Raw genomic sequence first — 72,089 nt, forward strand, 5'->3', positions numbered from 1 at the left:
GAAACGCTTGATCTCCAAGATAATCTTACATATCCAGAGTACCCCATTCGTATCCTCGATCAGGCCGAACGTACCACCCGACGTCATAATATCAAGTTTCTCAAAGTTCAATGGTCGCACCATTCTGAGGATGAAGCAACTTGGGAAAGGGAGGATCGTCTCCGACTTGAATATCCCGCCTTCTTCCCGGAGGAACCCAAATCTCGGGACGAGATTCTTTTGAGTGGGGGTGAGTTGTCACACCCTAGCTAGTCATGCATCAGAGTGTGTGCATCATGTTTAAAATTCCATTTAATTTGAAATGGGGATTTGTGAAACCCTCAGAATCATTTCTGAAAAATGACCCAAATAAAAATTTCTCCAAAAGGGTCCAAGAAAATGCTCATGTTGCTCTCTGAAAATATTGGACAGAGATAAAAATCAAACCAATATTTTTAAGAGCTCATAGGTATTTATTTTGGGCATTTGGAATTAATGCATAAATATTTGCATTGGAAATATATTAGCTATATATATTAATATATGTCCAAATATTATGCCATTTATAAAGGAGCTCTCGAATAATATATCTAGCTCCTGCAAAAATTGGCATAAGGTAAATAAATGATTTAATATATTATTTAAATCAAAACAAATGTCAGAAAATTAAAATAACAGAAATAAATAAAAGGGAGGACCTTACCTGGGCTCCTCCCTGTGCAGCCCAGCCAGCTGGCCGGCCCAGCCAGCAGGCGGCCCAGCCCGCCTCCCTCCTCTGTCGTCTTCGTCCTCGACAGAGGGAGGGGAGTGTGGCCGGCGCGCGCGCGCCACCGCGCCACGCCACCTGCTCGCCTGCCTGCCTGCCCCTCCCCTCCTCGTCTCGATGCCCCGAACGACGCCACGCCCTCCCCCCTGCTCTCTCTCACTCTCCCGCGGTTCTTCCCTCCTCTCCCTCGCTCTCTCTCTCACGGCCGAACACCACCATCGCCGCCGTTCGCCATAGCAGCCGTCACCGGCCACCCCTCGCCCCTCCGCTGAGCTCAGGAGCTCCGCCGCGACCCCCTCTTCCTCCCCACCAAGACAAGCCCCTCCGGAAGCCCTGCATCGCCGCCCACGTCGCCGTTCCCCTCCTCGGCCACCGGAGATCGTCGTCGTCGAATCGAGAGCTACCGAATGTCCCCGAGCCCGCTAACCCTCCCTGCAGCTCCGCGGTGAGCCACTGACCCGATTCCCCCTTGCCCCGTCGTCCCTAGCATCCTGTAGTTGCCGCCCCCTTGAGCTCCGAAGCTCGCCGCCGCCGTGCCTCGTCGCCGCCGTGGCTGGAGCCGTTGTAGCTCGAAGCCGAGCACACCATCGTGCTCCACACCTCACCAGGAGCACGTAGCACGCACCAACGCCTCCCCTAGCGCCCTGCATCGCCTAACCCGCCGTTGGCCGAACTCCGGCCGCCGCTCACGAGCTCGCCGTCGTCGATACCGGCCACCTCAGGCACGGCCACCACCACCGTTCGACGCGCGGGAGCAAGGGCTCTCCAACGAGCCCAAGCACGGCCTCGCCCGTGCTCTGTAGCGCATTTCCGCATCGCGCCGCCGTCTCGGGCCTCGCCGGCGTCATGTCGCCGGTGGGTTTGACCCACCTTGACCACGGCAGGACCCCCCTGTGTCCCTGACAGGTGGGCCCAGCCCTGTTAGCTAATTAGGATTAGCACTAACCGAATTAGTTAAACTAACTACCCCCCCTGACACTGACCAGTGGGCCCCAGCGCCACTAATTCCTAATTAGGATTAAATTAACCCTGTTAAACCCCCCTGTCACTGACGTGTGGCCCCCACACGTCAGGTTTGACCTCAGCCAGCCGCAGTTGACCACTGACGTCATGCTGACGTCATGCTGGCGCAATATATATATTTCTGGATTTAATTTAAATCAGGAAATTCCAGAATATTATTTAAACTTCAAAAATTCATAACTTTTATTCTGTAACTCCAAATCAGACAAATTATATATGAAAAATGATCAGAAAAATCCAATCTATCCATCTGTACTATTTTCATGCATGATCAAACAAGTTAAATTGATGTTTTAAGCAGAACAAGGAAAAGCACTTTAAAAGGCCATGTTTGAGTTTGAAATTTGAATCTTTGATTCAAATTGGTTCAAACCCTTCTGGTTTTAGTTGCATTAGCCCAACACACTCATATTGCCATGTTTCATGCATGCATCATATTGTTGCACATTGTTTGGTGATGGTTGTGTATCGGTGTCCTTTGCGACAGGTTCTGCCTCCGAGGAGTACCGTGATTACCCTAACGAAGAACCGTATCAGTGCATCGAACCATCAGGCAAGCAACTAACCATTTGATCATATCGATACAATCCCATGTTCTCGCTCCTGCTCTCTTTTACTGCATTAAGACAACGCGTTTCAAACTGCTGTGTGCTACGGTAGTTGAACCCATTTCCTCTGCATGACCTGTCATTGCCACAGTAACTAGATGAAACCCACTAGCATGTGTAGGAGTTGATTGAGCCATATGTATGTGTTGTTCCTACCTTGCTATGCCTGCTATGCTTAGAGTCGTGTCAGGTCTGGTTCATCTGGGTGATGGCTAGAGTGAAATGATTATGTCGGAAATGAGAGTGGTGTGGTGAACACGATTTGGTAAAGGTATCGATGAGAGGCCATGTAGGAGTACATGGTGGGTTGTTTCATTGAAGCCGACCTTAAGCACTGAGATCTATATGCGTGATTTAAGATACAGCTACTACCATGCATTGGGCCCTGAAATATGACCCCGCTCGACTTCTTATTCACCCTAGCTCTCTGTCCAGGAGTTGCAAGTAGTTTCTGGTGTTTGTAGCCTACTGGAGGCCGTGGACAGCGCTGACCATAGGGGTGGGCTGTGATGCGGTAGGTACATGGCCGGGTGTACCGAATACCCGTTAGGTATCTCGGGAACCCTGTTCACATCGTTCGGGGCCGTATGGGAAACCTCGGCCGGACTCCCTGCGGATGGAACCTGAATAGGCGATAAACCTGGACTAGAGGCTTAAGTGTTTAGGTAGGTCGTGGTCTACACCCACGTCGGCTTTCGCTTGAAGTCTGCCGAGCACATGTCGTGTGCAGACGCTAAGTGGTGGAAACATGTATGAAGAAGTACACCCCTGCAGGGTTAACATGATCTATTCGAATAGCCGCGTCCGCGGTAAAGGACTACTTGGTTGCCTATACAGTTCATAGACAAGTAAATGGAAACTACTAAAAGCCTCAAGATAAGTGTGAGTGCCGAGGATGGCTCTTCGTAGGAAGACGGAGGTGGATCCTCGGTAGTGTATTGAAGTGGTGAGTAGTGGACTCGTGTGCGCAAAACCATTTCAAGTTGGAGTATCGTAGGATAGCCTAGCCAACAGTCAAAGCTGGCTTGCTGCAATAACCCCACCAACCCTTCTTGATAATATGCATGTATGTAGGATCTGATGTAAGTCTTGCTGAGTACCTTTGTACTCATGTTGCTATAATCTACATTTTTACAGAAGACGCTGCAACCCCTTCTGATGGGTTCTATGTAGACGTTGACATCAACGAGTAGGCTAAAGACCCAGGTGGTGACCCTGAGCTTGTGAAGGACCACGTAGTATAGTAGGCTTTCCAAGCCTCTTTTATTTTACTAGTTGTCTGTACTCAGACAAGTTACTTCCGCTGCTGGTTTGTATGACTGTATGACTTGTATGTTGGGTTGTGAGACCCGTACCTTTGTGTATGTTATGTATGGCTCCCTGAGCCTTAAATAAAGTACTTGTGTCGTAGAGTCATGTTGTGATGCTTCGTTGTATTTGCACATATCGAGCATATTGTGTGTATGATTGAAATGCTTGGTATGTGTGGGATCTGACTATCAAGTTGTTTATCTTTAGTAGCCTCTCTTACCGGGAAATGTCTCCTAGTGTTACCGCTGAGCCATGGTAGCTTGCTATTGCTCTGGAACACTTAGGCTGGCCGGCATGTGTCCTTCTTCGTTCCTGTGTCTGTCCCTTCGGGGAAATGTCACGCTTTGAGTACCGGAGTCCTGTTAGCCCGCTACAGCCCGGTTTACCGGAGTCCTGCTAGCCCAGTGCTACAGCCCGGACCCACTTGCTGATGACCGACACGTTCGAAGCTGGGTCATGGATGCCTGTCCCTGTAAGTCTGTGCCACTTTGGGTTTACGACTAGTCATGTCAGCCCGGGCTCCTTATCATATGGATGCTAGCGACACTATCATATACGTGAGCCAAAAGGCGCAAACGGTCCCGGGCAAAGGTAAGGCGACACCCGTGGGGATACCGTGCGTGAGGCCGCAAAGTGATATGAGGTGTTACCGGCTAGATCGATGTGACATCGAGTCGGGGTCCTGACACTATGGCTGAGGCATAGGGGATGACACTCATCTTTTCTCTATCTTCTGTCGAGGTCGGGCATTGAGTCGTGCTCAATCTCACACCTTGCAATACGGGCAAGAATCCCTTCTTGGACTTATCCATATTGAATTTCTTCAATATCTTGTCAAGGTATGTGCTTTGTGAAAGACCAATGAGGCGTCTCGATCTATCTCTATAGATCTTGATGCCTAATATGTAAGCAGCTTCTCCAAGGTCCTTCATTGAAAAACACTTATTCAAGTAGGCCTTTGCGCTTTCCAAAAGTTCTATATCATTTCCCATCAATAGTATGTCATCTACATATAATATGAGAAATCCTACAGAGCTCCCACTCACTTTCTTGTAAACACAGGCTTCTCCATAAGTCTTCATAAACCCAAACACTTTGATCATTTCATTAAAGCGAATGTTCCAACTCTGAGATGCTTGCACCAGCCCATAGATGGAGCGATGGAGCTTGCACACCTTGTCAGCATTCTTAGTATCGACAAAACCTTCCGGCTGCATCATATACAATTCTTCCTTAAAGAAACCATTAAGGAATGCCGTTTTAACGTCCATTTGCCATATCTCATAATCATAGAATGTGGCAACTACTGACATGATTCGGACGGACTTCAGCTTCACTACGCGTGAGAAGGTCACATCGTAGTCAACCCCTTGATCTTGTCGATAACCCTTAGCGACAAGCCGAGCCTTATAGATGGTCACATTACCATCCGCGTCAGTCTTCTTCTTAAAGATCCACTTATTTTCTATGGCTTGCCGATCATCGGGCAAGTCTTTCAAAGTCCACACTTTGTTTTCATACATGGATCATATCTCGAATTTCATGGATTCAAGCCATTTGTTGGAATCCGGGCCCGCCATTTCTTCTTCATAGTTCAAAGGTTCACTATTGTCTAACAACATGATTTCCAGGACAGGGTTGTCGTACCACTCTGGTGCGGAGCGTGCCCTTGTGGACCTACAAAGTTCAGTAGCAACTTCATCCGAAGTTTCCTGACCATCCTCATTAACTTCCTCTCCAGTCGGCGCAGGCACCACAGAAACATCTTCCTGAACTACGCTACTCTCCTATTCAAGAGGCAGTACTTCATCAAGTTCTACTTTCCTCCCACTTACTTCTTTTGAGAGAAACACTTTCTCCAGAAATATCCGTTCTTGACAACAAAGTTCTTGCCTTCAGATTTGAGGTAGAAGGTATACCCAATGGTTTCCTTAGGGTATCCTCTGAAGACACATTTTTCCGACTTGGGTTCGAGCTTTTCAGGTTGAAGTTTCTTGACATAAGCATTGCATCCCCAAACTATTAGAAATGACAGTTTAGGTTTCTTCCCAAACCATAATTCATACGGTGTCGTCTCAACGGATTTAGATGGTGCCCTATTTAAAGTGAATGTGACTGTCTCTAAAGCATAACCCGAAAATGATAGCGGTAAATCGGTAAGAGACATCATAGATCGCACCATATCCAATAGAGTGCGATTATGATGTTCGGACACACCATTATGCTGAGGTGTTCCAGGCGGCATGAGTTGTGAAACAATTCCACATTTCCTTAAGTGCGTACCAAACTCGTGACTCAAATCTTCTCCTCCACAATCTGATTGTAAGAACTTTATTTTTCTGTCACGTTGATTATCTACCTCACTCTGAAATTCCTTGAACTTTTCAAAGGTCTCAGACTTGTGTTTCATTAAGTAGGCATACCCATATCTACTTAAGTCATCAGTGAGGGTCAGAACATAACGATAGCCACCATGAGCCTCAACGCTCATTGGACCACACACATCAGTATGTATTATTTCTAACAAGTTGCTCGCTCGCTCCATTGTTCCGGAGAACGGAGTCTTGGTCATTTTGCCCATGAGGCATGGTTCGCATGTGTCAAATGATTCATAATCAAGAGACTCCAAAAGTCCATCTGCATGGAGTTTCTTCATGCGTTTGACACCAATGTGACCAAGGTGGCAGTGCCACAAGTATGTGGGGCTATCATTATCAACCTTACATCTTTTGGCATTCACACTATGAATATGTGTAACATCACGTTCGAGATTCAATAAAAATAAACCATTGACCAGCGGGGCATGACCATAAAACATATCTCTCATATAAATAGAACAACCATTATTCTTGGATTTAAATGAGTAGTCATCTCACATTAAACGAGATCCGGATACAATGTTCATGCTCAAAGCTGTCACTAAATAACAATTATTGAGGTTTAAAACTAACCCCCTAGGTAAATGTAGAGGTAGCGTGCCGACGGTGATCACATCGACCTTGGAACCATTCCCGACGCACATCGTCACCTCGTCCTTTGTCAGTCTCTTCTTATTCCGCAGCTCCTGTTTTGAGTTACAAATATGAGCAACCGCACCGGTATCAAATACCTAGGAGCTACTACGAGTGTTGGTAAGGTACACATCAATAACATGTATATCACATATACCTTTGGCGTTGCCTGCCTTCTTATCTGCTAAGTACTTGGGGCAGTTTCGCTTCCAGTGACCATTTCCCTTGCAATAAAAGCACTGAGTCTCTGGCTTGGGTCCATTCTTTGGCTTTTTCCCGGCAACTGATTTACCGGGCGCGAAAACTCCCTTGTCGTCCTTCTTGAAGTTTTTTTACCCTTGCCTTTCTTGAAACTAGTGGTCTTATTCACCATCAAACTTGATGTTCCTTTTTGATTTCCACCTCCGCTGATTTCAGCATTGAATATAACTCAGGAATGGACTTCTCCATCCCTTGCATATTGTAGTTCATCACAAAGCTCTTGTAGCTAGGTGGAAGCAACTGGAGGATCTTGTCAATGACCGAGTCATCTGGAAGATTAACTCCCAGCTGAGACAAACGGCTGTGCAACATAGACATTGTGAGTATGTGCTCGCTGACAGAACTGTTTTCCTCCATCTTACAACTATAGAACTTGTCGGAGACTTCATATCTCTCGACCTGGTCATGAGCTTGGAACATCCCATATGCTTCGTGTTGCTCAAAATGCTTTTGGAGCCCCGATTCTAAGCTGTAAAGCATGCTGCACTGAACCTGGGAGTAATCATCACTACGCGACTGTCAGGCGTTCATAACGTATTAAGTTGCTGGGAAAATGGGTGCGTCACCTAGCAGTGCTTCAAGGACATATGCTTTCTTGGCAGCTACGAGGATGATCCTCAAGTTTTGGACCCAATCTGTATAGTTGCTACCATCGTCTTTCAGCTTGGTTTTCTCTAGGAACGCATTGAAGTTGAGGGCAACATTAGCGTGGGCCATTTGATCTACAAGACATGTTGTAAAGATATTTTAGACTATGTTCATGATAATTAAGTTCATCTAATCAAATTATTTAATGAACTCCCACTTATATAGACATCTCTCTAGTCATCTAAGTGATACATGATCCGAATCAACTAGGCCGTGTCCGATCATCACGTGAGACGGACTAGTCATCATCGGTGAACATCTCCATGTTGATCGTATCTGCTATACGACTAATGTTAGACCTTTTGTTCTCTTGTGTTCCGAGGCCATGTCTGTACATGCTAGGCTCGTCAAGTCAACCTAAGTGTTTTGCATGTGTAAATCTGGCTTACACCCATTGTATGCGAACATTAGAATCTATCACACCCGATCATCACGTGGTGCTTCGAAACAACAAACCTTAGCAACGGTGCACAATTAGGGGGAACACTTTATTGAAATTTTAGTGAGGGATCATCTTATTTATGCTACCGTCGTTCTAAGCAAATAAGATGTAAACATGACAAACATCACATGCAAATCATAAAGTGACATGATATGGCCAATATCATCTTGCGCCTTTGATCTCCATCTTTGAGGTGCGGCATGATCACCTTCGTCACCGGCATGACACCATGATCTCCATCATCGTGTCTTCATAAAGTTGTCTCGCCAATTATTACTTCTACTACTAGGGCTAATAGTTAGCAATAAAGTAAAGTAATTACATGGCGTTTACATTGACACTCGAGTCATACAATAAATTAAGACAACTCCTATGGCTCCTACCGGTTGTCATACTCATCGACATGCAAGTTATGATTCCTATTACAAGAACATGATCAATCTCATACATCACATATATCATTCAGCACATCCTTTTTGGCCATATCACATCACATAGCATACCTTGCAAAAATAAGTTAGACGTCCTCTAATTGTTGTTGCATGTTTTACGTGGCTGCTATGGGTTTCTTGCAAGAACGTTTTTTACCTACGCAAAACCACAATGGTGATATGTCAACTGCTATTTACCCTTCATAAGAAGCCTTTTCATCGAATCCGATCCGACTAAAGTGGGAGAAACAGACACCCGCTAGCCACCTTATGCATCAAGTGCATGTCAGTCGGTGGAACCTATCTCACGTAAGCATACGTGTAAGGTCGGTCCAGGATGCTTCATCCCACAATGCCACCGAATCAAGATAAGACTAGTAATGGTAAGCAAATTGAACAAATCATTGCCCACAACTACTTTGTGTTCTACTCGTGCATAGAATCTACGCATAGACCTAGCCCATGAGGCCACTGTTGGGGAACGTAGTAATAATTCAAAATTTTCCTACGTGTCACCAAGATCAATCTAGGAGATGCTAGCAACAAGAGAGAGAGAGAGAGAGGGAGTGCATCTTCATACCCTTGAAGATCGCTAAGCGGAAGCGTTACAAGAACGCGGTTGATGGAGTCGTACTCGCGGCGATACAAATCGCGGAAGATCCGATCTAGCGCCGAACGGGCGGTGCCTCCGTGTTCAACACACGTACAGCCCAAGGGCTTCTCCTCTTTCTTGATCCAGCAAGGGGAGAGGAGAAGTTGAGGAATAGCACCGGCAGCACGACAGTGTGGTGGTGGAGCTTGCGGTTTTTCTGCAGGGCTTCGCCAAGCTCTATGGAGGAGGAGGAGGTGTTGGGAAGGGAGAGGCTGTGCCTGGGGAAGCGTGCGGCAGCCTTCGAACCCCCACCCCACTATTTATAGGGGAAGGGGATAGGGGGCGCCCCCCTTAGATCCCATCTACAAGGGGGGGGCGGCGGCCAAGGGGGGACTTGCCCCCCAAGTTTGGTGGGAGGCGTCCCCACCCCCTAGGGTTTCCAACCCTAGGCGCCTTGGGCCCTTTGGGGGCACACCAGCCCACTAGGGGGCAGGTTACCACCCTTGTTCATCCCATTAAGTCCCCCATGGCAGGTGGCCCCACCTGGTGGACCCCCGGACACCTTTTGGTGGTCCTGGTACAATACCGATAACCCCCGAAACCATTCCGGTGACTGAAATTGGACTTCCCATATATAAATCTTTACCTTCCGACTATTCCGGAACTCGTCGTGACGTCTGGGATCTCATTACTCTGAACAACCTTTGGCAACCATATACAATTTCCCATAACAACTCTAGCATCACTAAACCTTAAGTGTGTAGACCCTACGGGTTCGCGAACCATGCAGACATGACCAAGACATCTCTCCGGCTAATAACCAACAGCGGGATCTGGATACCCATGTTGGCTCCCACATGTTCCATGATGATCTCATCAGATGAACCACGATGTCGGGGATTCAATCAATACCGTATACAATTCCCTTTGTCCATCGGTATGTTACTTGCCCGAGATTCGATCATCGGTATCCCAATACCTCGTTCAATCTCGTTACCGGCAAGTCTCTTTACTCGTTCCCTAATGCATGATCCCGTGACTAACACCTTAGTCACATTGAGCTCATTATGATGATGCATTACTGAGTGGGCCTAGAGATACCTCTCCGTCATATGGAGTGAAAAATCCCAGTCTCGATTCGTGCCAACCCAACAGACACTTTTCGAGATACCTGTAGTGCACCTTTATAGCCACCCAGTTACGTTGTGACGTTTGGTATACCCAAAGCATTCCTACGGTATCCGGGAGTTGCACAATCTCTTGGTCTAAGGAAATGATACTTGACATTCAAAAAGGTCTTAGCAAACGAACTACACGATCTTGTGCTATGCTTAGGATTGGGTCTTTTCCATCACATCATTCTCCTAATGATGTGATCCCATTATCAACGACATCCAATGTCCATGGTCAGGAAACCACAACCATCTATTGATCAACGAGCTAGTCAACTAGAGACTTACTAGGGACATGTTGTGGTCTATGTATACACACATGTATTATGGTTTCCGGTTAATACAATTATAGCATGAACAATAGACAATTATTATGAACAAGGAAATATAATAATAACCATTTTATTATTGCCTCTAGGGCATATTTCCAACAACGACACTAGTCGGTTAGCACTTAGACCGGAAGATCCTCGGCCATCGACACCTATACCCTCGACCCCTCGCCCCCTCGGTGGTCATGTCGAACACCTTCAGTGTGAGCATGGTGCGGCTGTTGTCGTATCTTAAGATGCGGACATGCTCGAAAGGTCATCAGTTTGGGCAAACTGCTTCCATCCGTTATTCGTGCACGGATGGAAGCAGTTCGCCCACGCTCATGACCTTCAGCTCCGGGACATGCTCATCGTAAGCTAAGACACCAGTCGGTCAGCACTCGGACCGGAAGATCCTCGACCATCGACCCCTAGACCCTCGACCCCTCGCCCCTCGATCCTCGATGCTCTGCCTCGACCCTCGACCCTCTTCCCTGACCCTCGTCCCACTGCCCCGATCCTCGACCCTCTGCCCCGACCCTCGACCCCTTGGCGACCGGTGGTCCTCAACCCGATTCCGTCAGCGCTGATGCACCCCTAACATCAACCCGGTTCCGTCGGCGTCGACAGACCGCTAACCACCTTCTTCTTTCGCATCTTCTTCTTCTTCTTCATTTTCTTCTTCTTCTTATTATTTTTCTTCTTATTCTTCTTCTTGCTCCTCCTCATCTTCTTCTTTTTTTTCATCTTTCTTCTTTCCTATGAACTAAAACTAAACTAAACTAAATATAAACCTAAACCTCAAAAATAGAAGAAAAAAACCTAAACTAAACTTAAACTAAACCTAAAATACACTAACTACACTAACTAAACCTAAAAACAGAAGAAAAAAACCTAAACTCCTCCTCTTCTTCTTCGTCTTCTTCTTCTTCTTCTTCTTCTCCTCCTCCTCCACCTCCTCCTCCTCTTCTTCTTCTTCTTCTTCTTATTCTTCTTCTTCTTCTTCCTTTTCTTCTAATTATTCTTATTGTCCACTTTTTTCAAAACTAAACCTAAACCTAAAACTAAACTAAACCTAAACCTAAAACTAAAACTAAAACTAAATGTAAACTAAACATAAACCTAAATCTAAAAAAAGAAAAAAAGAAAAAAGAAGAAGAGCTAGAGCTCACCTTCGGAAGTGGGGCAGCCTGTGGAAGAGGTGGCTAGTGGAGGAGGGGCGGGGCTGCCTGGGGCAGGGCCCGGGGGCACCGGGCGGCGGTGGCGACGAGGCCACAGGGCTTCGAGGGGTGGGCGGGGCGCAGCGGTGCTGAGCCGGCAGGGCGGCAAGGGCGACGGGGTTGCGGTGGCGTCGAGGCGGTGACCTGGTGGGGCGGCGAGATGGTGGGGCGACGGGGCGGCGGCGGGTGGTGGGGGCGGCAGCACGCGTGTGGTTTTCTTAGGGGAGGAGAGGGAGAGAAACAGAGAGGGGCGGGTTGGGTGGGGCGCCACCGCTAGTTAAGTCAAATATTTTTCGTCTGTCCCACCTTTGTCGTTTGCCTTTTTGCTCTTTGTCACCCGCTAGCAGACGGCAAAGAGGGGGGCCATTAGGTTTTTTTGTAAGTAGCTCGTTATGTGGGGCCCACCTCCCTCTTTGTCATCAACTAGCGGACGGCAAAAATATGGCTGATGGCAAATAGGGTCTTTTCTGTCAGCCATTTCTTGTCGTCTATTTTTTGGAAGCTAATGGCAAAGAGCTCCTTTGTCGTCCGCTAGCAGATGGCAAAGAAGTGGCTGATGGAAAATTCTCTATTTCCATTGGTGAAAGCCCCCCCCCTATTTGTCTCTGATTTGCGGGAGAAAGTGCGTCTAGACCGCCATGCGGACCGATATAGGCCCGCGTTGGATGGCAAAACGCGTCTGGACCGCGCGGTCGGGACGGTTGCGGTTGTTTCAGGGTCGTCGTTGGAGATGCCCTAAAGCCTCATATGATGAAGGCCTATGGCAGAATTGAGTGGGCTTACTTGCAGGCAAATATGCAAAAAATGGGTTTTGCAAATCAGTAGGTCTCAATTGTCATGGACATTGTAAGCTTGGTTTCTTTCCCGATGATGTTCAATGGAAACTAAAAATATAAACCCTCAAGAGGTATCCGCCAAGGAGAACCTCTTTCACCCTATCTCTTTCTTATTGGCAGCAGGGGCTTTCATGGCTCGATAAAGCTAATATATATAGGTTGTCTTAGCACCGGACCAACTAATAGTTCATGTCTCTATACAGCGCGATACGTCTTAAGAACCAAAATAGCGGACACGCTATTTATTGTGCATTAACAATACCGTTTAGATTCTTAAAATATTTAAAAACATGTTCACATATTTCAAATGAGGTACACGAACATGCAAAAAAAAGTTCGCATATTCACAAAAAAGTTCATGAATCAGTCATCACAACTCAGTAGCATCACAATGGCTCAGATGGCATCGTCGTTGGATCACTTACATTTTATAAATGATAGCATGTTGTCTTTTAAAGTAAGTAAAGAAGGTGCTGAAGCAATATCACACTTGTTGTATATTACTATGATGCTTCAGGTGAGAGAATCAATAAAGATAAATCTTTAGTTTTCTATAGTAAAGGATGCCCTCAGAGTATCAGAGAATAGGTGACGGGTAGCCTCGGTGTCAAAAATGGCTCCAAATGCTTGGGCTCGACCTTAGTTTTTGGTAGGCCGGGGGTGTCGGAGTTCTACGTGGCAGGTGTCTGGACTCCCACAAAGCATCCCCTAATTTCGTTCCAGTTTGCAGAAAAACAAAAGTCTAGACTGGTCCACGGACTGATTAGGGACACCATTAGATGGCTTGCAGGATCTGAATCGCTTGATCCGAAAGGATGCGAGAGGTTTGAGGGTCTGTGTTGAAGATGCAAATCTTACAAGAAAATGTGATACTAATACGGTTCTCTCTTGTACTATTGAAGTTTACTTTACCTTAGGGCATCTCCAACAGCAACCCGCAAATTTCCTCCCGCATCCGTTCACGGACAGGGGGGACCAGTCCGCGGACATGGATGTGGGAGGTCAACATCCAATGCTAGCTGCATACATTCAAACTCTTTTTTAACAAACCAGATGAAATTCATGCAAACACGGCTGGATTTCGTAAACATGATGGATTTCATGCAAACACTGCGGACTTAACTACATTTAGAACAAAAAAAGGACCCACCCCTAAACCTATCATATGGCGGCGGCGCCCGGCATCCAAGCCCGTGTCGTCCTCCTTCGGCTATTTCCATGAGCATCGGCGATAAGACCAATAGTGAAGGTGCAATCTCCGGTGAGGAAGAGTAGAACACGGGAAACGGACCGGCCCACATGGGACACCAGGCCGCCGCCTCCTGTGGCCTACTCATCCTCGGAGGAGTCTGCGCCTTGTTTGTCACTGGTGGACGTGAGGTCCACGAGGGAAATGGTGGCGCCTTGGTTGTCGTCGTCCCACCGGGCCGACTGATGGTTCATCGGCGGCACGTAGGAGGCGCAGTTGGTGATGTTCTCCTCCACGGTCGCCTGCAGTTGCGCCTCCGCAGCTGCCGCTTCCTAGCGAGCGGCGGCTTGAGCGCGGACGGCATCATAGGTGGCACACTGCTCCGTGACAAAATTTGGGTTCTCCACGGCGTCCTCGCTCGCGCACTCGCTGTAGATATGGCCTTCCACCAGCCGATGTTACTCCAGGAGGAACATGTTGTACCGTTGTTCCTCTTGCGCCTACTGGAATGCCGACAAAGGCGCCCGTGCAGGCTACACCTCCGCCATGGTGGTGTCGAACAGCGCCCGCCCCTGCTTCATGGTGAAGTTGGTGTCCACAGGAGGCGCGGGAGCCAGGGCGAAGTCGCTGGACCCAGTCTCCATAATGGTGTCATCTTTGTCGTCAAAGACCTTGGGTGAGCTGGACGGCAAGCCAGCCTCGATCCTCCTAGCACAGCGGCTATGCCAGGCGGCGGCAAGGGCGGCTAACGCGTGCTTCATCTCCGGCGACAAACTACCCCATGGTGTTTTCCCGCTAGCGGTCATGGCGGATGCAGTGCAAGGGAGGAGGGTGTGGAGGGGCTTGTGTTATAGTGTGGAGTTAGTCGGGTGTGGCCACCTTTATATAGCGGATTCCGGTGAGGCGAGGCATTCGGTTGCGTCAATGCACGGCGCCAGAGTGGGTTTTCTCAATCGGCGAGCCTGCTTAATGCTGGCAGATGGACGGACTGTTGGAAATATGCCCTAGAGGCAATAATAAAATGGTTATTATTGTGTTTCCTTGTTCATGATAATTGTCTATTGTTCATGCTATAATTGTATTAACTGGAAACCGTAATACATGTTAAAACATAGACCACAACATGTCCCTAGTGAGCCTCTAGTTGACTAGCTCGTTGATCAATAGATGGTTATGGTTTCCTGACCATGGACATTAGATGCCATTGATGACGGGATCACATCATTAGGAGAATGATGTGATGGACAAGACCCAATTCTAAGCATAGCACAAGATCGTGTAGTTCGTTTGCTAAAGCTTTTCTAATGTCAAGTATCATTTCCTTAGACCATGAGATTGTGCAACTCCCAGATACCGTAGGAATGCTTTGGGTGTGCCAAACGTCACAACGTAACTAGGTGGCTATAAAGGTACACTACGGGTATCTCCGAAAGTGTCTGTTGGGTTGGCACGAATCGAGACTGGGATTTGTCACTCCGTATGATGGAGAGGTATCTCTGGGCCCACTCGGTAATGCATCATCATAATGAGCTCAATGTGACTAAGTAGTTAGTCACGGGATCATGCATTATGGAACGAGTAAAGTGACTTGCCGGTAACGAGATTGAACGAGGTATTGGGATACCGACAATCGAATCTCAGGCAAGTAACATACCGATTGACAAACGGAATTGCATACGGGATTGCTTGAATCCTTGACATCGTGGTTCATCCGATGAGATCATCATGGAACATGTGGGAGCCAACATGGGTATCCAGATCCCGTTGTTGGTTATTGACCGGAGAACGTCTCGGGCATGTCTGCTTGGTTCCCGATCCCGTAGGGTCTACACACTTAAGGTTCGGTGATGCTAGAGTTGTTATGGGAAATAGTATGTGGTTACCGAAGGTTGTTTTTGAGTCCCGGATGAGATCCCGAACATGACGAGGAGCTCTGGAATGGTCCGGAGGTGAAGATCGGTATATTGGATGAAGGGTATTGGAGTCCGGAATTGTTCTGGGGGGACCAGGTGATGACCAGCGTGTCCGAAAGGGGTTTCGGAGGCCCCGGCAAGCGTTGGGGGGCCTTATGGGCCAAGGGGAGAGGGCACATCAGCCCACTAAGGGGTTGAGAGCCCCTCCCACCCCATCTCACGTAACCAGGAGAGGTGGGGGCACCACCCCTAGGGCAGCCGCCCCTCCCGGCTTGGGGGGCAAGTTTCCTAGGGGGTGGGGGCGCCCAAACCCATCTAGGGTTTCCCCTGTGGCCGCCGCCCCTCCCCTAGGGAACCCTAGGGCGCCTCCCCCTCCTCCCTTCCCCCTATATATAGTGAGGGAGAGAGAGGGCAGCCGCACCCTTCCCCTAGCGCAGCCCCTCCCTCCTCCAACACCTCCTCCTCCTCCGTAGTGCTTGGCGAAGCCCTGCCGGAGAACCACGAGCTCCATCACCACCATGCCGTCGTGCTATCGGAGTTTTCCCTCAACTTCTCCTCTCCCCTTGCTGGATCAAGAAGGAGGAGACGTCCCCGGGCTGTACGTGCGTTGAACGCGGAGGCACCGTTGTTCGGTGCTTAAATCGTATTCGGCCGCGATCTGAATCGCTTCGTGAACGACTCCACCGACCGCGTTCTTGTAACGCTTCCGCTTAGCGATCTTCAAGGGTATGAAGATGCACTCCCTCTCTCTCTCTCTCTCTCTCTCGTTGCTAGTCTCTCCATAGATTGATCTTGGTGATGCGTAGAAAATTTTGAATTTCTGCTACATTCCCCAACAGTGGCATCATGAGCCAGGTCTATTGCGTAGATTCTATGCACGAGTAGAACACAAGTTGTTGTGGGCATTTATTTTGTTCAATATGCTTAGCGTTACTAGTCCTATCTTGTTTCGACGGTATTGTGGGATGAAGCGGCCCGGACCGACCTTACACGTATATTTACGTGAGACAGGTTCCACCAACTGACATGCACTTGTTGCATAAGGTGGCTAGCGGGTGCCAGTCTCTCCCACTTTAGTCGGATCGGATTCGATGAAAAGGGTCCTTATGAAGGGTAAATAGCAATTGGCATATCATGTTGTGGCTTTTGCGCAGGTAAGAAACGTTCTTGCTAGAAACCCATAGCAGCCACGTAAAACATGTAAACAACAATTAGAGGACGTCTAACTTGTTTTTGCAGGGTATGCTATGTGATGTAATATGGCCAAAAGAATGTGATGAATGATATGTGATGTATGAGATTGATCATGTTCTTGTAATAGGAATCACGACTTGCATGTCGATGAGTATGACAACCGGCAGCAGCCATAGGAGTTGTCTTAATTTATTGTATGACCTGCGTGTCATTGAACAACGCCATGTAATTACTTTACTTTATTGCTAACCGTTAGCCATAGTAGTAGAAGTAATAGTTGGCGAGACAACTTCATGGAGACACGATGATGGAGATCATGATGATGGAGATCATGGTGTCATGCCGGTGACGAAGGGGATCATGCCGCGCCTCAAAGATGGAGATCAAAGGCGCAAGATGATGATGGCCATATCATGTCACTTTATGATTTGCATGTGATGTTTGTCATGGTTACATCTTATTTGCTTAGAACGACGGTAGCATAAATAAGATGATCCCTCACAAAAATTTCAAGAACGTGTTCCCCCTAACTGTGCACCGTTGCGAAAGTTCGTTGTTTCGAAGCACCACGTGATGATTGGGTGCGATAGATTCTAACGTTCACATACAACGGGTGTAAGCTAGATTTACACACGTGAAACACTTAGGTTGACTTGACGAGCCTAGCATGTACAGACATGGCCTCGGAACACAAGAGACCGAAATGTCAAACATGAGTCATATAGTAGATACGATCAACATGAAGATGTTCACCGATGATGACTAGTCCGTCTCACGTGATGATCGGACACGGCCTAGTTGACTCGGATCATGTATCACTTAGATGACTAGAGGGATGTCTATTTGAGTGGGAGTTCAGCAAATAATGATTAGATGAACTTAATTATCATGAACATAGTCAAAAGGTCTTTGCAAATTATGTCGTAAGCTCGCGCTTTAGTTCTACTGTTTAGATATGTTCCTAGAGAAAATATAGTTGAAAGTTGATAGTAGTAATTATGTGGACTGGGTCCGTAAACTAAGGATTGTCCTCATTGCTGCGCAAAAGGCTTATGTCCTTAATGCACCGCTCGGTGTGCTGAGCCTCAAACGTCGTTTGTGGATGTTGCGAACATCTGACATACACGTTTTGATGACTATGTGATAGTTCAGTAATGTTAAACGGTTTAGAATTGTGGCGCGAAGATGTTTTTGAAACGTCGCGGAACATATGGGATGTTCCAAGGGCTGAAATTGGGATTTCAGGCTAGTGCCCACGTCAAGAGGTATGAGACCTCTGATGAGTTTCTTAGCCTACAAACTAAGGGAGAAAATCTCAATCATTGAGCTTGTACTTAGATTGTCTGGGTACAACAATCACTTGAATCGAGTGGGAGTTAATCTTCCAGATGAGATAGTGATGCTTCTCCAAAGTCATTGCCACCAAGCTACTAGAGCTTTGTGATGAACTATAACATATCATGGATAGATATGATGATCCTTGAAATATTCGCGATGTTTGACACCGCGAAGGAGCATCAATTGTTGATGGTTAGTGAGACCACTAGTCTCAAGAAGGGCAAGGGCAAGAAGGGATACTTCATGATATGGCAAATCAGTTGCTGCTCTAGTGAAAGAAACCCAAGGTTGAACCCAAACCCGAGACTAAGTGCTTCTGTAATGAGGGGAATGGTCACTGAAGCAGAACTACCCTAGATACTTGGTAGATGAGAAGGCTGGCAAGGTCGACAGAAGTATATTGGATATACATTATATTTATGTGTACTTTACTAGTACTCCTAGTAGCACCATGGTAATAGATACCAGTTCAGTTGCTAAGTGTTAGGAACTTGAAATAAAAGGCTATGGAATAAACGGAGACTAGCTAAAGGTGAGATGATGATATGTGTTGGAAGTGTTTCCAAGCTTGATGTGATCAAGCATCGCATACTCCCTCTACCATCGAGATTGGTGTTAAACCTAAATAATTGTTATTTGGTGTTTGCGTTGAGCATAGACATGATTGGATTATGTCTATCGCAATACGATTATTCATTTAAGGAGAATAATGGTTACTCTGTTTATTTGAATAATAGCTTCAATGGTCTTGCACCTAAAATGAATGGTTTATTGAATCTCGATCGTAGTGATACACATGTTCATGCCAAAAGATATAAGATAGTAATGATAATACCACATACTTGTGGCACTGCCATTTGAGTCGTATTGGTATAAAACGCATGAAGAAGCTCCATGTTGATGGATCTTTGGACTCACTCGTTCTGAAAAGATTGAGACATGCGAACTATGTCTATTGGTATATACGCATGAAGAAACTCCATGCAGATGGATCATTTGGACTCACTTGATTTTGAATCACTTGAGTCATGCAAATCATACCACATGGGCAAGATGACTGAAAGGCCTCGTTTTCAGTGAAATTGAACAAGAAAGCAACTTGTTGGAAGTAATACATTTTGATGTGTGCAGTTCAATGAGTGATGAGGAACGCAGTGGATGTCGTTATGTTCTTACTTCACAGATGATTTGAGTAGATGCTGAGTATATTTACTTGATGAAACACAAGTCTGAATTATTGAAAGGTTCAAGTAATTTCAGAGTGAAGTTGAAGATCATCGTGACAAGAGGATAAAATGTCTATGATATGATCATAGAGATGAATATCTGAGTTATGAGTTTGGTATACAATTAAGACATTGTGGAAATTGTTTCACAACTAATACCTCCTGGAACACCATAGTGTGATGGTGTGTCCGAACATCATAGATGCACCCTATTGGATATGGGGCATACCATGATGTCTCTTATCGAATTACCACTATCATTTATGGGTTAGGCATTAGAGACAACCGCATTCACTTCAAATAGGGCACCACGTAATTCTGTTGAGATGACAATGTATGAACTATGGTTTAGAGAAACGCTGTTGTTTCTTGGAAGTTTGGGGTTGCGTCGCTTATGTGAAAAAAGTTTCATCCTGATAAGCTCGAACCCAAAGCGGATAAATACATCTTCATAGGACACCCAAAACAGTTGGGTATACCTCCTAATTCAGATCCGGAAGCAAAAGTAATTGTTTCTAGAAATGGGTCCTTTCTAGAGAAAAAGTTTCTCTCAAAAGAATTGAGTGGGAGGATGGTGGAGACTTGATGAGGTTATTGAACCATCACTTCAACCAGTGTGTAGCAGGGCACAGGAAGTTGTTCCTGTGGCACCTACACCAATTGAAGTGGAAGTTGATGATAGTGATCATGAAACTTCAGATCAAGTCACTACCAAACCTCGTAGGACGACAAGGACGCGTACTGCTTCAGAGTGGTACGGCAATCCTGTCTTGGAGGTCATGTTGCTAGAAAACAATGAACCTACGAGCTATGGAGAAGCGATGGTGGGACTGGATTCTGACAAATGGCTCGAGGCCATAAAATCCAAGAGAGGATCCATGTATGAAAACAAAGTGTAGACTTTGGAAGAAATACTTGATGGTCGTAAGGCTGTTGGGTACAGATGGATTTTATAAGGAAGACGGACAATGATGGTAAGTATCACCATTAAGAAAGCTCGACTTGTCGTTAAGATGTTTTCCGACAAGTTCAAGGAGTTGACTACGATGAGACTTTCTCACTCGTAGCGATGCTAAGAGTCTGTTGGAATTATATTAGCAATTACTACATGATTTATGAAATCTTGCAGATAGGATGTCAAAACATTGTTTCCTCGACGATATTCTTGAGGAAAGGTTGTATTTGATACAACCAGAAGGTTTTGTCAATCCTGAAAGATGCTAACAAGTACGCAAAGCTCCAGCAATCCTTCTAAGGACTGGAGTAAGCATCTCGGAGTTGGAATATACGCTTTGATGAGATGATCAAAGATTTTGGGTTTATACAATGTTTATGTGAAACTTGTATTTCCAAAGAAGTGAGTCGGAGCACTATAGCATTTCTGATGAGTATATGTTGTTGACATACTGTTGATTGGAAATGATGTAGAATTTCTGGAAAGCATGAAGGGTTATTTGAAAAGTGTTTTTCAATGGAAACCCTGGATTAAGCTACTTGAATATTGAGCATGAAGATCTATAAGGATAGATCAACAACGCTTAATAGTACTTTCAAATGAACACATACCGTGACAAGATTTTGAAGGAGTTCAAAATAGATCGGCAAAGAAGGAGTTCTTGGCTGTGTTATAAGGTGTGAGTATTGGGTAAGACTCAAGACATGACCACGGCAGAAGAGAAGAAAGGACGAAGGTCGTCCCCTATGCTTCAGACGTAGGCTCTATAGTATGCTATGTTGTGTACCGCACCTGAAGTGTGCCTTGCCATGAGTCAGTCAAGGAGTACAAGAGTGATCCAGGAATGGATCACAGGACAGCGGTCAAACTTATCCTTAGTAACTAGTGGACTAAGGAATTTTCTCGATTATGGAGGTGGTAAAAGAGTTCGACGTAAAGGGTTACGTCGATGCAAACTTTGATACTAATCTGGATGACTATGAGTAGTAAACCGGATTCATATAGTAGAACAGTTATTTGGAATAGTTCCAAATAGCGCGTGGTATCTGCATCTACAAGATGACATAGAGATTTGTAAAACACACAAGGATCTGAAAGGTTCGGACCCGTTGACTAATAACCTCTCTCACAAGCGAGATATGATCAAACCCCATGGGTGTTGAATTCATTACAATCACATAGTGATGTGGACCAGATTATTAACTCTAGTGCAAGTGGGAAACTGTTGGAAATATGCCCTAGAGGCAATAATAAAATGGTTATTATTGTATTTCCTTGTTCATGATAATTGTCTATTGTTCATGCTATAATTGTATTAACTGGAAACCGTAATACATGTGTGAATACATGGACCACAACATGTCCCTAGTGAGCCTCTAGTTGACTAGCTCGTTGATCAATAGATGGTTATGGTTTCCTGACCATGGACATTAGATGTCATTGATGACGGGATCACATCATTAGGAGAATGATGTGATGGACAAGACCCAATCCTAAGCATAGCACAAGATCGTGTAGTTCGTTTGCTAAGAGCTTTTTGAATGTCAAGTATCATTTCCTTAGACCATGAGATTGTGCAACTCCCGGATACCATAGGAATGCTTTGGGTGTGCCAAACGTCACAACGTAACTGGGTGGCTATAAAGGTGCACTACGGGTATCTCCGAAAGTGTCTGTTGGGTTGGCACGAATCGAGACTGGGATTTGTCACTCCGTATGACGGAGAGGTATCTCTGGGCCCACTCGGTAATGCATCATCATAATGAGCTCAATGTGACTAAGTAGTTAGTCACGGGATCATGCATTATGGAACGAGTAAAGTGACTTACCGGTAACGAGATTGAACGAGGTATTGGGATACCGATGATCGTATCTCGGGCAAGTAACACACCGATTGACAAAGGGAATTGCATACGGGATTGCTTGAATCCTTGACATCGTGGTTCATCCGATGAGATCATCGTGGAACATGTGGGAGCCAACATGTGTATCCAGATCCCGTTGTTGGTTATTGACCGGAGAACATCTCGGTCATGTCTGCTTGGTTCCCGAACCCGTAGGGTCTACACACTTAAGGTTCGGTGACGCTAGAGTTGTTATGGGAAATAGTATGTGGTTACCGAAGGTTGGTCGGAGTCCCGATGAGATCCCGGACATGACGAGGAGCTCCGGAATGGTCCAGAGGTGAAGATCGGTATATTGGACGAAGGGTATTGAAGTCCAGAATTGTTCCGGGGGTACCAGGTGATGACCAGCGTGTCCGAAAGGGGTTTCGGAGGCCCCGACAAGCGTTGGGGGGCCTTATGGGCCAAGGGGAGAGGGCACATCAGCCCACTAAGGGGCTGAGCGCCCCTCCCACCCCATCTCACGTAATCAGGAGAGGTGGGGGCGCCACCCCTAGGGCAGCCGCCCCTCCCGGCTTGGGGGGCAAGTTTCCTAGGGGGTGGGGCGCCCAAACCCATCTAGGGTTTCCCCTGTGGCCGCAGCCCCTCCCCTAGGGAACCCTAGGGCGCCTCCCCCTCCTCCCTTCCCCCTATATATAGTGAGGGAGAGAGAGGGCAGCCGCACCCTTCCCCTAGCGTATGAAGATGCACTCCCCCTCTCTCTCGTTGCTAGTCTCTCCATAGATTGATCTTGGTGATGCGTAGAAAATTTTGAATTTCTGCTACGTTCCCCAACACGGACAACGGCATTGAACGGGCGTGGTAGATATTCGTCCCGTGCTGTCCAGTCACGCGTCTCCGGCATTGAGTAGGCGCGGACACCGAAGACGCGTCGCGAGCGGCACCCTCGGCCGATCAGCTGCTTCAATGGCAGAGGCGGTGAGAAATTGCGTCCACCCTTATGCGTCTTCAATCGTAGAGTGGCATGAATGCGGGCAGCTGGCACCGACGGGAGCGGCCGCGTGAGGGGGGAGGGGTTTTTGATGGGCCAGGACGGTCAGAAGCGAGCTTGGGATCGGTCTGAACTTCCGCAAACCTCCCCACGTTTGTCTTCGGTTTGCGGGAGAAATCGCATCCGGACCGCCTCGCACAGGTCGACATTGAATGGCTTCTGTGGTCCGGATAGCGCGGACCGAACGGTTGGGAAAGGTTCACGGGTCCGCCTTTGAGATGCCCTTACCTGGCAACACCCAAGCCCATGACCCTGAATCCCGATAGGATCTAGCTCTACTGGATGTCACTACCGTCGTCCAGCCTAGGGCGGCAGCACTGAATTAAACTTTTCTTCATCCAGGCCAGTAAAACGAGGAAGAACAGAGAAGGCAGACATACCCCATTTGCTAAATAAACAACAAATACTTTGGCTAATTCTGCATGCCTGCCTGCTTTGTGGAAGGGATACGGTCCTTAGCATAAACTAACGCGTCCTTCATGCCCTGTCAACCCCACCATGGATTGCTTGCTCATGAGCGTCAGCTCGGCTCCGAATTTTCTTTCCGGCGATGGCGATATGGCGTGCGCTTCAGCTGAAGAATCGCTAGTTTTCCTGGCAATTTCTTTACGAGATCTCCGCGCTTAAAGCGGCGGGATGGACGGAGCTGTTTTTCTATCGCCCAGTGGGATCCTGCCGCTGATCCGCTTCAGGGCAGCCCAGACGGTGACACTCTTTATCCGAAATCATTAGCAGCCTCCCTGACGTGCACAATTTCAATTGCGTTTCATCGGATTTTTCTGGTGTGGTTTCACCATCATGCCATGCTTTAGGCCAAAGGGGAGGAGAGAATATATACCTACCTGGTTGCCGTCCTGGAGAGTTTTGGTTGTGATGTGGCGGGCTAGCTGATCTTGCTTGTTTGTTGCGGTGCAGCTTTCAGTTCATGCCTCGAAAGGAATGAAATAAAACAATGCAGCTTTCAGTAGTTCATGGCCCTAAGCGCAAGTAAAATATGGATTCTGGCCCTTGTTTTCCGCATTGCACTTGTGCTATTCAACTGCTAATATTTCGTTTTAAACTACTGTGTCAACATCCAAGAATGGTGTTCAAGCATTAGTTCATTAGCTAAACAGGTTAAGTAGCAAGCAATTTTGGCCCACTTGCTTTCGGTTTTTTCCTTTCATTTCATTATCCTTCGAGATCTCTTGTCCTTCAATACTGAGCCATTGTTAATCTGAAAAGCAAAACAAAAGGTTGAGCAATAGGTCGACGGCCCACGCCTCCCTCTGCTTCGTCTTCATCTTCATCTTCAACAGCCTCGCCGGTGTGGTAGTCAGCTCTTTGCGCCTGCAAGTTGTTCGACAAATTACCTCGAGGTAAAAAAAATCCCTTTCTCGGTTCTTTGTCATTTATGCACGTAAGTGATTATTAGACTTTTGCATTGTGTAGATGATGAAGCGGCGGGAAACGTTTTTCGACGATTTTTCATGGAGGAGGAAGAAGAAGATGATGATCTCGAGTGGTAGTGCCCATGATGATCATTTGAGAGGAAGATGGGAGGAGCTGCAACGTGGTTCTCCGTTCGGCTGCATTCACATGGATTGAGTTAGGGCAGATAAACTTTTCAATGTTTATTTTGTGCCAAACCCGGTGCACCATGACAAGCATTTTAGGCGGCAATTTTGCGTAAGCAGTGGAGAGGCATGATCCTTGGTTCCAGCTGAGAAAAAATTGCAATTGGAGAAATCAGTGCAAGTGTTGTGATGAAGTGTGCCGCGATTGTTGGAGTGCTTGCATATGGGGTTGCGGCTCACTACATCGATGATTGAGATGGAGTTGCTTTTTTATGGCCCAATGACAAGCATTCGGTGGTGCCCTTTATGCGAAACCATTAGCAGCCTGATGTGCTCGATTCATTTTGTATTTTCGTCGAATTTTTCTGGTGTTGTTTCACCATCATGCCATCATGCTTTACTCAAAAGGGGAGAGAATATATACATACCTCATACGTGGTTGCCGTCTTGGAGAGTCTTGGTTTTCATCAGACAGATGTGGTGTGGTGGGCTAGCTGAGCTGATCTGATCTAGCATATCTGTTGCATTGCAGCTTTCAGTCCATGACCGGAAGCACGAGTAAAAAATATGGAATATGGCCCCTGTTTTCTGCATTACACTTGTGCTATTCAACTGCTAATATTTTTGTCTTAAACTACTGTGTCAACATCTACCAATGGTATGCAAGCCTTAGTTCATTAGCTTAGCAGGTTTAAGTAGCAAGGAATTTTGGCCCACCGGCTTTCGGTCTTTCTTTCATTTCATTATCCTTCGAGATCTCTCGCCCTTCCATGCTGAGCAATTGTTAATCTGAAAAGAAAAAGGAAATGTAGAAAGCTACTAATCCAATTCCAATGCGTGGAGCCTTATCGATCAGAATACCCTTGTTTACGCGCCATGTCTCCGTGTGTGCCTCCATGGCGACTCAGACATGCATGAGACAGCCATTGATGGGAACAGAAAGCTCTGTGTGCCTCCATCCATTGTCTCCTTTCCTTTCAGTTCCACTTTGCTGCTCAACCAATGGTGTCCATGCTTGCTTCCCTGAGCTGCTTAGCTTTAAAGATGAGCATGATATCGGTATTATTATTTACTTAAAAGATGAGCATGGTATTGGTATTGGCTACATACTTATTTTTTGAAAAGAATTAGTGTTCTTCGCAATTTCTTTACGGCATCCCCGCACTCAAAGCGACGGAACAGGGTTGTTATTTTATCACCGAGTGGGATCCTGCTGATCTGATTTAATGCAGCTAAGATGGTGACAAGCATATGCAGTGCTCTTTACGCGGCATCATTAGCAGCCTGATGTGCTGCCGATTTGCATTTATTTAACTATTCTGGTCTAGTTTCAGCATCATGTGTTGCTTAAGCCAAGCGTAGAGAATATATACCCACCATGCCTTGCAGTCTTGAGGAAGACTTGGTTTTTATCTGGCAGCTGTGATGTTGGCTAGCTGATCTTGTCTGTTGGATTGCAGCTTAGCACGAGTAAAATATGCCAATCTGGTCCCTGTTTTCTGCATTACACTTGTGCTATTCAACTATACTATCTATAAAAACTACGTTTAATAGTATCTAACAATGGTATGAAAGCACTTAGTTCATCAGCTGAACCGGTTTAAGTAGTAAACAGCTTTGGCCCACTACCTTACTGTTCTTATTTATTTCATTACCCTATGTTGAGCAATTGTTAACTTCAAAAGAAAGTTGGCCCACTAACTTCAAAATTTTCTTTCATTTCATTATCCTTCTATAGTTCTATGTTGGGCAATAGTTAAAATACTCAACAAAATTGCTGAGCAGTTAACTACATTGCCCATGTTGCCTCTCAAGGAACAATGGAAACAAGAGTGGCCCTCGCATACAAGCGTTCATGTGGAAAGGTGCTAATCCACTTCCAATGCGTGGAGCCGCCGTATCAATCAGCATGCCCTTGTTTACGCGCCATGTTTCCCTGCATGCCTACCATGGCGGCTCGGACATGGACGAGACAGCCATTGATGGAAACAAAAAGCTCTGCGTGCCTCATGCTTGTTAATTTCCTTGATTAGTTGATTGTGCTTAGCTTTAACGACGTGCATGGTGTTGGTATTGGCAACCACTAATACATATACTGATGTAGTCAGTGGGATTAAATCCAGCCCTTTGTAGGTTGCAATTTTTGTGTGTCGGCCACTGGAGCTCGGCCTCTCCTTGAAACAAGATACTCTGCTCTCGTAGTGTATTTTTTTGCTTTCGCGCACATGCATGCATGGTGTATACTTATGTACGTATGATCCACCGTGGCCTAGATCCAGATTAACTAATGGCATGAAATCAAAGTGTCAGAGAGGAATCAGGCTTCACTTGGCTCTGCCTATGATGCTCTTGTCAGGTTGCATGATGGTGGATTGATGGTGGTATATTCATGCGTTGCTAGTAGTAGTAGTAGTATCTTTGGTCGTACCTTCAAATGATTCTGTGAAGAGCGCGCGATCTTTGCTTTGGCCTGTCGTATCTTCGTGCCACGGCGCTGAGATGAATTTAGGCCAACTCCACCGCGCGACCCCAAACGGACGTCCGTTTTGTCCGGTTTCTGTCTGTTTGGGTATGGATTTGGGGTCGTGTCCGGGCCTGTCCTGGAATGCGGTGGCCGTGCACCCAGCGCGCGGCCGCATCCATTTGCCCCATCCTGTCCGCCAGGGCCAAAAATGCCCTAATTTGCATCAAAACTAGTTTCCAACCCAAATATTTGTCTGAAAATTAAAATAGTTTTACAACCCAATTGAAATTGTCTTTAATAAAATAGTTTTACAATCAAATCGAAATTGTCTTGACTGAACATAAAGTAGTTTTACATCTATTGGTTGCCAATGTGATCCCAGACGTGCTCAACCAAGTCATTTTGAAGATTCAAATGAGTGTGCCAATCACGCATCTCACGGTGGATTGGGCAAACTGTTCAAATGTGGCCGGGTCTTGGTGCAGGGGCTCAATATTTTCACCTTGATACTCAAATCCTTTGTCGAAGATACTCTCATCACGCTCGTCCTCGACGATCATGTTGTGCATGATCACACAAGCAGTCATCACCTCCCAAAGCTTCATTTCATCCCATGACAGTGAAGGGTTTCGAACGATACCCCACCGGGATTGAAGCACACCAAAAACACGTTCCACATCCTTTCTAACACTCTCTTGCATTTGGGCAAATCTCTTTCTTTTCTCACATTGGGGTTTCGAGATTGCCTTCACAAAAGTTGACCACTGAGGATATATACCATCTGCTAGATAGTATCCCTTGTTGTAATGGTGGCCGTTGATCTCAAAGTTGACAGGTGGGGAGTGGCCTTCTGCAAGCCTCGCGAAGATTGGAGAACGCTGCAGCACGTTGATATCATTGTGAGAACCTGCCATGTCGAAGAAAGAATGCCATACCCAAAGATCTTGCGATGCCACCGCTTCTAATATGACAGTGCACCCGTTAACATGCCCCTTGTACTGGCCCTGCCAAGCAAATGGACAGTTCTTCCACTCCCAATGCATACAATCTATGCTGCCAAGCATGCCTGGAAAGCCTCTAGCTGCGTTGGTCGCCAACAATCTCTTTGTATCAGCGGCAATTGGCTGCCTCAAGTACTCTGGGCCAAACATCTCGATCACAGCCTGGCAAAACTTGTACATTGACATCAGACATGTTGTCTCACTCATACGCACATACTCATCCACCAGATCGCCTGGAATTCCATATGCAAGCATGCGGATGGCCGCGGTGCATTTCTGGTAAGAGGAGAATCCAAACTTTCCAAGGGCATCCATCTTGCACTCGAAGTATGGGTCATGAGCAACCACTCCCTCTTGGATACGATTGAACACATGCCTTGCCATACGAAAACGGCGACGAAATTTATCCGGCTTGAAGAGTGGGGTGTTGGCAAAGTAATCGGCATAGAGCAAGGCGTGGCCTCTCTCCTTGTTGCGGTTCAGGTTGGGAGCACGGCCAGGGAGTGACCCCCTGTACCGAGGAAGCTGCCGTTGAATATGGTCGTGAACGACCAGTGCAGCCACCACAAGATCTTCATCATCCGACGACGAATCGTCCGATGAACAGAGGAAATGATGGAAGAAAAACTAGTCTCCACTGTCCATACCTTTGTTGGCAAAAGGTCGAACACCTTGCGGTCGTGGTGGCGAAGAGGCCGCGATGATCACCTCGACGCAGCAGGGGTGGTTGCCGGCCGGCTACTGGCCGCTCTGGAGCTCTCGTCGGAATCTGCCTCGGCCGCCGTGGTACGTCGCCGGCACTCGTGTCCCCTCCGCCATCGGCAAGGACGGCGACGGCCAAACCTCCCCCGATAGACGACCAAAACTACGGCGAAAGCGCGGGCGTGGTGGCGGCCATGTCGAGACGTGGTTTGGTATGGACGGCGGGGGGCTGCGCGGTGAGGAGGCGGCCGGAGAATAGCGGCGGCACCGACGGCGGGGCGGGGCGGGGAGAGAGGGTGAAACGTTGGGAGCGGAGGGACTGCTAGTGTCCCCGACAGGCGGGCCACGGGGGGGGGGGGGGGGGGGGGACAAGGGCGTGCGTTGCGGCCGTCCGCGCGCGTCCGTTTCACCCCAAACCGAGCCAACCTGCGTCGGGGATGGGTCGAAAACGGACGGAATCCGGACAATTGTCCGTTTGAGGCCGTGCGCTGGACCATCTCTTTTGTTCCTTTTACCCCAAACGGACGAAGCCGGACAGGATAGGGTCGCGCGGTGGAGTTGGCCTTACAGTCTATAGTCTCTCAAGAAATGCAAGCGGTGGGGAATAATACGGAGGTCATTTTCACACTCGTAAGACTTCTTGGGAAGGATCGACTGATACGTGCCGACTGCAAATATATACTATGATATGATCTCTCGATGAAATTGTGTGCTCGACTTTGTGATCTCTTCTCAGGTCTCATTCTCTCTTTTTTTTAAGCTGCAGCATATGCTTCTTGTCTTGCACTTGCACTAATTAGATGTTGTTTAGTGGTTACCATACTGCAAGACAAATTTAGTTAAGAGTCAGAGAAAGAATCTACTCGTACTGTACTCATGCCTGTACTAATCAGATGTGGTTTAGTAATTCAGAGTCAGTTGATTTGAGCAACACCATCGTGACACCAACACAAGTTTGAGTACCACAAAATTTCCAGAATGCATCATTTCATACACCATTGTACACATTCGACGTTCATGACAGCACCGACGGATCGGTCGATCACACCCTGCAGATCTCGATGAGCTCGTCGAGGCCCTCGGACTCCGCGGCGACCTTGGACGCCGCCGACGACGACAGGAACCGGAACCCGGCGTCGCTGGCGCTCTTCCGCACCGAGGCCAGCTGCTGGGACTTCTTGCAGTAGGCGATGAGCCCCTGGATGGGGTTCTCCGCCTCCGAGCTCGCGCTGCTGCTCCTCCTCAGCGTCGGCGCCCCCGCCCCCGCGCCACCGTCGGAGTCGCTCGAGCACCGGACCGACGACGAGGTGGAGGACTTGGACGAGGAGGACGTCGAGGAGCACGACGAGGATGACGGGGGCGCCGGCGTGGGGGACGTCTTGTTGGACGCCGAGTACCGGACGACGACGCTGGAGAAGGACCTCCGGTGCCCGGCGCGGCGGCCGCCGCCGCCGCTCTGCTCGGTGATGCACCTGTTGCTTCTGATGTGTCCGAACGGGTTCTTCCTCCACGCCCGGGGGTGGTGGCCATGTCCGTAGCCATGGCCGGAGAGATCCTTTCCACCCAAACCGTGCTTGTCGTCGCCGCCGGTTCCGGCTTGCTTCCCGGCGAACATGGTCTTGAGGTAAGCCTTGGAGGCCTTGAGCTGGCGGCCGAGGTTGAGCTGCCTGACGAACCGGAGCCTCCTGGACCAGGGCTTCTTCTCGCCGCCGGCCGCCGACGCGGCGTCGTCGTCGTCGGCGAGAGCCATGCCGGCCGCGTACTCCCGGAAGAACTCCTCCACGTTGAGCTCCCCGCTGACAAAGCACGAGTTGGCCGGCGAGACGCCGCGGGAGCGCTCGCACGGCGTGGCGGGGGCGGTGCTGACGGCGAGGCCGCCGAGACGCGGCCCGGCCCTGGCCCGGACGCCGTCGAGGAGGAGCTCCTCGACCATCTGGACGCGCGGCGGCATGTGCAGCGGCAGCAGCTTGCCCTTGTAGAAGAGCTCGTCGGCCGGGGACGCGAGCGGCGGCTGGCCCGACCTGTCCAGCGGCGCGGACATGTGGAAGTGGAACTCGAACTCCCTCCCCGCCGCGGGGCTCAGGTCCATGTTGATGTACTCCTCCTCCAGCCCGTCCCCATAGACCTCCTCCCCTCGCCTGCTCGCCATCGTCAGCCCTCGCCTGGTAAGCTCTGTGGTCGCTGTGCCTCACTCGCTCCGCTGCTCTCGACACTGGCTGGGACGGGCAGAAATGGCAGTGGCATCCATGGGTGGGGGCGCTCTTATACCGAAGACGGACCCGAGCTTTGCCCGCCCTGGTTGTGGGGGCTACCTACCCAGCAAACTAAACTAGCATTGCTGGTCCGTCCGCATGATCCGAGTCTTGTTTGCATCCTGCACGTACGTCCCCTGGTGCTTTGTTTGCTCACTGTCTGCGTGCTCGGTCTCTGGCTTTATCCGTGTCGTGCTGCCCCCCTCCACGCATTGCATTGCTCTTTTCCCTTGCTCTTTTCCCTCGAGGGAAAATCGGCTTTGGCGGTCGGACAAGTACCGCCACTAGTGACTGATTACTCGATTAGGACCGCTCTTTTCTTTTGCTTTCGCCCCCTCTCTCCGCTCCTCCACGCTTCTCTTCTTTACATGCATGGCTATCGGGCTATCTAGCCGTCTCGTGCCATTCGATTTGACGGTAAAAATACTGCCCCTACATACTGTTGTATTCTGAGTGTTGATGATGATGATTACGGCATGGGTACTGGTGCAAATCACAATGCGAGGTCAGTCATTGCGAGGCAATTAGGAGCGCATGCATACATCTCTAGTTCCAACCAGACCAGTGGAGTGCGGCTGATTTAGCAGTATCTGCACTGGCCCGGAGACCGACCGGGCTGCTCTGTTCTGCTCGCTCCTCTCCTCGGGCGGCTGAATCAAGCTTATAAATCCGCTCAAAATCCTTGGCCGCTCCGGCCAAAACTTTCGAATTCGAATTCGAGGAGAGAAGCTCGGCTAGCTCACGCCCCCAGATCAATACAAAAACAATGCATGGATCGACTACGACACACGATGTAGTAGTAGTAGTAGTAGTACACTACAGTGATCAATTTTCTAGCTGCCGTGTGTGCTTGCGGGTAGTGGTACGTACGTGCGTGCATTTGTTTATTTATGCCGTCTCGATCCCATCCCGATGTCAACCAGCCTGCCACTCACCCATCCATCGGTGGCGTGGCGTGTGCAGTGGCTGAGGGAGGGGCGTCGTGGCCGTCTGAATCAGAGGCGCAGTCAAAAGAAGGATCGTCTCAGACAGACAGAGGAGGCCCCGGCGGGCATGGGCCGGCTGCGTCGCTGCTGCTGTGCTTTTGCATGCCTGCGTCGCTGCGTCTGATCAGTGGCCTGCATGGAACTACGGATGGATGCTTCGGGGATCGTGCTCCTTGAAGAAGCGTGCGCGCGTGCGTGCGCGGGGGTGGCGGACCTGCCATCGCTGCCAAGCCAAGCAGCAGCTCCTTCTTTTCCTTCCTTGCTCAGCTTACGCGAAGGTGACATCCTGCAGAGCAACCTGACAAGCCGTGAATTTTGGCAAAGCACCGCTCTCCTACGCCTACTCCTGCTGCTCCACTGCTCCTACTAACCATGATAACAGTTAACAGCAAAAGTACAGTATAGATGCACATAATTTTTTCTCAAATTCTTTCATGAAACAAGGGGTTCTGTTAGCTTGTCTTTGCAAGGAAAAGGAAAGGCATTCACATTGTGGGCCGCCAACCAACCTCTTTATTCTCCGCTACCACACTCCATTTCCATCTATACGAGCTAGTAGAGTATTCTACGAGCTAGTAGCGCACTAAGCAAAAGTCCATTGAATCGCTTAAAAAATCGCAACGTTAACATCGTCTGCCCAGCCCCAAAGTCTTAACTCAAGACTTTTGCACGCGTGCGAGAATGAGCATATGTGGTAGTAGCAGTAGTTGTTGGTTCGGTTTTGGTCACAGCCGCACGTTTCGTGTTGCGATCCCTGCACGGTACATTTTGTCGCGTGGAGTAGTCGCGTTTTTCTTGACCGTCTGCGTGGTGGTTTCCCGTCCGTGCGACCCGACCGGACAGTGCGGTTGCTTGGAGTTGGACAAGTAAACAGATGGGACTCGCCTGCTCTTGCGTGTTGCCAAAACGTTTACATCCTCCCCCCGTAAAAGGAGTGCAAAGGAAGGCGATCGCAGAGCTCGAGGTTAAAAAGCTTCTCTTTTCTGTTCCTCTCCGTCTCCGGCTACGGCAACTCGACTCTGGGGCCCTTCCATCACCAAATGCAAGGAAAGAAAGAATCCCAGATTGTTCGGCTTTGGCTGTTGATGTCCTCGTGAAAACATTCGGAAGAAGTATGTGATGAGCTCTGGAGGTCAGCTGCTCTGCTCGGGCACGTCCACACCCCATCAGAGTTTCCAAAGAACCGCCCCGATGGTGCTAAAAGTTTTCTTCGCCGTTTGGCAATCGTCAGCAGGGTTACCACCACGAGACGAAAAAAAAGTTCCATACCATAATCTGAGTTGGTATCATCTCCATCCACAGGCCCAGCAGTCATGCACATGCGACGTTTACAGAAAAATGCAGTCGTATTTATATCCCATATACAACAACATACAGCGTGATTGACAGTTTTCTGTTCCCGGTTGCTTTCCAGTGTACCACAAGTAATCTAACTCACAGATAAGCTACAGCCTACAGCTACGGGAACAAGGAAAGCAACGCAGGCTAGCAGCTGCTGACAACAGATTACTAACAGGCTCGGCGGGCTACCTCGTTGCGAATTGAGATGCCGGCACAGCAGCGTTAAGTTTCAACGACGGCTATGACGATCAGATCACTACCTAAAAGATGAATGATCGTGATAGAGCTGCGTCGGGGCAAGGAAAATCGAGCTTCTGCAACAACGGCGATCAAAACAGTCCATCTGGAAAACTCACCAGATGCTTTACAGGTTGGACAGAATTCTGCTGTGGCGATTGAGAACTAGCGTGCACAAACTTGCCTATCATGCTGCCCGCAGACTCTACTTGCGTCTAACTGCTGTACTTGTCAAGACTACTCTACAAATCAATGTCTGGCAGCGGCACCTTCCAATAATTCCAGGAGTTGTAGTCTTCCTGCACAGCATTATAATTGATGGTCAGAAACCAAAATAAATAGTACTCCGTATCACTGGAACTATCAGTCTGGTTGCTCTTGAAAAGAGTAATCAATAGGCATGTCTACATCTTACAGCAGAAGAACGTTCGAGTTCTTGATAATATAGAAGAAAGAAAAGATAAACATGCCCCTGCGTCAGTGTAGCTAATCTTCTGAGTGTAGTTTGCATATACACAAGTCCAGTGCATTTCATCTCTATGTGACCTTATCGCTGTTTGGAAAAATTATTGTAACTGACTGTACTACTGTGTAAGCATCGGTGGCAAGTTTAAATATCTAGTTAGAAAACTGTTCCCTGACAATTTATGATAAAGAAATATCCTTACGGTTCCCTTTCGTGAGGAATATCCGTATGATTTGTTGGCTATTCAAAATTAATACACAAGGCAAAACAACATTATCCAAACTCTCAACTGGCAAAATGTACTAGGTAAAAGACGAGTCTATAAGTACCAAAATGAAATGGATAGAAACTATTAAGGTCTGGATAATACCCAACATACGTGAATTTGTTGTTGCATATTTGATAATTGTTACATGTCCCTAACAACTCCCTCTGTCCCAAAATAAGTGTCTCAATCTTAGTATAGTAACTTTAGTACAAAGTTGGGACACTTATTTTGGGACGGAGGGACTATAACACTGTTCCACTATGTCTGGAACCACTGCAAAATACTACTCCCTCCGTTCCTAAATATAAGTCTTTGTAGAGATTTCACAATGAACTACATACGAAGCAAAATGAGTGAATCTACATACATCCGTATGTGGTCCATAGTGAAATCTCCACAAAGACTTATATTTAGGAACGGAGGGAGTACTACACTATGTCTGGAGTAATTAGCAGAGTTCAGATGAGTGCAAAAAAATAAATCCTAGCAGAGTTCAGAATGGCCACTGACCTGCTCAACCAAAGTTGTTGGAGGGAACATGTCATTGACAAGGGTATGCAAGGAGGTATAGGACTTCACATCAACTGAACTATTGATGGCCACTTCACCCTGCATGCCAAAAAGATGTGACTTAGGAGGCAATCACACATTGAGCACAACATTAATGACTTCGACTTAGTGTAACTGAGATACCTTGGGGTTGATGATAAAAATCTTGCCTTTCGAAATTCCCATCTTTTTGTATGTAAGCTCGTCAGTGTCTCTGTTGCCAAATCCAGCATAAAATGGATTGTAGTCGGAAGGAAAAAGTGCTTTAATGTCCTGTCAAAAAATAAAAATATTAGATGTCAAAAGCCTGTCGCCTTATGTGCCTAAAATTATGCCCCAGCCTTCACAAGAAAATTTAGGAGCCAATCCCATGAAAAACCTTAGTTAATCTACCAAGCTTATTATTTGTTTGTGTACTCCCTCCGTTCCTAAATATAAGTCTTTTTATTAGAGATTTCAATAAGAACTACATACGGATGAATATAGACATATTTTAGAGTGTAGATTCACTCATTTTGCTCCATATGTAGCCCGCATTGGAATCTCTAAAAAGACTTATATTTAGGAACAGAGGGAGTAGAAGGGTAAGATCCCATGGGAGAATTAAACATGCATGGGCCAATATATGACCTTTTTAATTACAGAGAAATTGCAAATCCAGAAAAATCATAAAGTCGTCATTTTTTATACTTTCATTATTACTCCCTCCGTAAACTAATATAAGAGCGTTCAAATCACTACTTTAGTGATCTAAACACTCTTATATTTCTTTACAGAGATGCCAAGCAAGCAAACATAGGAAGCTGATTCTGACAGTTACCTCCAGACAGGCAATCTTGAACTCATGTGGTGCTCTTCGTATGACTGAGAAAAACAGAGGAACCGTTAGAAGATGCTAAAAATTAATTTTATATTGCAGTCAAAGAAGAAAATATTTTATCATTAATACAAATTTTCGGTGGTTAATCAGAGGGTCTACAGATCATCCAGTACAGTTAAGCGAATCCAAATGGCAAATTAATTTGCTAAAATCTAATCATGTTACCTTCTCGGTAGAGCGAAGGGAACAATCCATCAGGCGAAATTACAACAGGTCCATTAGGCAGTACTTTCCCATCCTGCAAAATTGTAAAAGGATGGTTGAGTACATAACAAACTCAATAGAAAATACTAGCGATATGAAATAGACATCTATTAGATAATCGATGCAGTTATACCGCATATATGATCAAATTAGGCAGCAGCTAATTTACCTGTTTTAGATTGAAGAGGAAGTTTTTTGTCAGATATGCCTGGACAATGGCTCTAGCGCTAAGGAATATTAGTTGATAACCATTTTCCTGGACAGAAAACAGAATACTCATCAGAAACGTACGTGGCGTATGTGCTCAAAACTGGGTACAATCTCATCCAAAAATAAAATCCTGAAACAAAATCTCAAAATTGTGTATCACACCTTTATTGCAGAAAAGAGTCGAGCAACACCAGACTGACTCCAATCACGTCCGACTAAAGGCATGACCTGGCCCAAGACATCAGACCTGAAATGTAACATTGCCCACTCACATTCAGCTGCTGTGATAATTTACAGCAAAAGTTCATGTACAGGGCTCTAGAATGCAAAGGGAAATGGTGCAGTAAGCCAGAAATTCATTGGATGGAGCTGAGCTTTAATTCAGTCAGTGCATGGCAGCATTGTCCACTGAAATTTTCGGTTGAGCTGAGAAGGAAAATTGCTGGACATGTGTTGACCAAGAAAGTACATGCAATTTATTTCCTGATAATCCAACTTAAGAGAGAAATAATTGATTACAATCACTAGTTTCCAAACAAGATGAGCATGGTGCCTTGAACTCAAAATGAAAGAGATAACTTTGCCATTTAAATCTATGCCTGAGTAATTTTGCAAAGCACTATTGCAGTGATTGAGAGACCGATGTTGGCTAATTTTACCAATTGCCGACCTAATATTCACATAGACCAGACCATATATGATGATACAAATCGTTCCAACTAAGATGCAAAGAGTGTCATCCAAGACCTAATGGCGCCAATGGGAAGTTTTGCCACCATTTTAACATATCACAAAGTGAGCATAGTGCCTAAAGGTTACAAGAAATGAATAATAACCTCAGCATTAATAGAAAAGGTTCAGCTTAGACAAGCACATAGTTTGTACCTAGAATTACATGTAATAAATCTAGAAGCAAAACAACTCATTGACTCATTCAATTTAACAATCCAAAGATGTAGATGCTTAAACTAGCAGCTTCCTTGTTCTCCAAATACTCTGCTTAGATTCTATGAGACCACAATTCAAAATAAAGTACTACAAACGTCATTTGTGAACAAGCAAATTGTTTGAATCTAGTACAAGGCCGATCCATCTTTCAATCAATATTGCCTTGAACATGAAGTGGGATGAAATAAGAATACCTCACCGCAACATCTAATATCATGAAATTATTGTATATACATAGCAGTCCATTGTTTGGCTGGAAAGTTGTGCTAGTTTGATATAACAATTACAGTTTGATGAGACACTATGAGTCTATGACAGATGAGTGGCTGAAATATTTAGTTCAATAATAGTAAGCTGACAAGTGACAACTAATAACTATATGAAAGTGAACTACAAACTTTACCTTGTGATGGTTCCATCCACGTCGGATATAACAATTTTTGCATTCCATTTCCACACATAGATATGTGCATCAACCTAGCAAAAATAATAAATATAAATATAAATATCCCCGAAATAACAATAGGAAATGATTAATTAAGCAAAAAGAGGCATGAACCTGCTGCTTCCCAAAAACTCTGGTGCAGAAGCTAAATGTGACAATATTTTGTCCCTCCTTAAGATCTAGAGATGCCACCTGTTCGCTAGTGGGAATTAAAGTCCGCACAAATTGCTTTCTTGGTGACTGATCTTTATTGTTGGCTGGGGCTTGCTCATCCATAGGACTTAAGACTGTCTCTGTGTCAAGAAAAATATCCTCAGAAGAATCACTATTACTGCGTTGAAGAGATCTTGATATCCTAAATGGAATAGGCCACAGCCTCCATCTCCGGCTTGGGGACATCCCAAGAGAATCATCTCTCGAATTGGGTGTTTCTTGGCGTTCAACTGGAATAGCATCGATAGGTTCTACACAGAAGTTTGGACCAAATACAGCCTTCCCAAGAACAACATGAGAAACTTTACTCCATGTGAAATAGTTACGGTCAATTCTGACAATAAGGTTTGCATTTTTTATTATTGATGGTCCAGACAATTTGAAATCCTCCTCAGGGACAAGATGTTGTTGGAACACTTCATCAGCAGATGTTTGGCCCATTCCTGGCCGTAGCAAGTGCCCACACAGAGAAATCTCAAAGCCTGCCAGTACAAATCAAAGAAAAACTATGAGACCTTATTTTATAAAAAAGAGAAACATTGCTGACTGACATGTGCTTACCCAAACCCTTCTGTAATTGGGGGTGCTCTTCTTTATTTACTTCCTCTTCAGCAGTTGGGTTCTCCGGAATGCTTCCTAATTTGTCTCTGTCACTGCTTGGGGACATCCGCAAGCGATCAGATTTACAAGCTCCACTATTAGAAGGGGTGGTATCTTTGCTCCTGTCATCAGAACCCCCTCCACAGGACAAGTCAGCTGCCTTGCCATAGACAGGAGAGCAGTCTTCGCTGCGTGTTATATTATCGTCTGAAGTAACTGATGAAACATCCACTTCCTCTATATGCTTTAATTGATTGGATTGATCACAGTGTGCAGTTTCACTTCCATCTTCTCCCAGATCTATGTCAATATCGGAACGGATACTCAGACTAAGCTCAGAATCCCTCTGGTGATCAAATTCAGGTGAAAAGAGTTCAGTTCCTGAATCTCCATCATCTTGTGATGTCAAATCCAAGCAACTTCTGAAAGTATCAAATCTGCTAAAACTAGCCTGAATATTCTCATTGCTTTCATCACAAATTTCGCCGGACATAGATGGGGATTCGCATGCCTCATCATTCTGAACCTCATCTTCATTGGTCAATGGTTGAGAACCCTCGTCATTGTTCTCCAAGATATCAAGGGACTCTTCTTTATTGGGCAAGAGTGGATCAACCTCAGCGTTGCTCCCTGAAATATCATTAGCCTCATCTTCCACATTTAGCGTTTGATTATTCGGACCATTGTTACCTGACTGTGATAAACCCTGAACCTCATCCTCAATAATCTCATTGCTGGCATCACAAACCTTGCCTGCCTTGGATGGGGACTTGCAGGCCTCGTTGTTCTGAACCAGTGGAATATCAGAAATATCATTAGCCTCATCTCCCACATTCAGCGGTTGATAATTCGGGCCATTGTTACCTGACTGTGATAAACCCTGAACCTCATCCTCAATAATCTCATTGCTGGCATCACAAACCTTACCTGCCTTGGATGGGGACTTGCAGGCCTCGTTGTTCTGAATCAGTGGAATATCAGAAGTCTCATCTTCATTGGTCAATGGTTGAGAACCCTCATCATTGTTCTCCAAGATATCAAGGGACTCTTCTTTATTGGGCAAGAGTGGATCAACCTCAGCGTTGCTCCCTGAAGCCCCATCTGCCACATTCAGCATTTGATAGTCAGGACCATTGTTCCCTGACTGTGATAAACCCTGAACCTCACCCTCAATAATCTCATTGCTGGCATCACAAACCTTGCCTGCCTCAGACGGGGACTTGCTGGCCTCGTTGTTCTGAACCAGTGGAATATCACAAGTCTCATCTTCATTGGTCAATGGTTGACAAGCATCATCATTGTTCTCCGCCACATCAAGAGCTTCGCCTTTATTGGGAAAGGGTTGATAGCCCTCACCATTGCTCCCTGAAACTTCATGACCTTCATCTTCCACGGCCAAGGGTTGATAATTCGGACCATTGTTCTCTGACTGTGACACACTCTGAACCTTGTCTTCATTGGTCAATGCAACACAGGTCTGGTCTTCATTAACAGAGACATGGAGGCTTTCATGTTTATTAACAGGGATGTCATGCGATTCATCCTTCGAAACTGATACCTCCCGAAGGTCCTCCAAAGCCGCTGATGGATGTTCAGAATCAAACTTAGCCTTTTCCTGTGATATGTATAAACCATCCAAAATGCCAGATTCCCACACCTCGCCACCGCGGCTGAGGTCGCCACTCGAGCTCTCCCCAGGCCCCAAATGGAACTGTGGGTCACTTAGTTGCACATCCTCCATATTCTCCTCAGTTGAAGAAATGGGAGCAGTTAGAACACACCCGTTCACACTAACCAAAAGCATCTCTGAATTGCCCCCACCCCCACCAGCTTGATTTGCCAAATCTTCTGCCTCCTCCAACTTGGAATAGCCATATGAATCAAACTCCTCTCCATTTTGTTCCTCCTGATCCTCATTCAACTCTGGGCCGACCAACTGGCTGTAAAGCTCCCCGTCACTCTTACTGCGCAGAGGAGTTTCAGGCTCGCTCGTAGCTTCTTCTGCAGCGGTTTCAGAGTCCTCACCGCCAGGCACGAGCTCCCGCATGAAGTAGGCCTGGCCAGAGTTGTCGAGCAGCATGTGGAAGCTGGCGTCCACGCCATTGACGGCGATGGTGACGACCTTCTCGTTACGCTTGAGAACTCCCTGGAACTTGCCAAACCGGACATACCAGGGGGTGCTGCGGTAGGAGCCGTCGGGCTGCTCAACCACGATGATGTCGACGGCGCCGCCGAAAGGGTGGAAGGGCGTGGCGACGGAGTACATGCCCCGCGAGAGGACACGCCCCACCCCGCGCCCCACCATCCCCACCACGTCCATCTCTGCACGAGCCCCCGATCGCACGCATCAAACAGTCAGCGATCTGCTCGATTCGTTCAATTGCTTCATCAATTTCTGCAATCAGATGAACATAAGCATAAGATTTCTAACCGTACTCCCCCGCGAAGCAAACAAATCCGAAAGAGAGTGGATGGATTGGTGGGGAAATTCGACCAGAACAAGACTCGAGTAACAATCCAAGCAAGTTAGGGTTCGCCACCAACCGAGGGAAAATCAATCCGAGCCCGGGTACGGACAGATCTCGACTCCACGCCAGGCCAGGTCAGTGGAGCGGGCGAGGACGTGGGCGATACCTCCGAGGTGGCGCGCGTGCTTGGGTGCAACAAAGGCGGCGGCGAAGGCAAATTGAGGCTGTGGGGGGCCGGAAGGGGGGAGGGGAGAAGAAGAGGCCGGGCCGGAGTGGGGGTGTTTTTCAGAGAAGTTTCCCGAGCTGTTCTCGCAGGATATTATGGAAAAATATAAACGTGTCGGGCCTTTTTTTTTGCAGTTTCTCTTCAGTCTTTTGGTATTTCCTTCGTGATATAATTGCTAGTAATATTAGCATTTGAATTCGAACTTCCAAGTGTCCCGAGATCTATCTATAGCTCGAACATTACCGCGACAAAATGAAAAAACTCGTGCTGCTCGTGAGCTAGCTCATGAAGACATTCAAACAGAAACCTGCTTTAAAAAACAAGCAGAAAATGCTACTCCTATACAAGAGTCCAAAAACCTGCGGGCATTTTCCAGACCTCGGTTACCCAAATTAGTACTTTAGCGCGCATGCCCATAATCGATTCCCAGACGAGGCAAAACCCACAGACCTCCCGATTCCAAGCCCAGAAGAACAGCCGCCTCCTTCCTTGGGCAGTGAAAGCTCCGCGAAACTTACGCCGCGAGCAGTAAAAGCGGGACGCGAAGTTTCCTTCCCGGAGGAAGAAGGGGACAGTAAACAAATGCCAAATCGAACTGGATCCAAATCATCATCTAGTAATCGGGGAGGGAGCGCGCGGGGCGGGGAGGGACTCACCGCCACTGGGCTCGGCCGCTCGCCGCTCCTCTCCCGCGGGTCCGTTCGTTCGTCGGAGGGGCTTCGCGTCGCCTCCCGTGGGGTGGGGTCGCTCGCGCCGGCGTCGCGGGTCGCTGCGGGGGGTGGGAATTGGGGGGAGACCGACGGGGAAGGGGATAGGCGGGCGGGCGTTGAGAGCCGCATTTATAAGTGAGCCCCGTCCTCCGCACGCGGAGCGCACGTGGGTCGTCGCGGTCCGCCTCGCCAACTGAGCGCAGCTCGGTGTGGGGCTGACATGTGGGGGCACGTGGGTGTCCGGGACCACGTGTCATGGAGAGAGGTAGGCTGACGGGTGGCCGCGGAGGAATGAACGAACATGCCGCCACGTCGCGCAGAGATCGTTGCAGGCAGAGAGTGATCGCCCGAGCTGCGGTTGTCGTCCGCGTCCTCATTTTAAAATCCGAATCATGAGATGCGTTGCTGAAGAACGAGGCACGAGAAATTCTGAGGGTGAGAGACTGTCAATGTGGGCCGGGCAGGAGTTACGCGCCGCAGGGCCCACTTGGCATGGCGTCGAAGGGTTTTTTCGTCGCAGGAATAGTTGGTTGCTGGGCGTAATAAAGCCTGTGACAGCGTTGTCTTTTCTTGTTGCCTAACCGCATCTACCTAACCTATTTATTGTACTACGAGTTTGGGGAAAGAAAATAGTACTAATAAGAACAACCCTACTCTTAACCGATCGCGTCGTTGACTGGCAGTTTGCCGTAGCATCAAGATTTAAATTCTGGCTAAAATGTGCAAGTTACGAGCACATATTCATTTGACTGAGAAAGGCAGGCAGGCAAGAGTACATGTGGTTGATCTCGGTTCGCGCTGTGCTGGAGTACCAATCTCTTCCCCGGAGAGGGGCATTTCTGGTATACATCGGCGGCGTACCTTTAACAGCCGACCGTCGACGTCGTGGTGTGCGTCCGTCCGTACGTGATCCATGCGCAGGGGCAAACGATGGCGTGCGGATCCTGCCCGACACCACTTGACAAGCGCGGTTATCCGGCGCGAATATGCCTCGTGCCTGGTGGCCTCCCAGAAACGTACCGCCCGGTTGGCCTTTCCTCCCATCCATCTCGTGCGTGCGTGCGTGCTGATGCACCCGTCAATGTCCCCTTCCATTTTCGGGCCATTCCCAGCCGGTGGTCTCTGCGGCTGCTGCTGCTGCGATAGTACTCCACGCGCGCGGTGCCTATGTGGCGTGAAGCGAAACGCGTTCGGGTATACACGATTTGGTCTGCGGTTTCCAGAAGCTCTTTGGCAAGTTGGGGTGAAGGGTGCGGCGCTGCACCGTATCGCCGCGGACCAGCCACGCGGCCACACCGACCGCCGGGTCGGGTGGGTCTTTTCTTTTGGGATTTTCGCGAAATCACGTGTTTCCACGAATAGCAGCGAGCGACTGGGCGGAGGTGTGGATAGACGAGACGGTAGTAGGATCCGGCAATGACTCAGGAATGATCGGGACGCACGAGGGCCAAAGAACAAGATCGCGCGCAGCACGGCCGGGCGACGCATGACCAGGCACCACGGCAACCGGCGTGGCGTACGACTGTACCTGTACAAGAGCGTGCGTGTGGTGGCGGTTGGCAGAGGCAGGCAGGAAAGTAGAATCTGTTCCGCAACTCCTGCCGGCGAGTCCGGTCCAAGGTTGCGGAGCGAGAGCGAGCGTCGTAGACAAAGTAGTCGAAGTAGTCGTACACGCGAAAGTAAATGACAAAGAGAGATATGGAGGAGACCAGCTTTATTAATCAATGATCAGGGGTTACAATGATGTCTCCTCGTTGCTTTATATAGGGACTAGGTGGTCTAGGGATAAGTACCCACTTAACGTAAAGTGGGGGAAACGGGAGGGGCTACCCCGTGCGATACCCACGAGGCGCGCCGCCACCATCGTGGTGGCCCCGGTTTCCCAACACTCCTCCTTGGGTAATTATCCGTATATCCATGCCTCAAAACTCCGAAAAAACCAGTGGAAAAAAATATGGAGAAAGAGCACATAGTATACGTGGTTGTATTGCACGAATTGCCTCGTCAAAAACCTCGTGTAAGAAACATCAGGAAAACTCACTCAAGGGAAAAAGAGTACAATCCACTCAACCATTAAGTTGAGTACTCGATCATCGGGATTGAGATTTTAGCGACGAGTTTGTGAAGTTTCTCCCCCCTGAACCTTGCATCTCTCTAAGTCTCATCATACTGATTCCACGCACACACCTCTCTAAGGTTGATGCCGGTAATGATTTAGTGAATATATCAGCAAGATTGTCACAAGACTTAGTATGCAAAACTTTCACCTCATTCAACTGTTGCAGCTCATGTGCATAGAAGAACTTGGACTAATATGCTTAGTGAGGTTACTCTTCACATAACCCATCTGGACTTGTGCAACACAAGTAGCATTATCTTCATAGATAATGGTAGGGGTTTGTACGGTGTTCAGCCCACATGTCTGCTGAATGTGGCTGATCATCCGCCGAAGCGATACACACTCTTTCGACGCTTCGAATAGTGCCATGATTTCTGAGTGGTTTGTGGAAGTCGACACAAGTGTTTGCTTGGACGATTTCCAGGAAATGCAGTTCCACCACAAAGGAAAACATATCCAGTCTGCGATTTGCAATCATGCGGGTCCGATAGGTACCCAGCATCGGCATAGCCTATAATAGATAGGTCTTGATTCCTTTTATAAAACAGGCCAAGATCTTTGGTCCCTTGCAGGTAACGGAAGACGTCCTTGACACCTTTCCAATGTCTTTTGGTAGGTTCAGAACTGTACCTCGCAAGCAAACTGACGGCGAACGCAATATCTGGCCGTGTATAGTTTGCGAGATACATGAGTGCTCCAACTGCACTCAGGTAAGGAACCTCTGGTCCCAGAGTTTCCTCCCCCTCTTCCTTTGGCCTGAACGGGTCCTTGTCTGGCTGTAAAGACCTCCCGACCATCGGGGTCTTAGAAGGATATGCCTTATCAAATCCAAATCTTTCCAACACCTTCTGGGTGTAGGCCGACTGGTGCACTAGAATCCCATCAGGGGAATGTTCAAGTTGCAGACCTAGACAAAACTTGGTTTTACCCAAATCCTTCATCTCGAATTCCGACATCAGGTAGGAACTCGCTTCCTCAATATCCTCAGGTGTACCGATTATGTTTAAATCGTCCACGTACACCGAGATTATACAGAATCCATCTTGGGATCGCCGTATAAAAACACATGGGCAATCTTTATTGCTCGTGTAGCCCTTCTCATGAAGGAAATCGCTTAAGCGATTGTACCACATTCTACCAGACTGTCTGAGTCCGTACAATGCCTTTTGAAGTTGGACACTGTATAGACCCCTGTTTGCTCTATCATGGTTCGGAATAGGGATACCTTCTGGAACCTTCATGTATATGTTCGAATCCAAGTTACCATACAGGTAAGCAGTGACAACATCCATTAGTTTCATTTTCAAGCCCATGTTTACTGCCATCGAGATCAAGTATCTAAAGGTAACTCCATCCATGACCGGGGAATAAGTCTCCTCAAAATCGACACCTGGTCGTTGAGTGAACCCTTGAGCGACGAGCCTTGCTTTGTACCGTACTACCTTATTATTTTCATCTCTCTTTCGAACAAAAACCCACCTATGGCCAACAGGGCGAATGTGGGGAGGAGTTCGACAAACTGGTCCGAACACCTTTCTTTTGTTGAGAGATAATAATTCAGCAGTAATTGCCTGCTGCCAATCTTTCCAATCCGACCTTTTCTTGCAATCAGCGAGCGTGTTAGGCTCAGGGTCAAGATCTATGATTGAGGCAATTTTCGTAGCAAAGTTGATGTCGACAATCACCGTTGCTCGGTTCAGGGACTCCCCCGTATAAATATAATTTATGGCCATTTCGTCATGGAGCGCATCCGGCGCAAACACTTGCTCTACCAAATTTCCCATTATGGGAGCAAGGTCCTTTATATTTCCCGCGCCGATGTGTGCGCTCACATCTCCGCTGGGTGTTTCCCCTATGGGAAAGTTTAAGTCCGGAATTTCGTGCACTGAATTTTCCGTACTTGTGCCAGGTCTCGACTGGCTCCCCATTTCAATTTGGGGTACTTTGGCAACAGGCTGCGATAAATCTCTCTTATCCTTTTTCGTCAGGCGTCCCCGAGTACTTGGGATTTGAGAAGCCGGATTTCTCGTCCTTTTAGGCCTTTGGACGGGAGCGGGTATACCATCATTTTTCTTCGGTATTTCAACCCTTTTCGGTGCATTGCGCGCATGCACATGTGATTTTGTCACAGTCTTTAAGTCACTAAAGTGGTCAGGCAGTTGATTTGCTAATGACTGCAAATCTATTATCTTTTGGACTTCTCTCTCAGTCTCAGCAGTGCGCGGGTCATGAGCGTGGATCCCCGTGGCTTGCCACGTGATTTCTCGACATTTAGCATCAAGGGGTTGATTCTCTCCCCCTAAAGTCGGGAAAAGATCCTCGTCAAAAATGCAATCAGCAAAACGAGCCGTGTGACAGTCACCTATCATGGGGTCCAGATACCTGATTATGGACACAGTCTCATGACCAACGTATATCCCCGACTTACGGAGCGGGCCCATCGCCGATCGCTGAGGGGGTGGTATTGGTACATATACCTGGCAACCGAACCTACGAAGGTGGGAAATTTTCGGTGCCGACCCTTGCGCAAGTTGAACAGGAGAGTGGATGTTGTAGGCCGACGGTCGAAAGTTGATGAGATTAGCCGCGTGTAACACCGCGTGGCCCCAACATGTAGTTGGTAAATTACAACCCTGAAGGAGCGGTCGGGCAATGAATTTAATTCTTTTAATCAATGCCTCGGCAAGTCCATTTTGTGTATGAACATGTGGTACCGAGTGCTCAACTTTGATTCCCATTGCCATGCAATAATCATCGAACGCCTTTGAAGTAAATTCTCCGGCGTTGTCCATTCGAATAGACTTTATACGATAATCCGGGAAATTATTCCTCATTTGTATGATCTGTGAGATCAATTTTGCAAAGGCATGGTTCCGTGTTGACAGCAGGCAAACATTGGACCATTTAGAGGAAGCATCAATGAGCACCATGAAGTACCGAAACGGCCCCGTGAGGGGCTGAATTGGACCGCATATGTCCCCTTGGATACGTTCCAAGAACGCGGGGATTTCATCCCTCACCTTGAGGGGCGATGTCCTAATTACTAACTTCCCCTTAGCGCATGCGGAGCACACGGAATCATGGGGATTCTTGAAGTTCTTCGCATTAACGTTATGGCCATGTGAGTTGTTAATTATATTTCTCATCATCCTAAGTCCGGGGTGGCCTAACCTATCGTGCCAGAGGCAGAAGAGTTCAGAGCTTCTAAAACGGTCTTGAGGGTAGTGTACACGGGCGGTGCTACTATCTTAGTGTAGTATAGCCCTGTGTCAAACGAAGGAAGCCTTTCGATAACATGTTTACCACCTGCATCCCGCTTTGTGATGAGTAGGCACTCCTTGCCGTTTTCATCATCGGTCTCAGCATGGAAACCATTAGCGCGGATGTCTCTAAAGCTCAAAAGAGTACGAGTCGACTCCGGGTACAACAACGCATCATTAATGATCAAAGTTGTTCCCATAGGGAGTATAATAGTGGCTCGTCCGGAGCCAACTATGTGAGAACCGCAGCCGGCGATTGTCATAATACTTCCCGGAGATTTTTTAATGGACTCAAAGTACTTAGTTTCTCGTAAAATGGTATGAGTGGTGGCGCTATCGGCAAGGCACGTTTCCTCCATTCGGGCGCCACACGCGTTCTAAAATATGACATCTAATTAATGTAATGAGGAAGAAAATACATTAAAGAGAAATGCACACATCTCAGAACATAACATGCTATCATGTATAAATAATGGAATAAATGAATAAATGTCATCCAATCGCCAAAGTAAAGAATAAGTTTATGCTCTCATAGAGCTTACAACCAAATCGAATTTATTCAATTTTATTGTATGATGGAATCATGATAATCAAAGAGGTATGCTAAGTGGACTCGGTGAAGAAACCATTCACTTCCGCCGCAATCTCCATACTACTGAGCTGATCCTCCTTAGAAATCATCTTGGAGGCCGCATCAATGTCTAGTGGCGGCGCCGCCGCCGAGGCGACCATGTGGTCAACCTCCATGGCGACGTGGGCGTCGGTAGAGACCGCCAAAGCTGCCGCGATGGGCACCACGGGGGTCGCCTCTATGGGCACAGCAGGGGGCATAGCGATCATCACGGGTGCCGTCATGGGCGCCGGTGGTGCTCCCTCCTGAACCAAGGCGAGGTGCGTCTCACGCGCCTTCCGAGCCTTGTATGCTTCAACGATCTCCGGTGGTGCGCGGCACTGGCGGGAGAAATGCTCCACCGAGCCACAACGGAAGCAGTCCTGAGGCCGCTGCCCTCCCTTGCCGGCTTGTTCTGCTTAGCCGGGGCAGGAGGGTGAGGGCCCTTCTTCTTGCCCTTGCAGCCCCTCTTCTTCTGTTGAGGCTTGCGGACTTTGAGAGCATTCACCTCCTAGCGAGAACTTCCCCCAAGTGGTTGCGCGACAAAGTTCTTTTTGAGAACCTCATCCTGCGCCTCCGCCACCTGGAGACGTCAATCAACTCTGAATACCTCGTGTAGTTCCCCTGGCGGTAGTTCCATGAGGACTGGACCGCGTCGGGGTGGAAAGTGGATAGGGTTTTCTGAATCTTCTGGGAGTCGATAATCTCAGTACCACACAACCGAAGAGTCGTACAAATCCGGTGCAGAGCCGAATTGTACTCCCCAACCGTCTTGAAGTCCGCAAACCTCAGACGGATCCACTCTGCCTCTGCACGTGGCTTCACAGTGTACTTCAGCCGCTCAAACCGCTGCTTAAGGGCGGTCCAGAGGCCAGAAGCACTGCGCTCAGCCATATACTCATCTTTCAGAGTAGGTGACAGGTGATGACGGAGAAAGTACAGAGCCTGCGCATTCTCAGTTTCGAACTTGGGATCAGTAGCGGCCAGCTGGGCCCCCTTACCGATCGCCCTCAGGAGGGTTTTGCCCTGGAGAAAAATCTCGCAGTCCGAGGACCATGACAGGTAGTTCAGCCCTGTCTGGGCCAACTCAGCAAACTCCTTGTGGACAATTCCGGCCATTTGCGATTTATGCAAAAATCATGAGATTACAGCAGGTAATCTTTTGCACAAAGAGATGTTGATAAACTTATTTAATAAAAAGGACATTCCAATATATAAAACATGCTATTATATGACTTACTAAATGATTAAGAGTGCTAATCAATTAATCTACAGCAGTAAAATCATACAATAATATCATGTTACAAAACATAGCATGTTAAGTGCATCTAGTGTGTGAAAACTAGCCCAAAAATTGGATTCCCGAGGCATTTTTAAGCCCCAAATACGCATTTCCAGCGAAAACAGACAGTTCCAGGGACATATACGCAAAATATTACAGCAGGAATAAAAATTCGCGTAAAATCTGGAAACTTCGGGGGCTCAAATGCAAAGAAACACGCGCGCGTGTGCTCTCTGGCATGGTCTAGTGCGCTCGCAGGCCGAAATGGGCCGTCGGCCCGTGTAGCCAGCCCCACCGCCCTCCCCCCGTTTTCTTTTTTTTATATGGAGGAAAGGAAAAAATGGGACCCGGTCCACAGCAGCCCACTGGGCCGGCTGCTCGCCAGCTCAGGGGTCGCTAGGGTTTCCTAGCGCCCCAGCGGCGGCGGCGGCACGTACGCACTGCGCGGCCAGGGCAGGCCAGCGCGCGTACTCACGGCGGCGGCGGCCACGCACGCACGCACGCAGGGCGCGGCCGGGGATGGCCAGCGCTCGCGGCAGCGGCGGCCACTGTTCGCGGCGTCGAGCGCGCGCCAGCAAGGCGCGGCCATGGAGACGGCCGGCGTGTCGCGGCCTGCAGGGCGCGCGGCCACGGCACGGCCCCGGCGCGGCGCGGCCAGGCCAGCTACGGCGCGCGGCCAGTGGCGCGGCGCGGCCAGCGGGGCCTGCGGCCACGGCACGGCGGCGGCGACAAGGGCCAAGCTAGCTAGCCCACCGGGCGCATCTACCTTACGCGCACGTGGAGGCGGCTAGCAGCCGGGACCAGCAGGGCCTACGGCGGCACGAAACGTGCATCAGGCACGGGTATGGCGAGCTGCTTGGGACGGCGACGCCGGTGTCGGGATCTCAAAAATATCATCGTGTTCATCGGGAACATCGACGGCGCGTGGCACAGCGGGTGCGTTGCGGCGGTACCGTGATCATCTGGATCGCGATCTGTACCGACTCCCTATAGTGCGGTCAACAAGTTCCTCTTAGTCCAAGAACATCGACATTGGTCGGGACGTGTTCGTCCGCTCGGTTCTTGGGAGGAAAATCCGCACCATATGTAGATCAAATCCGAAAAAGAAACTAACCGCAAAAACGGAATCGCGGTAACGAGAGGAATCCATTTTTTGCAAAGAGTGGAGATCGAATCTTATACCTCCGCGGGTCGACGAAAGCCTGCGTGATGCAGGCTTGACGCAGGCTTGACGCAGGCTTGACGGAGAGTTGGTGGAGCGAAGCGTGCTGTTAACGTGTTCCGCAACTCCTGCCGGCGAGTCCGGTCCAAGGTTGCGGAGCGAGAGCGAGCGTCGTAGACGAAGTAGTCGAAGTAGTCGTACACGCGAAAGTAAATGACACAGAGAGATATGGAGGAGACCAGCTTTATTAATCAATGATCAGGGGTTACAATGATGTCTCCTCCTTGCTTTATATAGGGACTAGGTGGTCTAGGAATAAGTACCCACATAACGTAAAGTGAGGGAAACGGGAGGGGCTACCCCGTGCGATACGCACGAGGCGCGCCGCCACCATCATGGTGGCCCCGGTTTCCCAACAGAATCCTTTGCTCTTGCGCATGCCCCGCCGTTGGTTACTTCTCGCCGTTTTCTGCTTACAAGTTTAGGCTTTATCGAGTGTTCACAGGAACAAGGCGAGGCGTTCTCTGTGATATTTTTGTCTTCCTGACATTTCTCATGTTTTTTTTTCAAAACGGAGGTAAAAGAATTACCTCATCGATTAATTAAGAAGAAGAGAAGTGCCCAATTAATTTACGGAAAATTAGGCCAAAACCGATACAAACAACCCAGAAGAGGGCTACTCATAGAGCACGAAGCACCATGAACACATACACTGCCGTGTTGTGTGACATTTCTCATGTGACCTATTCGTTACGCGAAATCGTGAGACGGGTGAGTTAAACTGCATCTTGTATAGCTCCATGCATACTGTAGCTCCATGTATACTGTAGCTCCATGTATATAGGATCTGTAACACCCTGCCCTGCGTGTGTATTCTCTCGGGCGCCTCCTTCCCTCTCACCCGTATATTAGGCAACACACTCTAATAGATCGAGATCAAGAACAGAACAATTATCTCCAACTTGGTATCAGTCGCCAGGAACCATCATGTCCGACACCCACTCCTCCTCCTCCTCCGCTGCCATGGGCTCCGCTACTTTGTCGGGCACCAACTCCTCGATGGCGCCGGCCGCCGATACCTCTCAGGCTACTTCCTCTGCCACCGCACCGCCGTTCATCTTCGGCACAAACCCTACCCTTCTCAGTGGCAGCACCAATGTTGCCGGCTCTCACTTCGCTCCCCTATTCACCTCCTCCTCCCCGGCGCCGCCGGCGCCCACTCCTCGCACCACCATCTTCCAGGACTACATCACAAACCACATCAAATTTCTCCTCAACCCTGCCGATCACAATTACCACAAGTGGAAATCTTTCTTTCTCATGCTGCTCCTCCGCTATGATGTCACCTTCCTCATCGAACACCCTCCTCCCCCTAACGCCACTACTCAATATCTCGAACTCGATGCCCATGTCGTCCTTTGGATCTAGGCCACCCTTTCCGGCAGCATGGTGGACCATGTCATCAGGGCCACTTCCACCTATGCCCTTTGGAAGAAGATCAAAGACTACTTCCTCGCCAATCGCGCCGCTCGCTTCATGATCCTCAACCGGCAGTACCGGAATCACAAGCAGGGTGACCTCTCGGTCGCCGAGTATGCGCGGTGCATGAAACTTCTCACCGATGCCCTCGCTGATATCGAGCACGCCGTCACCGAGGTAGATCTCACCACCCAGTTCCTCCATGGCCTCGATAAGCGCATCGAGATGATCCGCGTCGTCCTCGGCGACCAGGAGCTCCCCTTCGATAGCGTCCTCTCCCGCGTCCTCCTCGCCGAGAAATCCCAGGCTCACCGCGCCACTGAGGAGAGCGCCTCAGCGTTCGTTCTCTCCGGCGGTGACCGCGGCCAGAGCAGCGGCTCCGGCTCGGGCGCGCGCAGCCCGGGCGATCGCGGCGACCGCATCGGTGAGCACTTCCCGACCGCTCCCAGGGTGGTCCTCCCCAGCAGCAGCCGCCCCAACCTGGTCGTAGCCACGGTGATGGCGGTGACCGTGGACGTGGCGACAACGGTGGTTGGGGCGAGTCTTCTCAGATCCAGCTGCCCTTCCCCCTTCACCGGCTACTTCGCGCCTTATGGCATGGCGCTTCCCTCTCCACGATCGGGTTGGGTGCCCCCGAACGCCGCTAGCGTCCTCGGTCCGCGCCCCGGCTCGCACGCTCAGGCCTACCCGGTGTACCAGGCTGCTCCTACTCCACCAGCGGCTTACCAGCATCAGCCGCCATCGTGGGAACATCTTGCCATGCTCAACGTCGTCTACAGCAACAACGGTTTCCCCTCCAACCCCGCCCCGGAGTGGTACATCGACAGCGGCGCGTCCTCCCACGTAACAGGCAACCAAGGTAACTTGACCAAATCTAGTTCTTCGTTACAGCATGTACCATCTCGCATAGTCGTTGGCAATGGTCACCACTTACCTGTCACAGCCACTAGTTCCACCACCCTCTCCCCCTGTATCTTGTATAGCTCCATGCATACTGTAGCTCCATGTATATAGGATTTGTAACGCCCTGTCATGCGTGCCTATTATCTCGGGCGCCTCTCTCTCTCACCTGTATATTAGGCAACACACTGTAAACAGATCGAGATCAAGGACAGAACAATTCTCTCCAACTGGGTGAGCATTCTCACGCCTTGCCCAACTAAAAGGTTTTTTATGAGAAAAAAAATTAGCGTTCATTCACCTTCTTGTCCAGGTCATGTACACCTTTCTCTGCGGGCACACTACATCTGGCCGGAACCGGCTCCTCTCACGTCCTACAAAGGCAGGGAAGATACAGTGTCCCATTTGCGTAAAATCGTTGAGGCAAGTCATAGAGCTAAGCATGCACTGTAGCTGGAATAATGCAGCTTCCTACTGTAGATAAACACAATTTCAAATCACTGTTTATGCGCCTGCAGCAAAGCAAAGTCAGGGGACTCTACCTCTCCCTTCCTCTTTTCTTTTTGAAACAAGGCAAAAGATTTGCCATTTTCATTGATTAAGGGAGAAGGTTTAAGACAAATGGCCGCAAAGCGGGAGACAAAGAACCACTCTCGCAGCATTACAATACTCAAGTGGGTGGCACCAGCAATAGCCCAAAGTTGAGCCTCGTCTTTTATCTTCGCGACGAGTATCATCATCGTAGCGGCGGTGTTACGAAAAACCCTTGCATTATGATCTTTTCATATCTCCCAAGACATAAGCATTAACAAGGAAGCAGTAGCCTTTCTCTGATCTCCACGCTCGGTCACGTTTTTCATCCACCATTCTCGAACCGAAGCCTCATTTCGCCAGCACCTCGCCACTATTGGGGAACGTAGTAATTTCAAAAAATGTCCTACGCACACGCAAGATCATGGTGATGTATAGCAACGAGAGGGGATAGTGTCGTCTATGTACCCTTGTAGACCGAAAGCGGAAGCGTTAGAACAACGCGGTTGATGTAGTCGTACGTCTTCACGGCCCGACCGATCAAGCACCGAAACTACGACACCTTCGAGTTCTAGCACACGTTCAGCTCGATGACGTCACTCGAACTCCGATCCAGCCGAGTGTCGAGGGAGAGTTCCGTCAGCACGGCGACGTGGTGACGATCTTGATGTTCTACCGTCGCAGGGCTTCGCCTAAGCACCGCTACAATATTATCGAGGAGGACTATGGTGGAGGGGGGAACCGCACACGGCTAAGAGATCCAAGGATCAATTGTTGTGTCTCCATGGGGTGCCCCCTCCCCCGTATATAAAGGAGTAGAGGAGGGGAGGGTCGGCCCTCTCTTGGGCGCGCCATAGGGGAGTCCTACTCCCACCAGGAGTAGGATTCCCCCCTTCCAAGTTGGAGTAGGAGAAAGGGAAGGGAGAAGGAGAAGGAAGGAAGGGGCGCCCCCCCCCCTAGTCCAATTCGGACCAGTCCATGGGGAGGGGTGCGGCCACCCTTTGAGGCCTTTCTCTTCTTTCCCGTATGGCCCATTAAGGCCCACTACGAATTCCCGTAACTCTCCAATACTCCGCAAAATACCCGAATCACTCGGAACCTTTCCAAAGTCCGAATATAGTCGTCCAATATATCGATCTTTACGTCTTGACCATTTCGAGACTCCTCGTCATGTCGCCGATCTCATCCAGGACTCCAAACTACCTTCGGTACATCAAAACACATAAACTCATAATATAACCGTCATCGAGCTTTAAGCGTGCGGACCCTACGGGTTCGAGAACTACGTAGACATGACCGAGACACGTCTCCGGTCAATAACCAATAGCGGAACCTGGATGCTCATATTGGCTCCCACATATTCTACGAAGATCTTTATCGGTCAAACCGCATAACAACATACGTTGTTCCCTTTGTCATCGGTATGTTGCTTGCCCGAGATTCGATCGTCGGTATCTCAATATCTAGTTCAATCTCGTTAACGGCAAGCCTCTTTACTCATTTCGTAATACATCATCCCGCAACTGACTCATTAGTTACAATGCTTGCAAGGCTTATAGTGATGTGCATTACCGAGTGGGCCGAGAGATACCTCTCCTACAATCGGAGTGACAAATCCTAATCTCGAAATATGCCAACCCAACAAGTACCTTCGGAGACACCTGTAGAGCACCTTTATAATCACCCAGTTACATTGTGACGTTTGGTAGCAACAAAGTATTCCTCCGGTAAACGGGAGTTGCATAATCTCATAGTCATAGAAACATGTATAAGTCATGAAGAAAGCAATAGCAACATACTAAACGATCAAGTGCTAAGCTAACGAAACGGGTCAAGTCAATCACATCATTCTCTAATGATGTGATCCCGTTAATCAAATGACAACTCATGTCTATGGCTAGGAAACTTAACCATCTTTGATTCAACGAGCTAGTCAAGTAGAGGCATACTAGTGACACTTTGTTTGTCTATGTATTCACACATGTACTAAGTTTCTGGTTAATACAATTCTAGCATGAATAATAAACATTTATCATGAAATAAGGAAATAAATAATAACTTTATTATTGCCTCTAGGGCATATTTCCTTCAACCACATCACCATGTAAACCAAGCCATGTTACAACCTCGATCCAGACACGCTAGGAGAACCTGCATTAGAAGACAAGGTGTGACATGGTTTCCTGTACTTGCATGGAAAGCGGGCAGAGGTTGCAGTTCAGCCATCCACGATCCTGCAATCGATCGACCATCCATACTCTGTTTTGAATTATCAACCAAACAAAAAAATTGCATTTTGAGGGGCCTAACCCTTTGAAATAGCAGCTGGCTTGATACTTGTCATGTGTCCCGCACATCATATAGGCAGTCGACGCCGAGTATTCTCCATGAGACTTAAACTTCCATAGGATAGTATCACACACATCATTGTCGAGAGTAACAGATGATAACTTCTCCCAAAGCAAAGGCAAACTCATGAAATATATTCTACGGTGAGCCCATGGTGGGTATCAATCTGACTAGCCCAATAATTGTTGAGGAGAGCTTTTCGGACCGAGGAAGATTTCTTTTTTGAGAGGTCAAATATCTCTAAAGCAATATCTTTAGGTCTCATGCCGTCGAGCCAAGATGATTCTCAGAACTTCGCCTTACATCCATCTCCAACACTAACCATGGTGGCTACGGCAAAAAGGTCTCTTTTGTCATCATTGCATGGTGTCCCCGTCCCAGCCCAAGTCTTGGGGGAGTCAACCCACTCATACCAAAGCCATCGCGGTTGAAGGGCGGTAGAAAACTTCTCAGGGTTGAGGATGTCCAAACCATCGAAGATCTTGGGCTTACAGATGAATTCCCAGTTGACCTTGCATTTTCCACCGGTCACCTTATCACAACACGCCCAATGATAGGCACGGTACTGCTACTTCTTGAGATTGCATTGGTTTTTTCCTTGAAGAGGAAAAGGTGATGCAGCAAAGTAGAGATAAGTATTTCCCTCAGCTAAGAACCAAGGTATCAATCCAGTAGGAGGAACACACAAGTCTCCGATCATAGCACATACACAAACAAACAAATACTTGCACCGAACGCAATAAAGGGGTTGTCAATCCCTTCACGGTTACTTGCAAGGATGAGATCTGATAGAGATAGGTATAAAAGATAAAAGGTGCAAATAAAGTAAAAGTAAATAAATTGCGGGACGGTATTTTTGGGTTTTGGGTTTGATAGATCTGAAAATAATATGATAAAAGATAGACCCGGGGCCATAGTTTTCACTAGAGACTTCTCTCTTGAAATAACGCATACGGTAGGTAAACAAATTACTTTTGAGCAATTGATAGAAAAGCGCAAAGTTATGACGATATCTAAGGCAATGATCATGAATATAGGCATCACGTCCATGACAAGCATCTACTACTATTACTCCACACATCGACGCTATCCAGCATGCATCTAGTGTATTAAGTTAACAACAACGGAGTAACGCCTTAAGGAAGATGTCATGATGTAGAGGGATAGATCCAATCAATATGAATAAACCCCACCCTTTTATCCTTAATGGCAACAATAAAAATACGTGCCTCGCTACCCCTTCTGTCACTGAGTGAGGACACCGCCAAATTGAACCCATTACAAAGCACCTCTCCTATTGCAATAAAAATCAATCTAGTTGACCAAACTAAATCAGATCAATATATCGGAGAGAAATACAAATCTATCTTAATCATGCATAAAAGAGTTCAGAGAAGACTCAAATGATACTCATAGATAATCTGATCATAAATCCATAATTCATCGGATCTTAACAAACGCACCGAAAAAGAAGATTACATCAAATAGATATCCAAAAACAACAAGGAGAACGTTGTATTGAAGATCAAAGAGAGAGAAGAAGCCATCTAGCTACTAGCTATGGACCCGTAGGTTTGGGGTAAGCTACTCACACATCATCGGAAGGACAACAAGGTTGATGTAGAGGTCGTCCGCGATCGAATCCCCCCTCCGACGGAGTACTGGAATAGGCCTCCAGATGGGATCTCATGAGGACATAAACTTGCGGCGGCGGAAAAGCATTTTTGCTGTGCCCTATGGTATACGGCGAATATTTGAGTATTTATATAGCAAAGATTTGAGCATCAGGGGGGCCACAAGCCTGGGGGGTGCCCCCCCTAGGGCGCGCCTCCAGGGCTTATCACCAACTGGTAGCCCCTCTGACCCCCTCCCGAAGGTTCCTGGGTGTCTTCTGGTCCAAGACAAATCCTCAAAAAGTTTTGTTCCATTTGGAAAACTTTTGGTATTGATTTTCTGTAGGAGACAAAAATAAGGAAAAACAACAGCTAGCACTTGGCACTAGGTTAATAGGTTAGTCCCAAAAAATGATATAAAGTAGCATAATAATGCATATAAAACATCCAAGATAGATAATATAATAGCACAGAACAATAAAAAATTATAGATACGCTGGACACGTATCAAGCGTCCCCAAGCTTAATTCCTGCTCGTCCTCATGTAGGTAAATGATAAAAACATAATTTTTGATGTGGAATGCTACCTATCATGTTTATCATGTAATCTTTATTTATGTGACATGAATATTCAGATCCATAAGATTCAAAATAAAAGTTTAATATTTTTTGACCATGTTAAAATATTGATATAAAAATGGTAATACTTCAATCATACTAAAAAGCAATCATGTCTTCTCAAAACATCATGTCTAAAGGAAGTTATCCCTACAAAATCATATAGTCTTGTCATGCTCTATCTTCTTAACACAAAGTATTTATCATGCACAACCCCGATGACAAGCCAAGCAATTGGTTCATACTTTTTAACGCTCTTAAGCCTTTTCAACTCTTACGCAGTACATGAGCGTGAGCCATGGATATAGAACTACAGGTGGAATAGAATATGATGGTGGAGGTTGTGTGGAGAAGACAAAAAAAGGAGAAAGTCTCACATTGACGAGGCTAATCAACGGGCTATGGAGATGCCCATCAACTGATGTCAATGCAAGGAGTAGGGATTGCCATGCTACAGATGCACTAGATGTTGGAAATATGCCCTAGAGGCAATAATAAAGTGGTTATTATTATATTTCCTTAATCCTGCTAAAGGTTTATTATTCATGCTATAATTGAACTGATCAAAAACTTAAATACATGTGGGAATACATAAGCAAATACCAAGTCCCTAGTAAGCCTCTACTAGTGTAACACCCCTAGTGTCATGCTACAGTAATCCCCTGTTAAATGGTGCCAGGTCACCATGCTTACTGAGCTAATTATCACTTGATGAAAAATCAAAGTCAAATTCAAATTAAAATCATGAGGGAAATTAAAAATTTCTCAAACATGAAAACTAAAATGTTCATCATGTGCCAAATAATCCATAACTAATATTGGTGGTGAACCAATTTTTTTGCAAAATGTTTAAGTGGCCTAAACTACTTAAAACAGTGACCTAAACAATAAATTAAATGCCTTTTTAATTTATAAATATTGCAAACTATTTCTAAAAGCCTCACAATATTTTGTGGCAGTGCCCAATAATTCTTTGAAATTGTTTTGGCCAGTGGCATAGTTTTGCAAAGTCCTTTGTGGCTAATAGAAAAATCAAAAGCTGCTGAAAAAAAGGAAAAGAAAAGGAAAAGTAGTGGGGAGAGAGAGAAAGCCCCTGCCCCATTGGGCCAAACGGCCCAGCTGGCCGTCCGCCCACCCCAGCCGGCCCGCTCCCCCTCCCCTGTCGTCTTCCCCTTTCTCCTGTTCGACCGACCCGCGTGAGTGGTCCCCGTCAAACCCGCTCGTCGCCTCGAGCCTCGCCGACGAGGGGATAAGGATCCCCTCCCTCCCCGTCGCCTCGATCCTCTCTCCCCACCCCCACTTGCGCCTCTCCTCCACCAGATTCACCTCTCCCCTCTCCCTCTCCTTCCTTCTGGAGAGGGGACCGACGCGGTCACCGCCGTTCTCCGTTGTCCATGCGGCCACAACCACTGCATCGCTTCGTCGTCCTGTTCATCATCTCCGCCGGTCTCGACTACATCGTCCTCAACCACGAGCGCGAGCAGGAGAGCTCTGCTACGCCGGGATCGAGCCGTTCCCTTTGCTTCGGCCGCCAGCGATCCTCCTCCGTCTCCGACGACTCTACTGCTCCTAATCTTCCAAGGGCCATCGGTGTGCCACTTGGTGAGCTCCTCCGCCTCCTGTTTTCCTTCGATAGCTTCCTTGCGCATCGTAGCTAGTTTGCCACCGCACCCATTTTCTGTCCACCGCCGACGAGCTCGTGGCCGTCGCCATAGCCGCTGTCACGCTCGCCTGAGCACGCCACCGTGCTCCTGGCGCTTCCAGGAACGCAACGCACCCGCGCACGCGCTTCCCTGTTGCCCTTAGCCTCTAGCTCGTTGAGGGCCCGAACACCACCGCCGCCACGGCTTGTCGTTGGCGCCACTCCGGACATCCCCGCCCCCGCTGCTTGATCCATCGGATGCGCCGCATCGCCAGCTAGCTGTAGCCGCAAACCGCGTGCGTTTTGGTGCCCCGTAGTGCCGAAACCACCTTCGCCCGAAGTCCGACGCCGCCCGCGGTGGTCGCCGTCGACGTTCCCGGTCGCGTCAGCCACTCCCGTCGATGCCATTCGACGTGGCTTCGTCTCCGCATTCGAACGCGGCCGATCACTTTCGTTTTGGTGGTCTGTGGGCGAATCCCGCGCGTTGCCGCCGTCTCCTGTGGTTGCCGCGTTGCTCCGGCCGCCGTCCTTCCGTGATGATACGTGTTTGTCACAGTAGGTCGCGTCTTTTGTCATGCATGTACATCCATGGCGATTTTATGACAGAATCAAGATAGTCATACCTGTGCTGTCGTAGAAGTGTTCCATGACATTACCAAAATTATCATCACGGAAGTGTCCACTTCCATGACGATAAATCGCGCGTCACAGAAGTGCTTTCATCAAGGGTGACCGACATGTGGCATCCACAGTAACGGAACGCCGTTAAGCTATCGGGTCGGGTTTTGAATCCGATAACCCTTTAACAGCCCCGACCAATGGGGATTTTTCACGTGTAAAATCATCATTGGCTGGAGGAGACACGTGTCAGGTCTGCGTTGGCACATGTGTCACTCATCTAATGGGCGAGACGCGCCTATGATATGTTGATACGTGGACCGACCCATCAAGTTTAAATGGGCCGGCCCAACTAAAGGCCCACAAGATTTTGCGGACCATAATGGGCCGGCCCAGCTAAAGGCCTACGAGATTTTGCGGACCATAATGGGCTGGCCCAGCTAAAGGCCCACAAAATTTTGCGGGCCATAATGGGCCGGCCCAGGTAAAGGCCCACAAGATTTTTGTGTGCCATAATGGGCCAGCCCAGGTAAAGGCCCACAAGATTCTTGCGGATCATAATGGGCCGGCCCTGCTCAAGGCCCACGAGATTTCGCCGATTTATGGGCCGACCCAGCTGTAGGCCCACACGATTTTGAGGACCCTAGTAGGCCGGCCCATTAACTGGCTGCCATGTTTTGGGCCAACTGTCGGCCCATATTTAATCCGGTCCATTAATGGCCTGCCACGTTCCGAGCCTAATAATGGCCCATATGAGATCTGGTCCGTTAAAAGCCTACCACGTTCTAGGCCAAATTACGGCCCAGATCAGGTCCGGCCCATTAAGAGGCTTTGGGCTAAATTATGGCCCATCAACTGGACGCTATGCTTTTGGGCCCACTTACTAAAGGCCCATTTAGTAATTCGACATGATATTAGTTTCGGCCTGTTAAGGGCCCGTTTAACATGTCGGCTCTATATTAATTTCGGCCTATTAAAAGCCCGTCATATAGTTGGGCCTAAATACGGCCCGATTTGCATCCGCCCTGCTCACAACCGATATCTGATTGGGCCAAACAAGAATCGAGACAATTTTGGCCTTTTAAAAGCCCGTGATTTGATTCGCACAATCATGGATCGGGGTCCATTTCGGGTTGCTGCCGGCTCATGAGCTGTTCGGCACGTTTCAGGCCCAACCTACTTCTCAGCCTCCTAAAAGCCCATTGAGTTTTCTTGCGAAAAGAGGGCTGGGGGTTACTCGGCCTATTAAAGGCCCGAATCTACTAGTGGGCCAGTTTACTTTTGGCCTTTTAAGACCAAGATGACGGGGCCCATGATGCGGATCATACATCGTGATTGCATGACGGCCTGATTATGTACCGTAATTTTATGGTTTAGCCGATTTACTGCGAAGACAGGATATATATACAGTAAAATAACTGCAACATCGTGAATAAGAAAAAACCTAGACTATACAATAAAGAAATTATGGCATATTACATCCACTGGGCATCAAAGTTCGCCACTATGATAATAAAGCACAAGCAGACATCAGATTACATACACTGGGCATCAAAGATCGCCACCAGTGCAAATAAACATGCTGACAAAATAATATACAAAACTGACAGCACTTCAATAGAGTTCAAGAAAGGTTAGCCCTGCTGGGGAGCTGTAGCACAAGCAGCTGAGCAAGATGATGAGACTGCGCTTGTTCAACACTTACATCTTCCTCACTATGAAAGATAAACAAGCATACAGATGACAGGTTTTGCACATAAAAGTATTAGTGCTGACAATTCATCACATTTCTTACTAACGAATAAAGTGACACATTTTAAAATTGCATTAACACAATATGGTATTGTTCACGTCAAGACATGGCAGGAAATGACATTGTGAAGGAGTTGGCAGCTTCACGACACCACTGGATTACAGATCAAGAACTCATAAGTAACAATGGTTAGTGTGCTATCAATTTATCCCATTTTAAATTGGCAAATAAAGAGACAGTTTAAATAATAGTAGAATGATATGACATTGTTCATAGTTAAGACATTGCAGAATATGACATTGTGCTGTAGTGGGTAGGTTCACCACACCACTGGATTATGGATGAAGAATAGAAGCATACATGCAGTGCAAAAGAACATCACTTGCTCTATATAGTTTAATTTACATGGTATGAAGAAGGAACTTGGTTGTACAACTAAAAACTTAAATTAAGAAGGACAAACTTTTGTTTATGAACTACATAATAGACTTTAAACATGCAATTTGATGCAAACACCAAAAATAAACAGCTGTTGCAGTCATGCCTAACAAAATATATACAACAAAGTTTGAAGGCTTGAGAAGGACAAACTTACATTATTGGTGAAGACAGACTCTATAAAGGCCTTGTCCATGCTGATTGGGGGGGGGGGGGGCAATTCAAGAAGTTTACCACAAAATCTTCTTCATAAGCATTGCCTTTATTCTACATTTTGTTAAGAGTAAATATAGATGTGATAATATACGAAAAAATGGAGAATATTTAAGATAAGATGAAGAGTGATGCTACATAACCAAGTAGCTATAAATGTAAGTGCAGCGATACAGGCAAAAGGTACATCCAAGAGCAATGCATAGCTAAACTTCTCCAGTACCAACCTTATGGTAAGAGTAAATATAGATCTGATGTGTAGAAAATAAAGGGCAAAGGAAAATAAGCTGCAGAGTGATGGTACATGAACAACTACCTATCATTATAAGTACACTGATAAAGGACATCATGTACTTACAAGAACAATGTAGAGCTAAAAAATCATTAACATTGGATATATTCTACACTAATGTAACCATTCATACAGATCAGATAATTTGGAGCAAACAATTGATAAGCAAGCTATCATGCATACTGCTGTCACATAATGAACCAGGTATGTATGCAAGTACAATGATACAGGACAACAGGTACTAACAAGAGCAAAGCAGCGGGCAGCATATTTGCGATATCCTGTCGTTCTTTTCAAACTGGAATTCTTCTTCGAGCAGATTTCCTGCAAAAAAGATCTGTAAGGCACATGCGGAAAAGTAGAAGTTCAAATTGTCATGCGATTTCATAGAAAGTACCTCATCCTAGGAACGAGACCAGTGCATAACAAGGTTTTTCCATTCAATGTCTTCTAAATTTAGCACAGGAGACTTCACCGGAAATTCGTTTATAGACTTGCCATCAAAGTGTGATTTCCTCAGGTAACATCGATATTGCTGCAATGCTTCCTTGAAAAGCACAAGCAAGCTTTGCTCGTCATGACTATCCAGATTGACCCTCGCCTAGTTACAACAATGTAATGTAAATCATTGATGTGTTCAATCAGCAGAAAACAGGAAAATAATAACCATGAATAATAGCACTGATGACCCACAAGTATAGGGGATCTATTGTAGTCCTTTCGATAAGTAAGAGTGTCGAACCCAACGAGGAGCAGAAGGAAATGATAAGCGGTTTTCAGCAAAGTATTCTCTGCAAGTACTGAAATAAGTGGTAACAGATCGTTTTGTGATAAGATAAATTGTAACGAGCAACAAGTAACAAAAGTAAATAAAGTGCAGCAAGTTAGACCAATCCTTTTTGTAGCAAAGGACAAGCCCAGACAAACTCTTATAATAGGAAAAGCGCTCCCGAGGACACATGGGAATATCGTCAAGCTAGTTTTCATCACGCTCATATGATTCGCGTTTGGTACTTTGATAATTTGATATATGGGTGGACCGGTGCTTGGGTACTGCCCTTACTTGGACAAGCATCCCACTTATGATTAACCTCTATTGCAAGCATCCGCAACTACAAAGTATTAAGTAAACCTAACCATAGCATGAAACATGTGGATCCAAATCAGCCCCTTATGAAGCAACACATAAACTAGGGTTTAAGCTTCTGTCACTCTAGCAACCCATCATCTACTTATTACTTCCCAATGCCTTCCTCTAGGCCCAAATAATGGTGAAGTGTTATGTAGTCGACGTTCACATAACACCACTAGAGGTTAGACAACATACATCTTATCAAAATATCGAACGAATACCAAATTCACATGACTACTAATAGCAAGACTTCTCCCTTGTCCTCAGGAACAAACGTAACTACTCACAAAGCATATTCATGTTCATAATCAGAGGGGTAATAATGTGCATATAGGATCTGAACATATGATCTTCCACCAAATAAACCAACTAGCATCAACTACAAAGAGTAATCAACACTACTAGCAAACTACTAGCACCAATCCCGGACTTGGAGACAAGAATTGGATACAAGAGATGAACTAGGGTTTGGAGATGAGATGGTGCTGGTGAAGATGTTGATGGAGATTGCCCTCTCCCGATGAGAGGAGCGTTGGTGATGACGATGGTGATGATTTCCCCCTCCCGGAGGGAAGTGTCCCCGGCAGAAAAGCTTCGCCAGAGCCCTAGATTGGTTCCGCCAAGGTTCCGCCTCGTGGCGGCGGAGTCTCGTCCCGAAAGGTTCTCTCTGATTTTTTTCTCATCGAAAGACTTCATATAGGAGAAGATGGGCGTCGGAGAGCCACCAGGGGGCCCACGAGGTAGGGGGGCGCGCCCAGGGGGGGCGCCCCCCACCCTCGTGAGCAGGGTGTGGGCCCCCTGGTCTTCATCTTTGGCGACGATTTTTCTTTATTTATTCTAAGATTCCGTGGAGTTTCAGGACTTTTGGAGTTGCGCAGAATAGTCCTTCAATATTTGCTCCTTTTCCAGCCCAGAATTCCAGCTGCCGGCATTCTCCCTCTTCATGTAAACCTTGTAAAATAAGAGAGAATAGCCATAAGTATCGTGACATAACGTGAAATAACAGCCCATAATGCAATAAATATGATCATAAAAGCATGATGCAAAATGGACGTATCAACTCCCCCAAGCTTAGACCTCGCTTGTCCTCAAGCAAAAAGCCGATAACAATAAATATGTCCTCATGTTTAGAGGTAGAGGCGTCGATAAAAATAAAATACGGACATGAAGGCATCATGATTATTTCATAACAGCAACATAAATAGATTTTGTCATATGATTACTCATGTTCAAGTAATGACCTATTCACAAAGCCAAAGCATGAATCAGAAACATTATTGGGCACTAACAATTATAATCTAAGTCATTGAAGCAATTGCAATTTATCATAACATCGGAAAGAGTCTATGTCAGAGCTTAAAAGCAAGTCCACATACTCAACTATCATTTAGTCCTTCATAATTGCTAGCACTCACGCGATACTTGTGGTTACGGAGTTTTAATCGGACACAGAGAAAGATAGGGGCTTATAGTTTTGCCCCACAACCTTTTACCTCAAGGGTAATGTCAACAATAACAATTCATGCTCCCCCACATCCAATTAGATATGTATATCATACTCTTTCCAACATGCTGAGCTTGCCAAAGGATAAAATGAAAAAGGAATGGTGAGGATCACCGTGACTCTTGTAAGGTAGAGGATAATAATAAAAGATAGGCCCTTCGCAGAGGGAAGCAGAGGTTGTCATGCGCGTTTAGGGTTGATGCACAAAATCTTAATGCAAAAGAACGTCACTTTATATTGCCCCTTGTATGTGAACCTTTATTATGCAGTCCGTCGCTTTTATTGCGTCCACAACAAGTTCGTACAAAGCTTATTTCTCTACATTAATAAGTCATGCATATTTAGAGAGCAATTTTTATTGCTTGCACCGATGACAACTTACTTGAAGGATCTTACTCAATCCATAGGTAGATATGGTGGACTCTCATGGCAAAACTGGTTTAAGGGTGTTTGGAAGCACAAGTAGTATTTCTACTTGGTGCTAAGAATTTGGCTAGCATGAGGGGGAAAGGCAAGCTCAACACGGTAGAGGATCCATGACAACATACTTTATCTCGAATGTAAGAAAACATAACTCATTATGTTGTCTTCCTTGTCCAACCTCAACTCTTTAGCATGTCATATTTTAATGAGTGCTCCCAACCATAAAAGATGTCAATGATAATATATCTATATGTGAAACCTCTCTTTCCTTATTACTTCCTATTAATTGCAACGATGACCAAAGCTATATTTGCCAACTCCCAACAACTTTAAATCATCATACTCTTTCTATATGAAGTCATTACTTTCAATAAGATCAATATGAACTCTTGATTCTTTTTATTCTTTTCTTCTACTTTCCCAAGATCATGACAAAATACTCAAGCCCTTGACTCAACACTAATCTTTATTATAAAGCTCACGGACTCGATTACAAGGAAAGATCATAAAGCAAAACTCAAAACTAGATCATGCCACGACTTTATTCTACTAAATCAAGATACTACTAATAGGATCGAACTAAGAAAGACTGTAAAGATAGGAGTTGTGATGGTGATACGATACCAGGGCACCTCCCCCAAGCTTGGCAGTTGCCAAAGGGAGTGCCCATACCCATGTGATTATTTCTCCTTCTTTGTTGTAGGTGTAATATTTTTGGCGATGATTCCCCTCAGAATACGGTTCTCCTCCTCGAGCTTATTGACTTGATGCTTGAGGTCCATTATTTCCTTGCGAAGCTTTCCTGTAACGGCTAAAGCTCCTTGCACCCAAGGGTGTTGCATAGCTGCGGGAGAACAAGAGACACTCCTCCTCATATTTTCATAGGAAAGAAATTTAACATCGGAAGGGATAACCGAGTTTGGAATAGCTGAGCTCTGTAGTTCCCCCATTGTAAATCCAGCTCGGAGGCGAGAGGTGACTTCTTGATCTTCCATGGCATCTACTCTCATAAGGTCAGCCTCCATATCTTCCTCCGTTGCCGGCCCAAAGTGGTCAGCATCGCTGTTTACCGTTGGTTTCGGTGCCGGGTTAGATACCCGGCTTTCTCCGACTGACTCTTGAGAAGACATATTGCTTTAATCTGCAGCAGCAACAACTCAAAACGAAAACAGAAGGTATTCGCGTGATACGGTGGTAAAAACCTTCGGGAGTATATATAATGAATTTTTACCGACCAAAATACGTATCGAGCAAGGAAACGGAGTCCAGAGGGCACACGGGGTGCTCACGAGGTAGGGGGCGCGCCCAGGGGGGTAGGGCGCGCCCTCCACCCTCGTGGAGGCCTCGTGTCCTCCCCGGACTGCTATTTATTTTTCTATTTTTCTAAATATTCCAAAACGGAGAAATATTGCCTTAAAAATTGTTTTGGAGTCGGTTTACTTACCGTACCACATACCTATTCCTTTTCGGAGTCTGGAACGTTCTGGAAAGTGTCCTTTATGTACTCCTCCGGGGTCACGGTTTCAATAATATTAGTTTCAACATTTATAGGATTACCTGAGATATAGTGTTTGATCCTTTGACCGTTTACCACCTTCGGATTTGTGCCTGCGAAGTTGTTGATTTTTATGGCACCGGAACGATAGACCTCCTCGATAACGTAGGGACCTTCCCATTTAGAGAGAAGTTTTCCTGCAAAAAATCTTAAACGAGAGTTGTATAGCAATACATAATCACCTACATTAAACTCACGCTTTTGTATCCTTTTGTCATGCCATCTTTTAACTTTTTCTTTAAACAACTTGGCATTTTCATATGCTTGGGCTCTCCATTCATCAAGTGAGCTAATATCAAATAACCTCTTCTCACCGGCAAGTTTGAAATCATAGTTGAGCTCTTTAATAGCCCAATATGCCTTATGTTCTAGTTCGAGAGGTAAGTGACAAGCTTTTCCATAGACCATTTTGTACGGAGACATACCCATAGGATTTTTATATGCAGTTCTATAGGCCCATAATGCATCATCAAGTTTCTTGGACCAATTCTTTCTAGACCTATTAACAGTCTTTTGTAAAATTAATTTGAGCTCCCTATTGCTCAATTCTACTTGACCACTAGACTGAGGGTGATAAGGAGATGCAATCCTATGATTAACGTCGTATTTAGCAAGCATCTTACGGAAAGCACCATGAATAAAGTGTGAACCACCATCAGTCATTAAGTATCTAGGGACTCCAAACCTCGGAAAAATAACTTCCTTAAGCATTTTAATAGAAGTGTTGTGATCAGCACTACTAGTTGGAATAGCTTCTACCCACTTAGTAACGTAATCAACAGCAACTAGAATATGAGTGTAACCATTAGAGGCAGGAAAAGGTCCCATATAATCAAAGCCCCAAACATCAAATGGCTCAATAACAAGTGAATAATTCATAGGCATTTCTTGACGTCTACTGATATTACCAATTCTTTGACATTCATCGCAAGACAAAACAAACTTACGGGCATCCTTGAAGAGAGTAGGCCAATAAAAACCGGATTGCAATACCTTATGTGCAGTTCTATCTCCAGCGTGATGTCCTCCATAAGCTTCGGAGTGACACTTGCGTAGGATCTGTTCCTGTTCATGCTCAGGTACACAACGTCTAATAATACCATCTACTCCTTCTTTATAAAGATGTGGGTCATCCCAAAAGTAATGTCGCAAGTCATAGAAAAACTTTTTCTTTTGTTGGTATGTGAAGCTAGGCGGTATAAATTTAGCAACAATATAATTAGCATAATCAGCATACCATGGAGTGCTACGAGAAGTACTTATGACATTTAATTGCTCATCAGGAAAGCTATCATTAATAGGTAGTGGGTCATCAAGAACATTCTCTAGCCTAGACAAGTTATCTGCAACGGGGTTCTCAGCTCCCTTTCTATCAACAATATGCAAATCAAATTCTTGAAGCAGGAGAACCCATCTAATAAGTCTAGGTTTTGCATCCTTCTTTTCCATAAGATACTTAATAGCAGCATGATCAGTGTGAATAGTAACTTTGGAATCAACAATATAAGGTCTAAACTTATCACAAGCAAACACCACTGCTAAAAATTCCTTTTCGGTAGTAGCATAATTTCTTTGAGCACTATCTAGAGTCTTACTAGCATAATGGATAACATTTAATTTCTTATCAACTCTCTGCCCTAGAACAGCACCTACAGCATAATCACTAGCATCACACATAATTTCAAAGGGTAAATTCCAATCAGGTGGCTGAACAACAGGTGCAGAGACTAGTGCTTTCTTAAGTATTTCAAATGCTTCTACACAATCATCATCAAAGACAAACGGTACATCTTTTTGTAATAAATTAGTCAGAGGCCGAGAGATTTTTGAGAAGTCCTTAATGAACCTCCTATAAAATCCGGCGTGACCAAGGAAACTTCTTATACCTTTGATGTCCTTTGGACATGGCATCTTTTCAATAGCATCAACCTTGGCTTTATCAACTTCAATACCTCTTTCAGAAACTTTGTGCCCCAAGACAATACCTTCATTAACCATAAAGTGGCACTTTTCCCAATTCAAGACAAGATTAGTTTCTTCACATCTCTGCAAAACTCGATCAAGATTGCTTAAGCAATCATCAAAAGAGGAACCATAGACGGAAAAGTCATCCATGAAAACCTCACAAATCTTTTCGCAAAAGTCAGAGAATATAGCCATCATGCATCTTTGAAAGGTAGCAGGTGCATTACATAAACCAAAAGGCATACGTCTATAAGCAAAAGTACCAAAAGGGCATGTAAAAGTAGTCTTTGATTGATCTTTAGCTGACACAGGTATTTGAGAGAAACCAGAATAACCATCTAGAAAGCAATAATGTGTATGTTTGCATAGTCTCTCTAGCATTTGATCAATAAAAGGTAAGGGGTAATGATCTTTCTTAGTAGCTTTATTTAACTTACGGAAATCAATTACCATCCTATAACCTGTGATAATTCTTTGAGGGATCAATTCATCTTTATCATTAGGGACAACAGTAATACCTCCCTTCTTAGGGACACAATGGACAGGACTTACCCACTGACTATCAGCAACGGGATAAATTATACCTGCCTCCAGAAGCTTGAGTATTTCTTTTCTTACCACTTCTTTCATTTTAGGATTCAAACGTCGTTGAGGATCACAAACTGGTTTGGCATCAGCTTCCAAATTTATTTTATGTTGACATAGAGTGGGACTAATGCCCTTAAGATCATCCAGAGTATATCCAATAGCAGCACGGTGCTTCTTCAGAGTTTTCAATAATCTTTCTTCTTCATGCTCTGAAAGGTTAGCGCTAATAATAACAGGATATATTTTATTTTCATCAAGATAAGCATATTTAAGATTATCCGGCAACGGTTTAAGCTCGAACACGGGATCACCCTTGGGTGGAGGGGGGTACCCTAGGATTTCAACAGGTAAATTGTGTTGCAGAATAGGTTCTTGTTTAAAGAATACTTCATCTATTTCCCTTCTTTCATTCATAAACATATCATTTTCATGATCTAGCAAATACTGTTCTAAAGGATCACTAGGAGGTACAGCAATAGAGGCAAGACCAATAATTTCATCCTTACTAGGCAATTCTTCCTCATGATGTTGTTTACTAATTTAGAGAAATTAAACTCATGAACCATATCATCCAAGCCAACAGTGACAATATTCTTTTCGCAATCTATCGTAGCATTAACAGTACGCAAGAAGGGTCTACCAAATATAATGGGACAAAAGCTATCTTGTGGAGAACCAAGAACAAGAAAATCAGCGGGATATTTGGTTTTCCCACACAAGACTTCAACATCTCTAACAATTCCCATTGGAGATATAGTATCTCTATTTGCAAGTTTAATTGTAACATCAATTTCTTCTAACTCAGCAGGTGCAATCTCATGCATAATTTCTTTGTATAAGTCAATGGGTATAACACTAGCACTAGCACCCATATCACATAAGCCATGATAACAATGATCTCCTATTTTAACAGAAATAACAGGCACGCCTACCACAGGTCTATGTTTATCTCTATCACAGGGTTTAGCAATTCTAGCAGTTTCACCAGTGAATTGAATAACATGCCCATCAATATTATCCGACAAGAGATCTTTAACAATAGCAATATTGGGTTCTACTTTGACTTGCTCAGGAGGTGTATAAGTCCTAATATTGCTTTTACGAACAACAGTTGAAGCTTTAGCATGATCCTTCATTCTAACAGGGAAAGGAGGTTTCTCAACATAAGAAGTAGGAACAATAGGATCATTATAAGTGACAATCTTTTCTTCAACTTTAATAGGTGCAGCTACTTTTACTTCTATGGGAGGATGATATTTAAACCACTTCTCCTTGGGGAGATCAACATAAGTAGCAAAAGATTCACAGAAAGAAGCTACTATCTCAGAGTCAAGTCCATATTTAGTGCTAAACTTACGGAAAACATCGGTATCCATAAAAGATTTAACACAATCAAACTTGGGTGTCATACCTGACTCCTTACCTTCGTCGAGGTCCCAATCTTCAGAGTTGCGTTTAATTCTATCCAATAGATTCCATCCAAATTCAATAGACTTCATCATAAAAGAGCCAGCACAAGAAGTATCGAGCATGGTGCGATTGTTATCAGAAAGCCGAGCATAAAAATTCTGGAGAATTGTCAATTTTGAGAGCTCATGATTGGGGCATGAATATAACATTGATTTAAGCCTCCCCCAAGCTTGAGCGATGCTTTCTCCTTCGCGAGGCCAAAAATTATATATATAATTGCGATCACGATGAACAAGATGCATAGGGTAATACTTTTGATGAAATTCCAATTTCACTCTTTTATAGTTCCATGATCTCGTATCATCACATAGCCTATACCATGTCAATGCGTCTCCCTCCAAAGATAAAGGGAAAGCCTTCTTCTTAACAACATCATCGGGTATACCTGCAAGCTTAAATAGTCCACAAATATCATCCACAAAGCGTAGATGTTCGTCAGGATGCTTTGTTCCATCTCCTGCGAAAGTGTTAGCTAGCAGTTTTTCCATCATACCCGAAGGAATCTGAAAAGCAGTTTCATTTTCAA

At 46.7% G+C, this 72,089-nt stretch overlaps 2 protein-coding genes across 3 annotated transcripts; both read right to left on the reverse strand.

Moving 5' to 3' along the window:
- Nucleotides 1–30,018: 30,018 nt before the first annotated feature.
- On the reverse strand, nt 30,019–31,421 carry LOC123093728 (probable membrane-associated kinase regulator 4). The gene has a single exon (XM_044515761.1). The coding sequence runs from the start codon at nt 31,191–31,193 to the stop codon at nt 30,087–30,089; it is 1,107 nt and encodes a 368-aa protein (XP_044371696.1). The 5' UTR covers nt 31,194–31,421; the 3' UTR covers nt 30,019–30,086.
- Nucleotides 31,422–33,609: 2,188 nt separating this feature from the next.
- On the reverse strand, nt 33,610–42,134 carry LOC123136184 (phosphatidate phosphatase PAH1). Of its 2 annotated transcripts, none has more exons than XM_044555506.1 (11): nt 41,994–42,134; nt 38,605–41,038; nt 37,945–38,525; nt 37,789–37,862; nt 36,600–36,684; nt 36,397–36,483; nt 36,189–36,261; nt 35,964–36,007; nt 35,288–35,416; nt 35,105–35,203; nt 33,610–34,159 (listed from the first exon to the last, which is right to left on the reverse strand). In XM_044555506.1, exons 2-11 carry the CDS (start codon nt 40,961–40,963, stop codon nt 34,103–34,105), a joined length of 3,588 nt encoding a protein of 1,195 aa, XP_044411441.1. In that variant the 5' UTR covers nt 40,964–41,038; nt 41,994–42,134; the 3' UTR covers nt 33,610–34,102. The 2 variants fall into 2 exon arrangements, with proteins under 2 accessions (XP_044411441.1, XP_044411448.1); XM_044555513.1 differs by lacking the exon at nt 41,994–42,134 and adding an exon at nt 41,188–41,423.
- Nucleotides 42,135–72,089: the final 29,955 nt, after the last annotated feature.

This window comes from Triticum aestivum, chromosome 1B, assembly GCF_018294505.1.
Source record: "Triticum aestivum cultivar Chinese Spring chromosome 1B, IWGSC CS RefSeq v2.1, whole genome shotgun sequence".
Lineage (NCBI taxonomy): Eukaryota > Viridiplantae > Streptophyta > Magnoliopsida > Poales > Poaceae > Triticum > Triticum aestivum.

Excerpts from the sequence above, each read along its gene's own strand:
- LOC123136184 (XM_044555506.1), bottom strand. The coding sequence starts at position 40,963 with ATGGACGTGGTGGGGATGGTGGGGCGCGGGGTGGGGCGTGTCCTCTCG. Across the intron at positions 36,484-36,599 it reads GACTCTTTTCTGCAATAAAG|GAAAATGGTTATCAACTAAT; the intron begins GTGTGATACACA and ends TTTTCTGTCCAG. Across the intron at positions 34,160-35,104 it reads CAACAACTTTGGTTGAGCAG|GAAGACTACAACTCCTGGAA; the intron begins GTCAGTGGCCAT and ends AATGCTGTGCAG.
- LOC123093728 (XM_044515761.1), bottom strand. The coding sequence starts at position 31,193 with ATGGCGAGCAGGCGAGGGGAGGAGGTCTATGGGGACGGGCTGGAGGAG.